General features: G+C 38.1%; 1 long non-coding RNA gene across 1 annotated transcript; it reads left to right on the top strand.

Moving 5' to 3' along the window:
- The first annotated feature begins 21,576 nt into the window (after nt 1-21,576).
- LOC122425853 lies at nt 21,577-40,977 on the top strand. The gene is made up of 3 exons (XR_006265029.1): nt 21,577-21,702; nt 35,233-35,236; nt 40,968-40,977. It is a non-coding gene; the product is annotated as an uncharacterized LOC122425853 (long non-coding RNA).
- The last annotated feature ends 31,112 nt before the right edge of the window (nt 40,978-72,089 follow it).

The following is a 72,089-nucleotide window of genomic DNA, read 5'->3' as shown; positions in this document are numbered from 1 at the left end:
TTTCCAAGTAAGCTTTTGGGTGGTGCTAAGCCAGGAGTGAAAGAACATGACATGCAGCTTATACATTCGAGTCCAGCTGATTCCTGCAGAGGGAGACAGGTAAGAATGTGGACGAACCCATAGATACTGCAATTAGTCCAGTTGGAAATGACGACACCTGGGGGTCAGCCACCGAGATTTACATGATTGTTTATTTAACACCAACCTATAGGATATGCACAGACAGTTGTGTGCTCCCACACCACTTGTGCTTGGAACACAATGGAGCGTGTCATTCATGTATTTGTGAAGTACTGATACATACGAGTGAACCTCAAAAACTACTCTGCTAACTGAAAGAATTTTGTCTCAAAAGGTTATATATTGTCTGATTCTGATAATGGGAATATTCACAGCATGCAGATCTATAGAAGAACCAAATATTAGTTGTTGTCTAGAGATGAAGGTGAAAATGGAGAATGACTGCAGAAGACACAGGGATAGTTTGAGGGTAGGGCAGAGCTGGTGATGGAAAGGCTGTAAAATTAGATTGTGGTGATGATTTCACAACTCTGTGTATTTACTAAAATTCACTGAACTGTACCTTTACATCAAGTGAATTTAATGACATATAAATTATACCATAGTAAAGCTGTGCAAAGAAAAGAAGTTAATTGCATGAGCTCGGGGCTGAATGTCTAAAGGCGGAGTTTTCAGCATGAAATGGTCTGTCAGACAGGATTCAGTCAGGAAAATGGGAACTCATTTGGAAAGTCAAACAGAGGGACTCTAGTAAGCTACGAAGGTGAGAGATCTTGGAGAAAAGGTCCCTACCACTGGTATGGGAGGGTGTCTAATGGGGTGGATTCTGAAGGACTAAAGTTATCTGAGGTTTAGATTTGGATTGAGCTGCTGGGGTGGTGTGTGGAACAGCCAAAGCCCTTTTTCTCATCTTCTAGTATTTTCTCTCTGGATGGCACCTAAGAGGCATCTAATAGAGGAGTCTGAGAACCCTACATTTTGTCAAGTTCTAGTCCCATCCTGCAATTTTGCAGCTGAGAGATAACAGGTAAGTATTCTTCAAATATGTTATTAAAGGGCAAGATACTCAAAAACTCAAAGTATCAACATCAGGTAGAAAGGCAGGCCTAGAAAATTATATTCTTAGGAGGACAAATAAGCCTCATGTACATAGTTTCATTCAACTCAAGAAGGGAGTGAATGAAAGTTGAGTCCAGTGGCACTGAGAACCAAGTTAGGTAAGAGGAACAGAAAAACAAGATTTGACCACCTGCAAAGTATCGGCAGTATTACTAAAGGCAATCTCAGTAGAATGTTAGGAAATCAATGAATACTGGAGTGGATTAAAGAACAATTGTAGTGAGAGATGTGAACTTTAGAATTAAGTTTGGATAGCAAGGGATAGCAAGTTTGGATAGAATTAAGTTTGGATAGCATCATTAGGCTTTGATGAGGAAAGAGCTTTTTGTATATTTAGAAGTATATATGGACTCATGCAATTTCTTGTTTGGTATTGACGTAATGTTGTTTGGTCACTCAGTCACATCTGACTCTGCAACGCCATGGACTGTAGCCCACCAGACTCTGTCCATTGGATTTTTTGGCAAGAGAACTGGAGTGGGAAGCCATTTCCTTCTCCAGGGAATCTTCCCAACCTGGGGATCAAACCCACATGTCCTGCATTGGCAGGCAGATTCTTTACTGCTGAGCCGCCCCGGGAAGCACTGACCTAAAAATAATGGCTGATGTTCGTTGAGGGCTTTCTCCGTGCCAGATATCATATGCCATTTTCCCTCGAATCCCACCAGGCCCCCGTGGGTGAGATACAGCCATCCCCGCTTCACAGATGAGATAACGAAGGCGCAGAGAGTGCCTCACTTGTCCACAGGCACAGAGAATGTGAGGGACGATTAGCCTTTGAGATTAAACATGTTGCTTCTCTGAAGAAACAGAATGGGAAACAAATTGGATCCAGGGAGGTGGGGGGGGGGGGGGGTGGTATGGAGCAAGAGGAAATTTAAATTTCCATTTGTGGAACTGCTATTTCTTTGAAAGAGTGTTTTAACCCTGGTTTCCTCACAGCACCCTCACATGAACCTTGAACATTCCAATTTTGGCCTCTGGCTGACAAAATTCCTGATCTCACCGGCATGAACTGGAGTTACTTTCTCAGACTGTCTCAATTCATTTCCCCCACAAAACCATGGACAGCCAGACTCACAGGGACCCCTGACCCATACCCACTACTGACTCTACTGTCTCCCTATTATCATCAGTATGCCATCCTGAATTCTTTTGTCCTCCTGAAGATACTAGATCATTATTCCTCCAAACAATAAGAACTTTTTGTTGGAATGAGTAGACATTAAAGGTAAACCTAATGTAAAAAATATCATATTTGTTTGCTAGAATGACCTGTATCTATCAACATTTATTTTATAGATACAATGACTATATTTTCAGGATAAAATTGGCATACGCCATTAACAAATAGCAGTATAAGTGAAGGGATAATGGGCATGGTTGAGATTGCGTGGTTTTCTTATATTTATAGCTGCATCTACAACTAAAGTGGGCTTCCCTGTTGGCTCAGCAGTAAAGAATCTGCTTGCAAGTTAGGAGGTGCAGGAGACGCGGGTCCGATCCCTGGGCTGGGAAGATCCCCTGGAGGAGTTCATGGTAACTCCTTCCAGTATGCTTGTCTGGAGAATCCCATGGACAGAGGAGCATGGTGGGCTACAGTCCATAGGGCCACATGGAGTCGGACATAACTTTAGTGACTTAGCAGGTGCAATTAAAGTAGAACAAAAGTTTTTCTTCTAGAATATGAATATAAATGTTGTATAATTATTTTGATCTTTGTATATACCAAAGTACAATTCTCATATCCAAAATGTACTGTACTAGTGAAATATTTTTCTGCCCACTGCCTTATTAATTCTAAATATTTTAATTTTATTTATTTATTCCTTGCCTCTTTTGAAAATACATTTGAACTCACTTTTTAACAAGAAGCTAAAAATAAAAAATCAGGAGAGAGAGAAACATGAAAAATGCAAATAAACCCTCTAAAAGTATTATTTACTTTCAGAGACTGAGTTTAACATTTGATTCTCAGCCTCTTTGGATTCTAGGCAGTAAGGAAAACATGATGTATATTAGAGACTGACTTTCCTTATATATTAAATTTGGAAAAGGAAGACAATCAAATGAACTTTTATTTTTTTTCTAAACATGGAAATCCATCTGTTTGGTAAGACACCATTTTCACTTAACCTAGACCAACATAATTTACTGTAAATATTTGCATGGGAACTGTTCATTGATTCTGTGAATGATCTTATTCTGTATTAAGGGGCCTGGCCACGATGATGATGCAGAGACAATACAATAAGTAGGTGTGTAATTTTCCCCCTAAAAAATTCATACCATATTGTGTATTGATTGATTTCAACTTCCTCCTTTAGAACGGAGATTTCCAGAATATTGTGGAAGATGCTGCAGAGTGTTTCGGGAGAGAAAAAAAAATAAGGCTCTGAATATTTCATTTGAAAAGTGTCTGCTGAAGTTCCTGCTCCAGTGGGATCGCTCCTCTCTTTCTCTGGGGAGAAGGGCAGATGGCAGCTGCTAAGTGAAAAAAAAAAAAAAATACACAAGCCAAGCGATCACCTGCAGCTATTCAGGACAGGAACTTTGAGGCACATTTAATAATCAGGCGATTAAAAAGCACGGCACCTTCATCAGCCAAGAGATCACGTGCTTTTGAAGAAGCTGGAAGAGAGAGAATGCCGTCGGATGAGAATCCCATCAGTGAGGCTGCAGAGCATTCAGAGCCCTGGGTCCAAGCCCCAGAACAGCCTGAGACTCCCGGTGTGCACGTCACAATATCCCGTTAGCAGAACTCTGTGATAGTAATTCTCTCCTCCACCGCCATGGCCAGAAAACTCGTCCTTTACGACACAGAACTCACTTGGAAATGATGTGAACAAAAGACCTGACTGATCAAGAATATGATCATTTGAAGACAATTTTTTCAAATGACAGCAAGGGCAGAGAAATCCATCCACAAAGTAGAGAGTCTCTGTTGCCCACAGAGCCTCCTGGGTTCAGTCCACCGTCAGTTCCTTCCTGAGACACCTAAGCTAGGTATTGTGTTTCTCAGTGAGTTTATTTCTCTACCTTTAAAACAGACCTCAGACTGGAAACTCGTCTCATAGGGCTTTTAAAATAATATTTCACTTTATTTTTTTTTTGTTGGAGTATAGTTGATTTATAATGTTGTGCTAGTTTCAGATGTACAACAAAGTGAACCAGTTATACATACATATATATATATATACACACATATATATATACACACATATATATATGTATATCCATTAAGTCATGTCCAATTCTTTGTGATCTGTAGCCCTGCCAGGCTCCTCTGTTCTCCACTAATTCCTGTAGTTTGCTCAGATTCATGTCCATTGAGTCAGCAATGCTATCTAATCATCTCATCCTCTGACACCCTTTTCTCCTTTTGCCTTCAATCTTTATATAGAGTAATATGTATAGGTTAGTCCCCTTAGGGCTTTCGGATGTTTAAATGGATGATGGATATGAATACTTAGAATGGCGTCTGGCAAAATAAGCTTTCAGTTAATGACAGTAACATCATACTACAGATAGGATTCATAAATGCAGAAAGCTGTCCCTAACTAGTGGAAATATGTACATATTCAAGGGGTAAGAATGTACATCTAATAGAATTTCTGCCATATCAAGTCCTAGGGGGACAGGAAAGCTCTAATTTTGCAAGGTTCTGTCTTGTTCAGGTTTGATTAATTAGTTGATGTCATAGCCTGGCCTTTTATCTCTTCTTATGAGAGAAAAGAGAACCTACTTTCTCTCTATCTTTTATGAGAGAAGAGACAACCTACTTTCCTGCTGCTTCTTAAAAATATCTAAGAATAATAGAACTTATTTGTAGTCTAAGATGTAGGTGGCATTTGTAGTGTGGGGGTAGGGAACTAAATAACCCAGACAGTTGTTAGAAAGATATATAGGGCTCAGCTTCATTTAATTTTCTAAATCATCAAGTGCCTTCCTGCTATAGATTAGTTTGTTTGCTCTTATAATTTCCACTTATTAGTGTGAAGAGGGTGTCATTAGTGGAAAGGATGATTTATGATGATAATAGGCAAAGTAATTAATATGCATACATAATATAAAGTAAGTATTTGAGGCATTCTGACTGTCTCAATCAACCTTAAGGAAAGAAAGCCTAATCAGCCTTGTCCGTGACTTTGATTATAACCAAATGATAAACCTAGACAAGCATATTAAAAAGCAGAGACATCACTTTGCCAACAACGGTCCATCTAGCTAAAGCTATGGTTTTTCCAGTAGTCATGTATGGATGTGAGAGTTGGACTATAAAGAAATCTGAGTGCCAAAAAATTGATGCTTTTGGACTCTGGTGTTGGAGAAGACTCTTGAGAGTCCCTTGGACTGCAAGGAGATCCAACCAGTCCTTCCTAAAGGAGATCAGTCCTGAATATTTATTGGAAGGACTGATGCTGAACCTGGAGCTCCAATACTTTGGCACCTGATGCGAAGAGTCAACTCATTGAAAAAGACCCTGATGCTGGGAAAGATTGAAGGCAGGAGGAGAAGGGGACCACAGAGGATAAGATGCTTGGATGTCATCACTGACTCAATGGCCATGAGTTTGAGCAAACTCCGGGAGATAGTGAAGGACAGAGAAGCCTGGTATGCTACCGTTCATGGGGGTCTCAAAGAGTCACACATGATAGTGACTGAACAACAACGAAAATTACACTGCAACAAAAATATCCAAGTATTCATTTTAAAATTTGGGCAAACAATCTAAACATTGGTAAATTAAGAGGACAATATTGCTAGTTTCTAATGTGTCATTTCTTATTCTAAGTATGACAAATGAAAGAAGGTTGCTACACCACTGAATTCTTTCAAAAGTTTTTATGAGAGAAAAGAGAATGCAAAAGCCTTTGTGAATGGAAATGTTTAGCTCATCATATAAAATATTCCGTGTTGGGTTGTTGATGACAGCAATAGCTTTGAAAGGGGAGAAGTAAAGTTTTCTTTTATTCAGCAGCTCTTCAACTTTTTGATGCCAGATTTAAACAGATTTCAAACTGCCTCATGAGAGATTAGGTGGCATTGTAGGGAAGAACTTTCCTGAGAATTCAGGATGGTTCTTATTTTAACACGGTTGAATGTGGCTCTTCCCTTTGTTGTTCCAGTTGATTTTCTTCAGGCACTCAGATGGGGTCTCTGTCTGCTGGGCGCTGTGATCTGCTTATGAAGACTTATAGCCCCATCTTCTGAGAGGGCTACTGGGAGCTGGGCGATCTTGCTGTCACTCACTTTGGGTCAGAGCAGTGACCTCACTCAGGCCAATTTTTCCTCCAGGGGCAGACCACATCCAGTGACTGGTCACTACTGGGGGGTGAAGATCAGAGCCCCTCAACACCAGCTGGGAGAAGTCTTAGCTGGCCAGTCTCAAAGCTCCCCACGGCGCAGCTGAGCCCTTCCTGTGACTGCATCTCAGCTGCCCTTCTCTGCCATCCGAGCCTGCTTCCGCCCTGTCCCTGGCACATAATGGTGAGGCCCCAATAGGTGGTCTTGGCCAACATCCTGACTACTGATCTCCACTCCGAGCCCGCTCTCAAGAAGCCCTGCCTGCAGTGTTTCAGTCCCCGTGGGGCAGCACACACAGAATCCTTTAGTGATAGCTGCTTTGTATTTTTTTCTTCATATAGCCTTTTTCTGAACAAAGAGAGAAAAGTGAGAAAATCATAATGGTGCAGAAGAGCGACTTTCCCCCAGGCTCACACTCCACTCCACCCAGGACCCAGAGGAGGAAACAGAATCCGCAGTTCTCGGCGTTGTCGTTATTCTGGCTTCTAACACCATTTTGCCCAGCTTTCCACTTGGTATAAATAGAATCATGCAGTTTGTGTACCATGTGGGTTTTGGCTTCTTTCACTCTACGTTGTTTGTGAGATCCATCCATGTTGTTGCATGGACTTTATTTCTTCATTGCAATATAGCGTTGACTGTACAAACATGCCACATTATTTGTGTATTTATAGACATTCATCTTTCCCCCCAATTTGGCTGCTCTGAATAGTACTGCTAAGAACGCAATGGTAAGTGTCTTTTGATGAACACACGTATGCACTTCTTAAGATATCCTGTGTCTTAAGAGAACTGTTAGTGCATAAAGAATCTAAATATTTTTCTGATTCAGAGATGCTGCCAGTCTTCCGACATGGTCAGGACAATTCTTATTTCCACTAGGGGTGTATGAGAGGACTACTTCCCTCTGGGGAAAAGTACTCCTTCCCAACTGGTACACTGTACATCCAGCCTTTCAGGGGGCTGTATGGTATTACTGCAGTATGATTTTAATATGTATTTCACTGAGAATCATGAAATTGGATATGTTTTACTATACTAAGTGGCTTTTAAGTATTTTCTTTGGTGAAATTCATATTCAAATGTTATTTTTAAACTATCTTGTCTCTCCTTTCTGGCTGATTTTTAGGAGCTATTATTTGACTTAATTCAAGTCATTGTTGAATATGTATTTCTCAAATATCTCCTGCTACTCTGTGGCTTATGTTTTTTCACTTGGTGGTAACTTTTGATAAATAGAGTTCTTAAGCTTAGTTCAACCAGATTTATATTTTTTCCATTACAGTTAATACTTTTCATATTATAATTAAGAAAACTTTGATGTCTGAAGGTCAAGAAGATTTTTTTCATGTTTGCCTCTAAAATCTTGATCATCATCATCATTATTTACCTTTCAACACTCAATACAGGTTTATCTATCTTTTGATGTGAAGTGTGGTCAGTGTTTATTTATAGCAATATAATCTGACCTCAAGAAACAAGAAAAACTTCAAATAAGCAATCTAAACTTCCTAGCAACTAGAGAAAGAAGAACAAAGAAACAAACAAAACCCAAAGTTAGAAGAAATCTTAAAAATCAGAGTAGAAATAAATGAAATAGAGTCTAAAATACAATAGAAAAGATCAATGAAATCAGAAACTAATTCTTTGAAAAGCTAAACAAAATTGATAAACCTTTAGCCAGACTCATCAAGATAAAAGGGAGAGTGGCAAAACTGCTGAACATTCTTACAGCACTGTTCAATCTTCATTATTTCTATTTCAGATAGCAACCCGTTCTGAATTATTTTTGTTAATTATTGCTTAATTGCTGACCCACATATGTATAAGGCCAAGTGTAATAATATTCAAAATGACATCTTCCTAATAATATACTATACTGTGCGCAAGAATATCCATGATGTCATTTATTACAAAAACAGGATTTTCAGATTTGCAATAATCATAAAAGTTATGTAGAAACCTATCTTTCAATAGGAGACATTTACTTAAATCATGTAATGGTTTTGAATCTCAATTAGTAAGCTAATGATATCTGGAGGACTTTATTGGTATAAAAGCTAGTCACTTAGATTTTGGTAGGTTAAAGCAGCCTTGCAAAGGACAGCAAGGCAAATCACTCACTCACACACACACACACCCCCCCACACACACACCCCCACACACATACCCACACACACCCGAATATAATGGAAAGGGTATATGCTTTGGATGTGTTAACTAGTTTAACCATTTCCCTCTTTTATAGACTCAACTATGACTGCTTTACTCTCCAATATTTATTATTATATTCTGCATGCTTGCATGCTCAGTCACTCAGTTGTGTCTGATTCTCCATGACCCATGAACTGTAGCCTGCCAGGTTCCTCTGTCCAAGGAATTTCCCAGGCAAGAATGCTGGAGAGGGTTGCCATTTCCTTCTGCAGGGGATCTTCCTGACCCAGGGATCCAACCGACAGGATTCTTTACCACTAGTGCCACCGGGGAAGTCCATTGTACTCTGAATTGTCACCAAGTTTTAGATAATTTAGTACTGCTGCTGCTACTGCTGCTAAGTCGCTTCCATCGTGTCCGACTCTGTGCAACCCCATAGACGGAAGCCCACCAGGCTCCCCTGTCCCTGGGATTCTCCAGGCAAGAACACTGGAGTGGGTTGCCATTTCCTTCTCCAATGCATGAAAGTGAAAAGTGAAAGGGAAGTTGCTCAGTCATGTCCGACTCTTAGCGACCCCATGGACTGCAGCCCACCAGGCTCCTCCGTCCATGGGATTTTCCAGGCAAGAGTACTGGAGTGGGGTGCTATTGCCTTCTCTGATTTTAGTATTAGTGCCACGTAAATATGAAGTAGCTATGTATTTTTGATAGACACCAAAGATATGAATAACCTCACCTGAAGTCTCACAACAGAGTATGTTGACACCAATATAAGCATAAAATTACCTATAAAACTGGTTTAATTGAATTAAGGACACAGTTAACATCTCTGAGTACCTACTTCTCATCAGAACTATCCTCTGTAATGTCATCTTACAGGATAGTTGTAGCGACCTTTTCAGGTAGGTGTTATTATTTCTATTTCGGATACAAAGATTGTGAGATTCAAGAGTGTTGAGAAATTGACCAAATTCACACTTACAGAAGTGGAAGTTACTAACGCCTGATTTATCTGAATTCAAAGTACATGTTCTTTCCATGACTATGCTAATCAATATTTGAACAGTGTGTTCCAGTGCCTCCATGAGATGATTCTAAGCTATAGCTTTTTATGTTCTTTAAACAGTTTTCAAGGGCTGTAGACACTCTTGCTCTCTAAGACACTCTTGCTCTCTAAGGAAAGGACTAATATTTACTGGGTACCTATATGTGGGTAATGGGTAAATACATACATCTACACTGACATACTCAAAAGTATATTTACCTAATATATTTTATACTAAAAGTAAATATAAAATGTATAGTTGTTGATGCTTCATATTTTGTCTTTAATGATTTTCTTTGCTTATTTCTACTTACTCAAGATTTATTTATTTGATTTCTGGCATTGACTTGGAAGAGAGTTTAATAAAAGTAGGAACATATGTTTGATCTGAAACAACTGCAGTTTAGTGGAGAAATATATTTATAAACAAGTAATTACTATAAAAAGTGGTCCCTCATGTTTCAAATGTAATCCTTCTTTTTCTCCCTAACATATGGTCCTAATCATTTAGGAAAGTTGATAGAATTTTAAGGAAATAAATGGTTTTCAACTCTCTCATACAATCTGAGCTGCCCATGTCTATAAAAATGGCATGAATGTACATTACTTTACAAATTATCATGTGCATTATTTGATATATTGCTTTTCTCAAATAATTCTGGTGTCAACTGATCCCTTCAAATTTATTTAGTGTCTTTTAATCTAGGAGATACACTGAGAAACCAATTCCAGCTTTTATTTTTATTTTTTTAATATAAGAAAAGTGTTTCAGTTTGGTTTGGTTCTTTTTTTGAGTGGCCGGAATTCAATTCTGAGATGTTTTGTACTTTGGCTTCTAAGGCTACATTTCTTGGACTTTTACTAAAACATTTGAAAGATCACATTCAAGAAAAACTATAAGCAACTGGTTTTGTCTCCCACTGCTTTTATATAAATTGGCTCTTTAAACCTCCTAAGACTATTACAGATAAAAAATACACTGAACCGTCAAACAGAAAGGCAGCATTGAATAATGTCACAGGGTGTTTTATTTCTATCACCCCCAGATGTCTCTAGAGTCCAAGACTCTAGGAGTTAATATTTGATTTTGAGCATGAGTTGGCCTCAACCAGAAAGCAGATGGTTGCAGAAGTTTATTCCAACAAGCGCCCAGGAATTGAAGTTGTACCACCAGGATGTCAGGGTGGTAAGTTTTATTCAGCAGAAAACGTAAAGGCTTTCCAACAAAGCATTATGAGGTTACCAAAACTCTATTGAGGTATTTTAAGTTGTCGACTTTCCAGAGAAAAACTAATTTAAGAACATTCCAGGAGGTAGGAAAACTAATGGAGCAAACACTAAAGACCACTTTTGTGGCTTCTTTTGAGAATAGTCTACATTTTCTAACAGTCCCAGCAAATGTAAGTTTTAAAGCTGTTCTTTTGACAATTCTCTTTAAACATATCTCTATCAGCCTTGATGATTTTTCATAGAAAATGAGAACCTAATATGAACAAGTATTAAATTTCATGTGAACTAAATTTTATTGGAAAGATAAGCAAAACACTAACTCGTTATGTGACTGCCTAATGTATTTCCCTTAATTTCTTTACAAGGCCTTAATTTGGAGTAAAAACATCCTAAAACTGAGAATGGAAAAAAATTTTTTTCTTTCTTTCTCTAGAATACTCTCTGCACTTTTCATTCAGTTTATTGGGTTATCTGACATTTCACATCATGGACTAGAGCTTAGATTATAAGGGGTAAATAATTACGGAGTTTAACTCAAATCAGCAAATATTTATCTAGTGTTGACTGTGGATGGAGAACTAGGTGGAGAGTCAATCTTTCAGTTCTCCAAGAATCTGAATAAACCTAAATTCTTAAATTCCTTTTCATTAGGCAAGATGAATGAGGATCAGGAGGCAGTTTGGGATTAGCCGAGTATATATAGAATGGGTAAACAACCAGGTCTTACTGTATCACACAGGGAACTATATTCAATATGCTGTAATAAAACATGATGAAAAAGAATACATATATATATGTATATGTATAACTGAATCATTTTACAGTGTAGCAGAAATTCACACAACATTAAAGTCAACTAATAGTCAAGGCTATGGTTTTTCCAGTGGTCATGTATGGATGTGAGAGTTGGAATATAAAGAAAGCTGAGCACCGACGAATTGATGCTTTTGAACTGTGGTGTTGGAGAAGACTCTCGAGAGTCCCTCAGACTGCGAAGAGATCCATCTAGTCCATCCTAAAGGAGATCAGTCCTGGGTGTTCATTGGAAGGACTGATGCTGAAGCTGAAACTCCAATACTTTGGCCACCTCATGTGAAGAACTGACTCATTGGAAAAGACCCTGATGCTGGGAGGGATTGGGGGCAGGAGGAGAAGGGGACGACAGAGGATGAGATGGTTGGATGGCATCACCGACTCGATGGACATGGGTTTGGGTGGACTCTGGGAGTTGGTGATGGACAGGGAGGCCTGGAGTGCTGCGGTTCATGGGGTCGCAAAGATCTGGACCCGACTGAGCAACTGAACTGAACTGATACTTCAATAACTTTTTTTTAAAAGGGAAAAAAGAAGAGTGGTTCTCAGTATGTGGGTTTAGTAAACCAGAAAAAAATTATGTTAACTAAATGGATTATACGGTACACTTTCCCAGCAGTAATGATTAAGGGGGTAGCTTTTCTAATATTTAACTATTACATGGTAATGGTGTAGTGTAAACCTGATGTAGTCCCCCATTTTAGCCAGGGTCCTAATACTTTCCTGGGAGAATCCTGCATGGTTATTACAAACAGATTTTTTTCCCTCGTAAAACAGAAAAACTTTCAGCACAAATCAACTTCCAGGGCAAATTACCTTCACGCTGAAAATAATCAGAATCTCAGAGTTAAATTACACATTTGAGTTTTAGGTAAATTTTAATTTCACCCTTTAAAGCTTTTGTTTCCACCAAAAATATCTTTGTACTCAATCAATCTATAGCTCAGGGAAGGAGGCTTATGAGAGTAGCATCAGAAATACTACACATTGAAGGGAAGTGATTTACCATAGCCATGAATGCATTTTCTAGCATGCTGTGTGCCAGTTGACTTTTATTGAGTAATTATGTTGAATCTTCTCCTAAACCTTTTGTTTCCAGGGCAGCTCCATCTTTTGCGTAAAACATCATCAGTATGCCTTTCTCATCCATCATCCACGTGACAGCTTCAATGGTGTGCTGAAGCAACAGCTCGTCAGGGCAGCGGTGCACTGTGATGATTTATCATAGAAATGTAGCATCAGAGGGAGGCAGCAGGATAATTTATGGCCAGAAGGCTTCAGGAGTGATATGCAGGAACATACTTAGTTACACAAGAAGGGGGCGGGAAACCTGGAAGTTTTGCTTTAGCAGATATGTGTCCTAAGCCATATCAGGTGACATTTGTAGGTGATAACTTTCATTCATTCAGTATGTAACTGGACATCTGCCTATAGTTGGTCTTCCAAATATATTCAGAAAGTATAAACCCTTTATAAACTCAATCCTGATTTTGCTTTTACAGGAAAACTTGTGGTTATGAAAAGTGACAGAAATTGCTCCATGTTAGGTACACTCTGGAGTTTGTCCCTACCACATTTTCTAGAAGGATGTGCAGCTTAAAAAAAAAAAATTACTCTAGAAAACCATTGTCTTATATGAAATAAGTTTGAAAGCCTAGTAAGTGGTGACTATTCCACCTTGAAAATTAACGTGAGGAAAAATAGCCTACAATTTTAAGACAGAACGTTTATAAAGTTCAAGCATTAAGCAGACATTTCACCATTTTAACATAGCTTGCGATAATGTTGTCATGTAATTTTCAGGGAAAACATTTAGTGAAGTTCTCAGGTTTTAAGATATCTCAGTAAACTGAGATACTAAGTCAACGTCCAAGCTTCCAGAATATCTAACCTTTTATTTTCATGGGTTTTTGAAATGATAAAACTAATTAAAAAGTGTCATTGGGGATGTTGATTTTATTCATTTTTTTGGTGGATATTTTGCCATGTTCCAAAGCCATAATTTTTTATGCCTGATGTTTGATTGCCTCAGTCACATCTGAGGTGAGGAGTGGAACATTAAAATAGGTCCATTTGGGGAAGCACCAGGCCATCTCCACTAATAAGCTCCACTTTTGGAAGGACAGTGTGTGTCCTGGGCCTGATTTAGATGTGGCCTACTTCTTGAAGGTGCTGTTCAGTTAGAAATATCTCCTGGCAAATCTCCCAACACAGCATTTGTCAAGGTCTTATCAATCCTCAGTCCCAATTGAATGAGAAATATTTCCTGGGTGAGTTGTTTCTTATCCAAGAGGCAGGAAGCTGTTGTCACCAACCTTACTGGGCCGTAAAAAGAAGCTTTCAAGGGGATGAAACTGTCTATTTTGCGGCCAGGTTGTAGTTTTGATAGCCTTAGAAGGCAGTACCTTATTTTAGAAATGTTGAGAAATTTAGGATATGATATTTCCCCAATTCCTTCCCATCCAGGCTGTGTTCCTATCAAACTTTTTTTGTGTAACTTTAGTAGCACTTACTCTTACACCATACATCACTGTAATTTATCTATTTACTTGGATGTCTTCTCCCAGAGGCCTTGAGCTTTTTGAGGACAAGAGTTACATTTTCTCCTTTTCTGTATTCTCCAGGGTAGCATATAACAAGTGCTCAATCAATACAAGCTGAAATTTTATTACCAACAGTGACTTAAAGTATGTAGATCTTGTAAGTATTTTGCTTATTTCCACCATAGTGTATTTTCTGGGTTTGGCTGATGACAACATTTACTGGATTTAGTTCACAATCATGCGCTGAAAATACCATTTTGTCAAGATTGCTGTTGTCATTCACTCAGACTAGAAGAGTAGAGTCAGGAGTGTGCATACTTGCAACAGAATATGTTAAATGTGGCCAGAATAGTAGCCATAATAATGATCTGTCCAGGTAATCAAAAAACTATTATAAATAGCAATGACTGAAATAATTCACAAGTAATGAAAACCACACGTGTGCTTCCTAAGTGGAATGCACTATGTTTAGTCATTCCTGCAGATCTTTGAAGTAAAGATACATCTTCACTCTGTGATTGCTAACCCAACTTCACAGAGATTGAAGATAGTTTAAAGAGGATGTCACTTCATCAAAGATATACAAATAGTACATGGTGTGGCAAAGATTCAATCCCAGGCCTGTCTAATTTGAGCCTAAACTCTTACCTACTTTTAAACATTTCATTGAAGATATGCCCAGGTGTTCTGAGGGTATGGAAAAGGAATTTCTGGACTTACTTAAACTGAGTCTTGGACTTTATCCTCCAGTTGTGAAGATGTTAAACAGCTTTAAAGGAGAATGATATTGTCAGATTTGTGTTTTTTGTTGGCTCACACTGGTGACAGGAGAATTCATTTAAGGGAAGTACGAGTAGAGATGTTCCAACAGAGTGGCTCCAGGACTTGGCCAAACCTCAGAATAACTGGAAGACCTACGACAGCAGAGTATTAATAACACCGGCCCCGCCCTCAGAGATGCTGTAGGACGAGTGAGGTCCTCTCTCCCAGCATTTGCATTCCTAGTTTTCTGGTGACATTGATACTGCTGGTCTAGAGACCACACTTTGAGAACCACCATTTCTGACTGCACCAGTTAAGAACTGCAATGATGAGGACTCACATTAAGGATATATAAGAAGGGTGCAAAGGCAGGATACCTGTGAAAAATATTTAGACATTGAGAGCTCAGGTTTCAGGAATGAGACAATAACTGCATATGAGTTTTGAAAAAAATTAAGTCTGGCAGCGTCCTCATGCTTTTAGGTTGGGGAGATGGTATTAATGCAGATAAGGAAATCAAAGGGGATTATTTTTGAAAGATCAAGGAAGAGGTGACATTTGGGATTTTGAGGTTTGACACTGTTGAGAGAGAATTCTCCATGAGTCACTTATGTTTGTGCTTTTCCTACAAGAACTTTTGTTCCAAGCTGTCTTTTCAAGCATACATGCACAAAAAAAATAGATACAGTTGGGCTTCCCTGGTGGCTTAGCTGGTAAAGAATCTGCCTGCAGTATGGGAGATCTGGGTTAGATCCCTGGGTTGGGAAGATTCCCTGCAGAAAGGAATGGCTACCCACTCCAGTATTCTGGCCTGGAGAATTCCATGGACTAGTCCATGGGGTTGCAAAGAGTCAGACACCACTGAGTGACTTTCACATTCACTTCACTCCCATCAAAAATGGATAGTGTCTCCCCCAAGGCAAGGATAGATTTGTGGAGAGGGTTGGCACAACCTGAAGTCCTGCTTCCTGATCTGCCATGAGTAATAAATTGTTTCTGGTCCAAGAATCTTGTGTCTCCTACCAAGATCCAGGAGCACGTGACAGGCTAACTTCTTGGCTTGCCAGTCAGATACAATTTTAGATACTTCCCAGTTCTCGGGCAGACTTGTCTGTGGGACATTCTAGTGGATATAACCAGGAGGAAGATAGATAAGAATCCGATGCTCAGGGAAACAGATTTGAAGATATAATTTTGCCAGTCTCTGGTACACAAGTGAATAGGATAATATGATTAAAGAAGATCAGCCAAGGAGAGCACATAGATTCAGGCAGACTGTTGGTTAACAACAGAGAAGAACTAAGGTTTTCTTTTAAGGTCCGATTGCAGTACTGGATTATGACAGTAAAAGTTCTATGGTCTTAGCTATGGGTGGGAAAGGGAGGTAGGGGCGGAATATTGGGAAATTGTTCTTTTGGAACTAAAATCAAAGCAGTTGATTTTCAATTATTTATACTATTTATTAAAAATATTTTTAATATAAAATATTTAAAATAGGACAAGGAAGTTGGTAGAAGACAGAAAATAGGAATGAACTATAAAGAAAGCAGTCACTGATCCATGCAATGGCGTAGATCTATCTCAAAGACATTAGGTCCAGTGAGAGAAGCCAGACACAGAAGTCTACTGACCGTACAGTTCCACATATAGAAAATCCTTAAAAAGGCAAAAGTATAGGGAAATAAAGTTGGTTGTAGTTACCCGGGGCCTGAGCAAAGAAGGCTATTGCCTGCAAGGGGGACACAATTAAACTCTATTGAGCCATGGGCATGTTTCGTATCTTGATTGTGGTAACTTTACTATTGTATATTGTTGTTACACAATTGTTATATTGTATATTGTTGTTTAGTCACTAAGTCACGTTCAACTCTTCGTGACCCCGTGGACTGTAGCCCTCCAGGTTCCTCTATCCATGGGATTCTCCAGGCAAGAATACTGGAGTGGCTTGCCATTTTCTTCTCCAGGGGATCTTCCTGGACCAGGAATAGAACCCACATCTCCTTTATGGGCTGATAGATTCTTTACTGCTAAACCACCAGGAAAGCCCACACTACTATATATATTTGTCTAAAGTATTCAAATTGTGCACCTAAAATTTGTGAAATTTCTTGTAAATTCTGCCTTAAAGCTGATTAAAAAGGAACTAAGTAAAAAGTTTCAAGGTTATTATGCATGTTAATGTCTTCTTTTTGTATTGTATTAAAATATCAAATCTTAAGATTCCAACATGAGTCTAACTTTTATGTCACTAGAAATTTCTTCCTTTTGATCTTCAATCACCTAATGTCAGCTCTCGTACAAATACTGAATTTATGATGTTGGCATCATTTAGATGAACTCATCACATTTCTTTAGTTTCTCTACCTTGAACTGACACCACGTTAGTTTTTGTATTGTTTCTTAATATGTCTTCTGAGTTATGAGTATTTTATGCCCTTGGAATATGTCACCTTAGCAAACTACTCAATTTTATATGCTCTTTCAGCTCTGAAATCTTAAGATGACAGGATATTGATTATGTCCCAAAAGAGAAAATTTTTAAATTAATTTTTTATTGGAGCATAGTCACTATAGAATGCTGTGTTTCTGCTGTGTGGCAAAGTGAATCAGCCATATGTATACATATATTCCTCCTTCTTGGATTTCCTTCGAGTTTAGATCACCACAGAGCATTCAGTGGTGCTAACCCCCTGCTATACAGTAGGTTTTCATTCAGTTCAGTTCAGTTCAGCTGCTCAGTCATGTCTGACTCTTCGTCACCCCATGGACTGCAGCATGCAAGGCTTCCCTGTCCATCACCAGCTCCCGGAGCTTGCTCAAACTCATGTCCATCGAGTCGGTGATGCCGAGTCAGGTCCTCATTAATAGTCTATTTTATAGTAGTAGTGTCTATACGTCAATCACAATCTCCCAGTTCATCTCACCCCATCTTCTCCCCTTGGTATCCAGATGTTAGTTCTCTACACCTGTGTCTCTATTTCTGCCTTGCAAATAAGTTTCTCTGTATAATTTTTCTAGATTCCACATACAAGTGATACTATACGATATTTGTTTTTCCCAAAAAAGAAATTATTAAAGAGTCCAGAATATCAAGACAATGTCTATGTGAATATTTGAGTCAGGCTGTTTTAGAAACACAAACCCTAGTTCAAAGAGAACTATGTATTTTTATTATTTAGAAAACCTGAACTCTAGTCCTCATTATGACATCAGAGTTTTCCTTGGCTGAATCATTTAACAAGTCTGCCTCAGTTCATCTTTAAATTGACTATAATCATATTTTCATACAAAATCGTGTACAAGAAGTAAGAAAAAAATATTTGGGAAGGCAATGATAATGAATAAGTTATTTTGATAAATGTCTGACAATTGCATGTAGTGAAGAGTCAGAATTCCAGGACAGTTTAATTGAATGGCTTCTCATTACTCAAAATTACTAAACTCTCAGTACCCTGCTTTACAGTGTATTGTTTATTTATTCATTAAAAATTATTATATAGTTTCTGTTAAGGTTGTATCAGTTACTGTGGGGTGAAGTGAAGAGGTGGAAAGTATTGATATATAATGTTGAGCAGAATGAATTCAATCCTGGTTCTCACATGGTTTAGAGTGCAGAGAGAAGTAGACATCAATCAAATCCGTATTCTGACAAATGAATTGAAAAAGAAGCTTTTTATAGATTCATGGTACCCAATACTATCTCTAAGGGTTTGAAAACAACAAGGCAAAATGCAAGAAATTAGATCTGCAATTCAGACAATATATAAACTTCTTAATCACGTTGTTCAGTTCAGTTGCACAGTCGTGTCTGACTCTTCCTGACCCCATGGACTGCAGCACGCCAGGCTTCCCTGTCCATCACCAACTCCTGGAGTTTACTCAAACTTTTGTCCATTGAGTCAATGATGCCATCCCACCATCTCCTCCTCTGTTGTCCCCTTCTCCCCTTGCCTTCAATGTTTCCCAGCATCAGGGTCTTGTCAAATGAGTCAGTTCTTCACATCAGGTGGCCAAAGTATTGGAGTTTTCTCTTCAGTCCTTCCAATGAATATTTAGGATTGATTTCCTTTAGGATGGACTGGTTTGCCTCCTTGAAGTCCAAGGGACTCTCAAGAGTTTTCTCCAACACCGCAGTTCAATAGCATCAATTCTTCACACAATTTTTCTTAGTCACATAGAGCCCGTTTCACATCTACAGATTTTTCCTTGATTCTCCTCAAAAAATGATCTTTGGAAGGAAATGCTATTAATTGAAAATTTTCTGAGTAGCATATTTTTACTTGATATAGATATCACGTGTTTTCAAGGATTTTAAAAAATAGACACTGTAGGAAATAAAAATAATCTCAACTATTCATTTTTTACTTCTCAGTCACTCAGTTGTGTCCAACTCTTTGTGACCCTGTGGACTGTAGCCTGCCAGGTTCCTCTGTCCATGACATTTCCAGGGAAGAATAGTGGAGTAAGTTGTCTTTACTTCTTCAGGGTATCTTCCCAACCCAGGAATCAAACCTGCATCTCCTGCATTGGCAGGCAGATTCTTTAGCACTGAGCCACATTCAGATAAAATGCACATGTATTTTGGTCCAACTATACTTATGTATAACACTTGGTGATTTAGGGCAATACTGTTTAGTGTTCTATTTCTGCAGTGTTTAATATGATTTTGATGTGTATTAATTTATAGAAACCATGTTGCATATGAGAAATAGATACATGTATACCTGAGAAATAGTAATTCAATCAATAAGCAATCATTGAGAATATATCTATGTGAACACATATGTATGTGCCACGTTATTATGCTATTAAATTTTATACTTATGTAATAATATCAGTAATATTTTATGAAATTGATTAGAATAAGAACTTAATTTTAAAATGTGTGCCTTATCTTCTGACTCATTTAATTATAATAATCTAGTTATTATAAGCAACCATATACCACTTAGATACAAAAACATTGGGTATATTTCAAGCCGTCTTACATCATAACTGAGTTAGCAATCGAATTTACTCTTTGTAATTCAGGATCTATGTCATTTTCTGAGAAAAGGAGGTCGAAATTTTACTTATTGATGAGTGTTCATTTTAAAAAAATATTTGAATTAAAAATTCCTTTATTTGACCAATGTAATATATTTAATTTTTAAAAGTTATAAAAAAAGATTTAAAAGTTATATTAAAGTTCATAACAATGCATGATATTTTTATGGATATAGATGATATGAGGTAATATTAGATGTTGCTGCTGCTGCTGCTAAGTCGCTTCAGTCACATCCGACTCTGTAAGACCCCACAGACAGCAGCCCACCAGGCTCCCCCGTCCCTGGGATTCTCTAGACAAGAACACTGGAGTGGGTTGCCATTTCCTTCTCCAATGCATGAAAGTGAAAAGTGAAAGTGAAGTCACTCAGTCATATCCGACTCTTAGCGACCCCATGGACTGCAGCCCACCAGGCTCCTCCATCTATGGGATTTGTCAGGCAAGAGTACTATACTGACTTAAAATCAACATACATATGGTACAGTAAGAGTAGCTGACTGTATCAGTTTCCTACTGGGGCTGTAACAAATCACCTGCAATTTATTGGCTTAAAGTAACACAAATTTATTTTCTTACATTTCTGCAGATTAGAAGTCTGACACTGGCGGCATTAGGGTAAAATTAAGTTTTCAGCAGGGTTGGGTATCATCCTGAAGACTCCAGGAGAGAATCCATTTCCTTTCCCAGTTTCTAGCCCTTTCCCTCCATCTTCAGAACCAGCCACGTTCTCTGATTATTCTTCTGTAGTTACAGTTCCCTCTGACTCTCCTCTTCTGCCATAGTCTATGTAACAGATTATAACTCTCTCTCATATCTGGGGTTATAACTCTCTCTCATATCTGGGGTTCACCAGGATAATCCAGAATAATTTCTCCCATATCATGCTCTTATATTCTTATACCTCTTAAGTCCCTTTGCATGTGATGTGCCATATTCACAGATTCAGAAGATTATGACATGGGCGTCTTTGGGAATGGGGGCATTATTCAATTCTCCAGGATTTGTATGGTACGCATGCTTTCCTGGTGGCTCGGACGGTAAAGCGTCTGCCTGCAATGCAGGAGACCCGTGTTCGATTCCTGGGTCGGGAAGATCCCCTGGAGAAGGAAATGGCAACCCACTCCAGTACTCTTGCCTGGAAAATTCCATGGATGGAGGAGCCTTGTAAGCTACAGTCCATGGGGTCACAGAGAGTCGGACATGACTGAGAGACTTCACTTCACTTCATGTCACTAAAGGTCTTCCCGACTGGCTCAGTGGTAAAGAATCCACCTGCCAATGCAAGAGACAAGGGTTCAATCCCTGGGTCAGGAAGATAACTCTGGAAAGAAGTGTCAACCCACTTCAGTATTCTTGCCTGGGAAATCCCATGGACAGAGGAGCCTGGTGGGCTATAGTCTATCAGGTCTCAGAAGAGTCAGACATGACTTAGAGACTAAATAGCAACAACATCACTAAAGTGTACCTTGATTAGTTTAATGCTTTCACTATGTAAATCAAGAAATATTTGTCAAGTACTATACATGTACTATACAAGATTGCATCCAAATAGGGCATTTCAGACTCTTTTGTTGACCATGAGGGCTAATCCATTTCTTCTAAGGGATTCCTGCCCACAGTAGTAGATATAATGGTCATCTGAGTTAAAACCACCCATTCCAGTCCATTTTAGTTTGCTGATTCCTAGAATGTCGAGGTTCACTCTTGCCATCTTCTGTTTGACCACTTCCAATTTGCCTTGATTCACGGACCTAACATTCCAGGGTCCTATGCAATATTGCTCTTTACAGCATCGGACCTTGCTTCTATCACCAGTCACATCCACAACTGGGTATTGTTTTTGCTTTGCTCCATCCCTTCCTTCTTTCTGGAGTTATTTCTCCACTGGTCTCCAGTAGCATATTGGGTACCTACTGACCTGGGGAGTTCCTCTTTCAGTATCCTATCATTTTGCCTTTTCATACTGTGCATGGGGTTCTCAATACAGTAGAAGTGAGAAATAGGTTTAAGGGACTAGATCTGATAGAGTGCCTGGTGAACTATGGATGGAGGTTCGTGACACTGTACAGGAAACAGTGATCAAGACCATCCCCATGGAAAAATGCAAAAAAGCAAAATGGCTGTCTGAGGAGGCCTTACAAATAGCTGTAAAAGAAGAGAAGTGAAAAGGAAAGGAGAAAAGGAAAGATATTCCCATTTGAATGCAGAGTTCCAAAGAACAGCAAGGAGAGATAAGAAAGCCTTCCTCAGGAATCAATGCAAAGAAATAGAGGAAAACAACAAAATGGGAAAGACTAGGGATCTCTTCAAGAAAATTAGAGATACCAAGGGAACATTTCATGCAAAGATGGGTTTGATAAAGGACAGAAATGGTATGGACCTAACAGAAGCAGAAGACATTAAGAAGAGGTGGCAAGAATACACAGAAGAACTGTACAAAAAAGATCTTCATGACCCAGATAATCATGATGGTGTGATCACTCACCTAGAGCCAGACATCCTGGAATGTGAAGTCAAGTGGGCCTTAAAAAACATCACTATGAACAAAGCTAGTGGATGTGATGGAATTCCAGTTGAGCTATTTCAAATCCTGAAAGATGATGCTGTGAAAGTGCTGCACTCAATATGCCAGCAAATTTGGAAAACTCAGCAGGGGCCACAGGACTGAAAAAGGTCTGTTTCCATTTCAGTCCCAAAGAAAGGGAATCTCAAAGAGTGCCGCAAACTACTGCACAATTGCACTCATCTCACACGCTAGTAAAGTAATGCTCAAAATTCTCCAAGCCAGGCTTCAGCAATACGTGAACCATGCACTTTCAGATGTACAAACTGATTTTAGAAAAGGCAGAGGAACCAGAGATCAAATTGCCAATATCTGCTGGATCACCAATAAAGCAAGAGAGTTCCAGGAAAACATCTATTTCTGCTTTATTGACTATGCCAAAGCCTTTGACTGTGTGGATCACAACAAACTGTGGAAAATTCTGAAAGAGATGGGAATACCAGACCACCTGACCTGCCTCTTGAGAAACCTGTATGCAGGTCAGGAAACAACAGTTAGAATTGGACATGGAACAACAAACTGGTTCCAAATAGGAAAAGGAGTATGTCAAGGTTGTATATTGTCACCCTGCTTATTTAACTTATATGCAGAGTACATCATGAGAAACGCTGGGCTGGAAGAAGCACAAGCTGGAATCAGATTGCCAGGAGAAAATCATAACCTCAGATATGCAGATAATACAACACTTATGGCAGAAAATGAAGAGGAATTAAAGAGCCTCTTGATGAAAATGAAAGAGGAGAGTGAAAAAGTTAGTTTAAAGCTCAACATTCAGAAAACTAAGGTCATGTCATCTGGTCCCATCACTTCATGGGAAATAGATGGGGAAACAGTGGAAACAGTGTCAGACTTTATTTTTTTGGGCTCCAAAATCACTGCAGATGGTGATTGCAGCCATGAAATTAAAAGACGCTTACTCCTTGGAAGGAAAGTTATGACCAACCTAGACAGCATATTAAAAAGCAGAGACATACTTTGCCAACAAAGATCCATCTGGTCAAGGCTATGGTTTTTCCAGTGGTCATGTATGGATGTGAGAGTTGGACTGTGAAGAAAGCTGATTGCCAAAGAATTGATGCTTTTGAACTGTGGTGTTGGAGAAGACTCTTGAGAGTCCCTTGGACTGCAAGGAGATCCAACCAGTTCATCCTAAAGGAGATCAGTCCTGGGTGTTCTTTGGAAGGACTGATGCTGAAGCTGAAACTCCAATACTTTGGCCACCTGATGTGAAGAGTTGACTCATTGGAAAAGACCCTGATGCTGGGAGGGATTGGGGGCAGGAGAAGGGGATGACAGAGGATGAGATGGTTGGATGGCATCACTGACTCAATGGACATGAGTTTGAGTAAACTCGGGGAGTTGATGATGGACAGGGAGGCCTGGCGTGCTGTGATTCATGGGGTTGCAAAGAGTCGGACATGACTGAGTGACTGAACTGAACTGACTATACAAGAAATGCAGATGCAGAGAAAGAATAGATTGTATTATTGCAATGGGTTAAAGTCTAGCAGGAAATATTAGTAAACTTACAGAGGACCTTTGCAAACAAATGTCCTTCAAGTCAAACCTATGATTTTTCCAGTAGTCATGTATGGATATGAGACTTGGACTATAAAGAAAGCTGAGCACCAAAGAATTGATGCTTTTGAACTGGTATTGGAGAAGACTCTTGAGAATTCCTTGGACTGCAAGGAGATCCAACCAGTCCATCCTAAAGGAAATCAGTACTGAATATTCATTGGAAGGGCTGAAGCTCAAACTCCAATATTTGGCCACCTGAAAACCCATTGGAAAAGACCGTGATACTGGGAAAGATTTAAGGCAGGAGAAGGGGATGACAGGATGAGATGGTTGGATGGCATCAGCGACACGATGGACATGAATTTGAGTTAACTCTGGGAGTTGGTGATGGACAGGGAGGCCTGGAGTGCTGTAGTCCATGGAGTCGTAAAGAGTCGGACACAGCTGAGTGATCTGAATAGAGAATTGCAATGTCTAGGTAAACATATAAATATATCAGGCTCAGCTGAGTGGATGTTAAGGGAGTTCAGGAGAGTCTTTCCCAAAGTAGTGATCCATGAACTCATTCTAAGAGCAAGTAAGAGTTAACTCAGTAAAGAAGGAAGAGAGCTCTTCAAGTATATTATATTCTTTAAACGGTCTAGTCCCCATAGGTTTAAAGTGAGCATTAGAGTTCTATCTTAATAAAACTCATCATTACATTCATGACAATTGTTTCTGTAAAGAAGATCACTTGGCACTTTTCAACTAAATATGAAATGTACTGTAATGTAAACTTAATTTTCTACTTTACATTTCACCCACCTGTTTAAGTCGCTTCTTGATAGAATGTTCATGGTTATTTTCCCTTTTAGGAAATTTGGTTCTATTTTAAGACAGATACTTCTGTGCTAAATGCAAACCATGATGGGAAATAATCACTTTCATAAGCAAAGATGAGATTCTCCAGAACCCTCTCAGAAGGCTCTGCTGCGCATCTCTCTTTTCCTCCTCATCTCCACCACTGCTCCCCAAAATACACAATTTTAGCTTGCAGACAGGCAGTGTGCCCAGTCCATAAGCTTTCAAAAGGTTCCGCACTTGACCTTTCTTTAACACTGAACTCTTCTGATGTGGTAGCATCTTACAGACCCATGTGAATCTCCAAGTCAGCAACAAACGTTTTGGGGAGAGGCATACTACTTGTTTTAAAATCCCATAAGCTATTAGACTGTAGAGCAAAATCTTACACCAGATTTTCAAACTAGCATTTTGCACGGTATGTATTTGTAATATGATGGTTAGCAACAAAATCCTCCGTAACTGGAGGATAATTGCTTTACAATGTTGTGTTGGTTTCTGCTGCATGGCAACATGAAATCAGCCATAAGCATATGTATGTCTTGCCCATCAGCTTGAGCCTCCCCCAATCCATCTGACCCCTCTAGGTGGTCACAGAGCAGCGAACTGAGCTAGGTGCTGCATTATTTGCTTTAGTAGATGGGGAAACTGAAGCTTACTGAGATCGATCAACTTGCTTGAATTCTCTTTATTAGTAATTGCTAAAACCTGGATTCCCACCTCTCCATGGCCTGTTCTCAGAGTCTTTCCTTTAACTCGGGTCCAATTCTGCCCTGCTTGGTTAGGTGGACCAAGGAGAGGGAACTGATCACTCTTTGCAAAACCTCAGAGCTTTCTGGAATGCCCAGCCTCCAAAAGGAAGAAAGAATTCTTCAATAAAGTACATGTGATGGAAGGCACTTAAGAGATAGACCAATTTTAGGTCAGAAATCAGTGGAGGGACAAAACCCAAAATATCCTTTCAACAGTTAACCTACTCTTGTCTCCTGTAACCACTTTATGGAAAATACCCCATGATTCCTCTCAGTGATTTTGCTTTTATTTTTCTTCTGCTCCCAAGTGACTTCGACAAATCCAACATTTACTATCCCCACAAATAAAAGTTTCATTTTGAATTTGTTTCATTGACAAAATACAACTCTTATATCCATCATCAACACTGAACAGAAAAGAAAATCAGTGTAGCAATTTAGAAGGAAGAAGAGAAAAAAATAATAAAGTGTTTTCAGAGTGTGGGAAAGAGTAAATGAACACACCCTCAGCTGAACACTGACGAATGAATTAGGACTCAGGACTTGGGTACCATCACGTTTTGCTGGGCTGTGCTGGGAAGTGTGGACTTTGCATCAAAACTGCCTTGATTTCTCTGGCCTTATTCTCTGACTGGTTCATGAATTCAGTTAATATTAGGTATCAGGCTTTAATATCCTGGGTGTCAGAAAAGAAGATCTGAGTGAAGTATTTTCTTCTTAATTAGTAGAGCTTGCTAGATTGCCCAGGGTGACTCAACATCATCAAAAACTTCCTACTTATTTCAAGGATTGAGACCCTAGGGAGGTCATGACTTCCTGCAAACTACAGAGAACCCTGTTACTAATATAAGAATATAATTGGCCTGAGGATTATACAGTTTGTTATTAAAAGCACAGAAGTTTTGTTACAGCCTTTAATTTGGTAATGGGATTGGAGCCAAAGTCAATCAGTAGAAGATGATAAAAGCTGAGTTAGGAGGTAAATGGCAGACCAGTAATACCATCTTTTTAAAAGTGAGAGTTACCTGGTTCTCAAAATCATTAAAACAGATTAATTGGTACAAAAGAGAAGCTAAGACATGGCATGTGTAACACTAGGTTAAACAGGTAATCTTATCCCAACTTTTGAATACCTCTGTCTTATGCATTTTAAAAACAAACTCATAACTGAGGGATGAATACTTTGATCTGTAAATTAACCACTGATGATTACACAGTTTCAGATTTATCTTATGCTTTTCCCCTCCTTTAAGTACAACACATGCATGCAGGGCCCTTATCATTCAATAGAATCTCAATTAGAAACACAACCATTACAAGTTATGACAAAAGTTATGGCAGATGGGGAGTGGGTAGTAAAATTCTGTTGCTTCTACTTTCCTAGTTCCCTTAGGCTTTTTTGAGTTTTCTTTTTTATTTGAGAGTTCCTTTAGAGATGCAACTTCAAAAAGCTGGGCTCTCCATTTCCCTCTAAAATCTTTTTCAGACAAATTTAAACAGTGTCTCTAGTTAAGAGGCAGAAGAACCACATTTACGTTCGGGAATGAATTTCTGAGTTGTCCCTTGTTCTCTCTGTGCCTTAGAAAGGTTTTCTTTCTTTTTTTTTTTCTTTTGTTAATTTCATGAATGACGACAGTTAAAAAGAAAACATTAAAATTCTCAAAAGGTGCCCAAGAATTATTAAAACATTTAAGATGCACTTTTAGTGCAGGTTGATGCTTTATGCCCATGGCAATCTTGGCTAATGAGGCCATTTACATTCATGAAATGAGAAGCAGGTTTGTAGGAAGCCATGAGATACATTTTTACACATTTAAATACATTAGTTGTATTACCTGGACACTATTGAACTGCAAGGCCAGGAGCCTCAATTACTTGAGAAGCAGATTTAAAATAGCCAAATTCTTGTTACAAAGAATTTAATTTTTTTTAAGTTTATATTGCCAGAATATCATTTATAGTGAGTGTTAATGATTATCCTTATTAAAAAATGGAGCTGTGATATTTCTCCTTGAGGTGGACCATTAAAACCTATTCTAATTTCCAGTTGCTGTAATGTTATACTAGAGGGTCCTAGTGTTCAAAACTATGCCAGTGAGTTTAGCAGGCTGGATCCGCTGTTACAGGAATGTTAAGAACCCATTTGATAATTAATTGTTAATTAATATGCTGTAATTAACTGAGCTACATGCTCAGTCGCTAAGTCATGTCTGACTTTTTGCAACCCCATGGACTGTAGCCTGCCAGGCTCCTCTCTCCTTGAAATTTTCCAGGCAAGAATACTGGAGTGGGTTGCCGATTCCTCCTTTAAGGGATCGTCCCAACTAAGGGATCGTACTTGCATCTCCTGTGTCTCTTGCATTGATAGGCAGATTCTTTATCATTTTTAATTTACTTTGACAATTAAAGGAGGAAGCTATTTAACAATATTTCCAGATTCTCTCCTCAACACCCAGTTGCAGCCTGAGCAAGAGGAAATGTTTTACATTTTCTTTGCATTTCAGGAACAGGAGTGAAAACATTACCAATCTAAGGCAAAATAAAGATGCACATAACTTGTTTTTCAGTTTATGTTCCTAACTCCTTCTGTACCCTGGTGACACTCTGGCCTCTGAATTCTCAGAAAATATATAGGTGTGCTGAAGTTAGCTCCTTTTCATTAAGAACTTTATAGGCACACACATATCAACACATGCATACACTTTTTAAATTGACCATAGAGTTTGCTTTTCTTTTACTTAATCTTTCAGTTCAGTTGAATCCCTCCATCATGTGTGACCCTTTGCGACCCCGTGGACTGCAGCACACCAAGCTTCCCTGTCCATCTCCAACTCCTGGAGCTTACTCAAACACATGTCCATCAAGTCAGTCATGCCATCTAACCAGCTCTTACTTTGTCATCCCCTTCTCCTCCCACCTTCAGTTTTTCCCAGCATTAGGGTCTTTTACAGTGAGTCAGTTCTTTGCACCAGGTGGCCAAAGTATTGGAGTTTCAGCTTCAGCACCAATCCTTCCAGTGAATATTCAGGACTGATTTCCTTTCAGATTGACTGGTTGGATCTCCTTGCAGTCCAAGGGACTCTCAAGGGTCTTCTCCAATACCACAGCTCAAAAGCATCCATTCTTTGGTGCTCAGCCTTCTTTATAGTCCAACTCTCACATCCATACATGACTACTGGAAAAACCATAGCTTTGACTAGACAGACCTTTGTTGGTGAAGTAATGTCTCTGCGTTTTACAATGCTGTCTAGGTTGGTCATAGCTTTTCTTCCAAGCAGTAAGCGTCTTTTCATTTCATGGCTACAATCACCATCTGCAGTGATTTTGGAGCCCCAAGAAAATAAAGTCTCACTGTTTCCATCGTTTCCCAATATATTTGCCATGAAGTGATGGGACCAGATGTCATGATCTTCATTTTCTGAATGTTAAGTTCTAAGCCAACTTTTTCACTCTCCTCTTTCACTTTCATCAAGAGGCTCTTTAATTCTTCTTTGCTTTCTGCCATAATGATGGTGTCATCTGCATATCTATGGTTACTGATATTTCTCCTGGCAATCTTGATTCCAGCTTGTGCTTCTTCCAGCCCAGTGTTTCTCATGATGTACTCTGCATATAAGTTAAATAAGCAGGGTGACAATATACAGCTTTAACGTACTCCTTTTCCTATTTGGAACCAGTCTGTTGTTCCATGTCCAGTTCTAACTGTTGCTTCCTGACCTGCACACAGATTTCTCAAGAAGCAGGTCAGGTGGTCTGGTGTTCCCATCTCTTTCAGAATTTTCCACAGTTTGTTGTGATCCACACAGTCAAAGGCTTTGGCATAGTCAATAAAGCAGAAGTAGATATTTTTCTACTACTCTTGTTTTTTCGATGATCCAACGGATGATCCAACGGATGTTGGTAATTTGGTCTCTGGTTCTTCTGCCTTTTCTAAATCCAGTTTGAATAGCTGGAAATTCACGGTTCACGTACTGTTGAAGCCTGTCTTGGAGAATTCTGAGCATTACTTTGCTAGCATGTGAGATGAGTGCAATTGTGTGGTAGTTTTAGCATTCTTTGGCCTTGCCTTTCTTTGGGATTGGAATGAAAACTGACCTTTTTCAGTCCTGTGGCCACTGCTGAGTTTTCCAGATTTGATGTCATATTGAGTGCAGCACTTTCACAGAATCATCGTTAGGATCTGAAATAGCTCATTGGGAATTCCATCAGCTCCACTGACTTTGTTCGTAGCAATGCTTCCTAAGGTCCACTTGACTTCACATTCCAGGATGTCTGGCTCTAGGTGAGTGATCACACCATCGTGATTATCTGTGTCATGAAGATCTTTTTTTATAGTTGTTCTGTGTATTCTTGCCATCCCTTCTTAATATCTTCTGCTTCTGTTAGGTCCATACCATTTCTGTCCTTTATTATGCCCATGTTTGCATGAAATATTCCCTTGGTATCTCTAATTATCTTGAAGAGATCTCTAGCCTTTCCCATTCTATTGTTTTCCTCTATTTCTTTGATCACTGAGGAAGGCTTTCTTATCTCTCCTTGCATAAATGCAGAATAGTTATCTGAGGAGACCTTACAAGTAGCTGTGAAAAGAAGAGAAGTGAAAGGGAAAGGAGAAAAATAAAGATATACCCATTTGAGTGAAGAATTCTAAAGAATAGCAAGGAGAGAATGAACAATGTATACCCTATTTCCAAATGGTTATGTAAAAACATACAATGGTTTATTTATAACAGTTAATAAACTAAATATTTTTTTAGTTCTCCAATCTTATATTTATTGATAAGGTACTCTTATCAATTTTTTTCCAAAATACATTTATTTTGAACTGCTTGTTTGCCAGACACTTAGCTATATGCTGAAGTCACTTATTATATATTTTAAATATTTTCTAGTGTTAATCATATGACCTTCCAACACAACAGTGAAGTATTCAAGCCTCAATGAACACTATTTTATCTAGAAATGAAGCATACTCTTATTGAAGCATACAACTTATTGAAATAATGTTGGCTTAGGCTATAGAGTTATATTTTATACGTATTTTCTCACTGGTATTTTCCCATTGTCCATGTGGATAACTCTGGGTAGTGCTCTAATTTTAAAATTTTTAAGTAGAATGATAAAATCGTTCATTGTCATTGATCAGGTTATGAGAATTACAATGAGCCTTCTTACTACAGAGGTCACTTTTCACTTGTGCAATGTGGAAGCAGTAAAAAATATTTGGACTAACTGTAATATCTTGCATTATGGTCTGTCTTACTGTTCTGTTTTCTGTGTCTGTTATATGCCTATGTGTTTCAGGTACATTTTCTTTTAGTTATATGTAGTTAATTCCCTTCTGGCAGAGAAAAAAGTGACTGTTTATATGTAGTGCCTTGTTCTAAATCCTCATATATTGAATTTTGTTGGGAGTCAGTCTCGTTGCTAAAATTAAGTACTACAGTGGAACTCAGAACAAGACGGCAGCTGGTGGGGGCCGGGGGACACCCTCCGCAAGGCAAAAACTCAAGTCTAACTCTACAGCTGGCCCTCACTATTCATGGTTCTGCATCCATGGATTCAGTCACAAGAGGGATTGTGTGGCCCTGTGGTAAATATTTACTGGAAAGAAAAATCTGCATGTAAGTGGATTTGTGCAGTTCATACCTGTGTTGTTCAAGGGTCAACTATACTATATTCTCTTGAAGTTGGTAAAAAAAAAAAAGTATATTATTCCATTTTCAGTTTCACTAAAATAATTATTTAGCCAAAGAAACATGCTTTAAAACAACAAATCATAAATCTGTGCTTATAGAGCTGATGTCCAATACAATGCCCATTCTTAGATTTTATGTTAAGAACTGTGCCAATTTCATCTGGTTTTAAGTTTAATGGGCTAAGTCTCAAGCAAAATAAGAGGCCTAACTCAGTCACTGAGATATGGTGTGCTTCCTACCACAACTCTTTAGCTGACCAAGGTTTCATTTACTGAATTGTTTAATGAATTTTCTATTTACTCATTGAATATCTCTGAAAATTGGCACTTCAAAACTCAATAATATCAAGATTGAAATTTTTGAATAGAAATTATGGGCAACTAAGTCATGCTTTTAGGAATTCAATACCTCTTACATTCGTATTTCTTGGTTTTATTGATCAACTAATGGTAAGAACGATGAGCTTAGATTTTTCCATAATTATTATTACATATTCCAATAACATCTATTTCTGTTTCGAAACCACGTAGTTTTGGCAGGAGATTCAGGAAAGAAGTTCCCCTATAGTTATCTGATATATATACAAATCCCCAACTATATATATTGATATTGCAGGGCTGTTATCAGACTTGACTCAGTTCTGTCACGAAATTATGAGATTTAGTGAATTTATCTAACTGAGCCCCACTTTTCTCTTTGAAAAGAAAGGATTTGGGCTCAATAGTTTCTAACATGTTTCTGCTTTTAATGTCTTCTCCTTTAGTACGGGAAAAGCCTCTGGTATGGTGATAGGCTAATCCAACGGTGGACTACTGATGTGCTCTGTTGCTAAGTCATGTCCAACTCTTTGCAATCCCAAGGACTGTAGCCCACCAGGCTCCTTTGTCCATGGGATTTTCCAGGCAAGAGTACTGGAGTGGGTTGCCATTTCCTCCTCCAGGGGATCTTCCCAATCCAAGGATCAAATCCCCATCTCCAGCATTGGTAGGTGGATTCTTTACCACTGAGCCACCTGGGAAGACCTGAAGTATCAACACAAGCAAGTAAATGCTGGCGTTTCTTCATGCATTAAAGTTGTAAGAGGAAAAACTTGTACCATAATATATTGAAGTTCATCATTAAGACTGTTCTTATTACACAAAGCCTAGGAGAACCTCCACATTTGTCTCAGTAGGTGTAAGGGTTACCACCTGCTTCAAGTTCAACTACCAATTTGTACCAAGAATGATTTTATTCATTCTTCTTTCATAAATGCCAGAAATTATTTTTGATAACCAGTATTGCTTTTCTCAGATATATGTCCAGTTATATTAAGGATGTAAATATAATATTTAAAGCTTTCAGAGATGATTTTTGAAGGTAAATTTTATCCTATTTCTCATTTTAGAGGATTCATAAATAAATATGAAATGCTTTAAATACAAGAAGGCATCTACTTTTCTGAGTTAAATGATGATATATTTACTAATACTTATTGATAACCTTATTATTTTGGGTGCTAACATATCAGAGATGTTTAAAAAAATGTACCAGTAACTTGAACCTATTTCCACATAAGTGTTTAAGTGGGTCTTTGCAATTTATTTTGTTTCTCTGACATGAAGAGTCCACATTTTAATGCATAACTATCCATCTAGACACATTCAAGATAGAATGTGGCCCCTGAAATGTATGTTACAGCTTTACTCTTGATTTTCAGTTCAGTGAATTCTGTCCTGATGGTCATTTTACTTTACTATTGAGCATAAATTAAATATGTATTAATCAGTTTACATGCAAACACACTCATATATTAATATTTAGATGCTGTGGCCTTCAATATTTATATTTAAACAACCATCTCTTTAGCGATCCTTGATGGTTTTCTCACTGCAGGGAACAATAAAACTGTACAGATGGCTTAGTTTTATACATGGGCTTTAAATAAGCAATGTGTCTTTCTTCTCTTTAAAGAATTCAGCTAGAATTTATCGATTGTTCACTGCATGCCTAGGGGTGAGACTCAGTTTTTACATTGAGAACTTGGAAATAGTCTTTCTGCTTGTGGGAAAAGAGGGATAGTTTCTGCTTACAGTCTATAACCTAATAATCCTCCCTCCTGATCAGCTGAATTTTCGTAAAGTGTAAAGTGTAAAGTTTCGTAAAGTGTAAAGTGACTTAAGAGACATTCATTTTTCTTGGTGAAGAAATTAAAATATGTAACCAATCTGAAAAATGAAGATGTGGAATTGGTAATCTAACCACTGGATTTTGAATGTTCCTAATACAAAGGTGTTGATGCTTCTTCATTTTGAGTGTTTTAATATGGAGATTTCACGTGCATAAAGCATTTCACTGGAAAACAATTTTCCATGCAAACTTGGATGTAGTTTGTCCTCTCCAGACGGTTACTGAATTGTGGAAAGTAAGCCCAAGCTAGAGATATTGGTTTACTCTGTGATCTTGGGTAAAGAAGGAAAGAGAAGCTAATTAAAGGCAATTGCTGGAGACGCACTGCATATTCTCTATCCAGGCAGGAGACTAGACCACCTGGTAGTCATTGGTTGACTTTCTAAAGATCCATGTTATGCTGTAGCAGAAAGTTCAATTAAAATACCACTGTCAGGGGTGCGGGATGAATTGGGAGAATGGGTTTGACACATATATATTGATATTGGTAGTGTGTATAAAATAGATAACTAATGATAACCTACTGTATAGCATGTTGAACTCTAAATGCACTGTGGGGACCTGAGTGGGAAGGAAATCCGTAAGGATAGAGTTGGACATGAATGAGCGACTGGACTGAACTGGACTGATGGCTGATTTATATTGCTCTACAGTAGAAATTAACACAGCAGTGTGAAGCAACTCTAGTCCAATAAAAATTTTTAGGAAAAAAAGGTAAACCTGGGAAATAAAATGAAAAAAAAAAAAGAAAAAGAAAACTAACCCTTGCTGAAACTTTGACAGTATGACTAAGCAGAAATTCCAGGAGACAATATTATAAAACCAGATGTTAGCACAGCCTTTCTGATGGTACTGAAAGATGGAATAGAGTTTAGGAAATTTTTGACCAGATTACAAGCCAAAACCTGGATGGGAATAGAAAGAACTTTAGTAATAGAGGCCTTAAAATATTAGGAAACCCACAACAAAATAGGTAATATTGAAAAGGATGACAAAGTCTGAGCAAAATTACTCAGTTGAATAAAGTGACTCGGGGAAAATGTTAGAACATAATTAGGATGTTGTAACCAATAAAATTACCCAGTTGAATAAAATAACAGGGAAAAGATCAGAATAAAAGTTTGAAGATAGCCTGCATTGAAAAGAGAGAGAAGGAGCAGGTAGGGAGAGACCAGGAGAAAGGCAAGAAGAAAAGGCATATGAACCAAATATGATCAGGAACACTTTGGATATTGTTACTAGCACATGGAACCGCATATACAAATCAAAGTCGATTTATATTTTGAGAGAATTGCCAAAGAAACAGCAAGCATACATTTCTAAAAAGGCTCTGAAGTTTTCATCTTACGTAACTTTTTTATTTTTTTTTCAGATGTACAGAACAGACTCTTACGTAACTTTGATGAACTCATCTTTCTGCCTGGCAGGAGATGGCTAATATGTGCAGCTTCCTCAAAAGGGCCTAATTGCAAATGTCCTCAAATGTTGTATAAAATTATGAACAATGGGTATTAACTGACACAGGCGGAAGAAACTATACAAAGTAAAAAATGGTCAGGAATAAGGCAATGATATTAGCAGTTCCCCTAACCCTCCATTGCAGGAAAAGGTCCATGTACTAGCTGCAGGATTCCAACAATGCTACAGACAAGTAACTGCTATTTTATTCAATCTTTCACTTTCTGAAGACAGGACTTCACATTGTTTTTAGATCCTGGACTCTGAGCAGAACTCAGTGACTGCAAGTGACTCTGTAGTATCTCTTTTCAAGAAGAAGTTAATTGCATTCTCTTTGTGGGACATGAATAAAAATGTATTTTGTGTCCAGAGATAGAGCTAGGGATCACCAAACAATGTCTTTTTCCCATTTTCAGACTCCTTCTTAATTAGGTTATGGACAAAGTTCCTGGGTTCTGGCCAATGTGATACAACTATTAATAGAAATGAAGAAAGACACTTTATGACACAGTTCTTAAAACCATCTTTCTGAACCCTTCTGCTCCTCCTCCGCTGGCTCCACATTCCAGGTGGTATGCATACAATACGGAGAAATCCCATCCAGTCCTAACTTAAGGAAATGTGAGCAAAAAATATAATGTTCTTGGTTTACTCTATGAATTGGGATAAATTTGTCATCAAGTATAGGCTAAACTTTTGATTTTCATTATTGCCCTTGATACAACTTTCTATTCTCATTCTCTAAAAATAATCTGGGTTTTGAGGGCTCATTTTAAAGATTTTTTTTTGTATTAGAATTTCTGAAATTTCATAAGTTATGAATTTATTTACAGTATCCTTCATTGAATATATTCAAATTCTTGTATCTGAGAACTAACAGTTTTAATCTATAAATTTTAAGACTTCTATATTGCTTCCACCTCATTTTTGTTACCCTTTTCCTGGAAATCCATTTAAATACGTGCTAGTAATTCCAAATGATCTCTGTTCTCCCCATCTCTTCCTTCTCTGTTGGAAAGCTTGCATAATTTCTTCTGGCTTGTCTTCAAATGTATTACCTCTTTTCAGCTGTTTTTAATCTGTTAAACTCATCCATTTATTTATTAAACTTATTACTGTGTTTTTCTCTTCTTGAATTTCTAATTTATTTTTCCTCCAAATCTGCCACACTCCTTTAGAATTTCTTATAAGCTGATGAATTTTTCAAGTTTGGTTTTAGTTTTTCTTGTTGTTGTAGCTGGCAGGGGGAGCTGGTGTTCGTGTTCATTTTTTTCATGGGTCTACCTGTTCCTGATCATCTTTACTTATAAACCAGACACTGTTTTTAAGAAAAAAATAGACGTGAATAACATCAGTCTTAGGATACTATTCTGTTCTAGATAGTGCTTTGGTTTACTTTTTCCACATGCTTGTGTGCCGACAGTATTCGACCCTTGTACTTCAAGATCAGAGGCTGCCTGGGTCGCTGATATTTCATAAAGGCAAACTACAACTCCTGAAGTTGCAATTTTTCTTTCAGCCCCTCTTTACTGCTAGGATGAAGTCTTTTAGGAATTCAGCTCCAAGTGTGGGCTAGATTACCTTGTTTCCTACTCTGCAGGGTTAGTTCATGTTTACTTGGTTTTTATGCTCTGATGCAAGAAATTCACTGAGGCCTGACCTTTTGGAGAATTTATTTATTGATGTCACAAAATCATACAGAGGACATGACCAATTGTAGGGAAGATAAACACAGTTTAGCCCTATGATTTCCCACAGTGATTTAGTGATGATAAATTGAATCCAACATTTCCAGATCACAATTGAATCTGTATCTTACATAATTGTATATGTTTATAAGTAACTATTGTTACTGAGGTAAATTTGTGATTTTAAATTATGTCTATTACATTTTAAATAACACATTATGTCCATATGCATTTTATTTTATTGAAGTGTAGTTGATTCACAATATTGTGTTAATTTCTGCTGTACAGGAAAAGTGCTTCTGTGATGCATATATAAACACTTTTAGTATTCTTTTCCATTATTGTTTGGGCTTCCCTGGTGCCTCGGCAGTAGAGTCCACCTGCAATGCAGAAGACCACCTGTAATGCAGGAGACACGGGTTCAATCCCTGGGTTGGGAAGATTCCCTGGAGAAGGAAATGGCAACCCACTCCAGTATTCTTGCCTGGAAAATCCTGTGGACAGAGGAGCCTGGTGGGCTACAGTCCATGGGGTCACAACAGTCGGACATGACTTAGTGACTAAACCACATTATGGTTTCCCACAGGATATTAAATGTAGTTCCCCGTGCTCTGCAGGGGACCTTGTTGTTTATCCAGGCTATATGCATACATTTTTATACATACAACTGTCTTTGTTCCACATTAATTGAAGCTGGTATGTGCAATGAAATATGGTGCCTGTCGAGGGCAGATGAGGTAAGAAGCCTGTCTCACAACATGAGAAAATATGGCTAACTCTCCTCTGATGCTCTGTATCATATCACTTATTTCAACTCTTATTTCCTTTGCTTCATTTCTAATTCAATGCCTCTGCAGTGCTCTATCCTCTTAGGTTCTTAGGATCCTTTCTTCATTGCTTTTGAGTTTCTTGCTGCAAGGAAGCAATCAGACTTGCTTCTATGTAAAACCTGGCCAATGAATACTTTTATCTCTAATTATGAGAAATAATGATTTGCCATTCTTAAGTCCTTTTAAGTTTTAAACACCATGTGGGTAAGGTGTTGTTTTCATGGGAGGAGGGGAGGCAGAAGCATTGGGCACTGTTTTCTAACATCTAAAATATTTCAGTGAAGCACAGTTCCAGCTGCTTTTCAACCTAAAAATCAGAATTCAGTTACAAAAATATTATTATCAGAAAAGATTTCTATCACCCAGCAGAGGAACTGCTGACATTATATTAAAATGTGTGATGCTTGGAAAAGGGAGAGACTCTATTCTGTAACAAGAAACACAACCTTCATTTATAGTGCTTACTGCCAAGTGCCTAAGCTTTCCTCCTCTCCCAGAATTTATTAAAGATAGATTTTTAACTCTACTCTGGGATCTTCCTTCTAACCAAAGAGAAATTTGAAATATTGAAAATAATTGTCATTTTGAAAGGTTGAAATTTTAAATTTGTATCTAGAGGACACCGCAGCTGTTAAAAATGTTGATATAGCATCTGGCAGAGACAGCAAGTGGTGGTTTGTGACTTCAATTCAAATGCATGGAAAGGAAAAAAAAGAAAAAAGAAATGTCTGTTCATAAGTCTTGTGAAAGCAGAGAACCTGTGTCCTGACTGGGATGGAGAAGGATTTTAAAAGTCTCTAGAAGTGTTAACTGAATGTAATGTCAAACTGTCAACAACTGCTTTCAAAAAATAAATTACCTCTAATACCTTGTGTGTTTTTTCACACTGTCTATTCCCCTGTTACCGATTAGTTAACACTCGCTTTGACAGAGAGATGATGATTCTCCATAATCTAAGACTTCAGATGTAGTGTGAATAACTTTAATGATGCTCTTACAGGAGAAAATATCTCATAAAGCCTCACTATATCAAATCCTAATTTAGAAAAATGCGGCAACAAGCTGCAAAGTGCTCTCCAGTCAATGTGCAAATGTTTATTGGATTCTCATTTCTCGTCAATTTCATGTTTCACTTATGTTTCTATCCTCTCCCAGGGACACATTTCCTAGAGGAATTTATATTGTTTTTATTGATCACCATAGAAAATTAAAGTTATATTCAGTTGGAATAAAATACATCATTCTGGAATTCCTAAACAGTTCGGGCTACGATACACATGAGAAACATAGTTATCCAAAAATGAGGTCACATTTTAATGTGTCTGAAAGAAGTATTTATACGAAAAGGCTGGGGAAGTGGGCCAGGGAATAATAAAAACTATATATTAGTCAAGCAAACAAGTTAAAGAACTTTCCACTAAATAGTGAGGCAACTCTGTCTTAAGTAGCAGGTAAGAGAAAAAAAAAAAAAGTTGTATAAAAGCACCCAGGTGATTCTAAGCTATTGCACTAGAATCAAAATAAGATAGCTGTTGTCAGTCCTGCATCTTAGCAAACCTCCAAGTTTATTATTTTTTCCTTTAGGGATGCTGGCCATCTCCTTCCACTGCCCCCTCTTCTTTGCTGACCTTTAACCCCAGCCCTAGGCATCACGCAGCTCCTGGGACTCTGGGCACGACTACAGGAGGCTAGCATCTGCGTCTTGTCTGCACTTCTTCCTTTTTCCTGCATCTTCGATTTACCATCAACTGCTATCAGTTCAAGTGTTTACTCCTTTCACCATTTGTCATGGCCATGAAGGCCTTTGAAAGGATATGAAGGCCTGCTTGTTGCTGTTCAGTTGCCCAGTTGTGTCTGACTCTGCCATCCCATGGACTGAAGCATGCCAGGCCTCCCTGTTCCTCACCGTCTCCCCAAATTTACCCAAGTTCATGTCCATTGCATCAGTGATGTCATCCAGTCTTCTCATCTTCTGACCCCTCCTTCTCCTTCTGCCCTCAATCTTTCCCAGCATCAGGGACTTTCCCAATGAGTCAGCTGTTCACTTCAGATGACCAAGCTACTGGAGCTTCAGCTTCAGCATCAGTCCTTCCAGTGAGTATTCAGGGTTGATTTCCCTTAAGATTGACTGGCTTGATCTCCTTGCTGTCCTGGCAAAGAATTGAGAGAATGTTAAAGAAAGGGCTTGAACATCTCTTCAAGACTTGGTGCTAGGTATTTATCAGAAAATAAGAGCAGGTTCTTTTTTTTACTTTTTTATGTTCTCTCAATTCTTTGCTTGCTATCAGGCTGTTAGATGAATGGTTTGATAGAAAAAGAAGCTATTTTGTGTCAGTTCTTTGATCAAAACCCTCCAGTGGATTTCAGTCTTACTCAGATTCACAACTGCAGTCCTCACAATATTAAAACGGTCTGTGAGACCCAAGGGAATCTGCAGAGACGAGACAACTGGTTTCCTGTCTTCCCCCACCCAGCCTGTGCGCTCAGCTATCCTCCTTCTGCACTTAGCTCCAGCAGTACTGCTTTCCTAGCTTCTCTAACATTCTGGGACATTCCTGCCTTGGAGTTCCTGAATTCACTCTTGCTTTTGCTCAGAATCCTTTCCCCAGGGATATGCATGGTTGAACCCCTCACCTTCTCTAGGCTTTAACTCCACTGTCATCTCTTTAAGAAGCCCTTTCTTGTGAACACAGGGCTGCATGTACCTTTCTGAATTCTAGTTTTGTCCAGATAACGTGCCCAGGAGTGGGACTGCTGGATCATTTGGTAATCCTATTTTTAGTTTTCTGAGGAACTTCCAATTTGTTTTCCATAGTGACCGTGCCAACTTACACTCCCTTCAACAGTGTAGGAGGGTTCCCTTGCCTCCCTACCCTCTCCAGCAGTTGTTATTTGTAGAATTTTTAAGGATGGCCATTCTGACTGGTGTGAGGTGGGGTACCTTGTTGTAGTTTTCATCTGCATTTCTCTAATAATTAGTGATGTTGAGAGATGGGAACAACCTAAATGTCCATTGAAAGATGAATGGCTAAAGAAGATGTAGTACATTTATACAATGGGATACTACTCAGCCAGAAAAATGAACAAAATAATGCTGTTTGCAGCAACATGGATGCAACTAGAAATTATCATACTAAGTGAAGTAAAAAAGATGAAGCTAAATGTCATATGGTATCACTTATATGTGGAATCTAAAATATAGCACAAGTGAGCCTATCTATGAAACAGAAATAAAATCAGGGACTTAGAGAATAGATTTGTGGTTGCCAAGGGGAAGAGTGTGGGAGAGGGTAGGGGTGGGAGACTAGGATTAGCAGATGAAGACTATTACACGTAGAATGGAATAACAACAAGGTCCTACTGTATAGCACCTACTGCTTATCCTGTGATAAACCATAGTGGAAAGAATATGAAAAAGAATGTGTATATATGTGTAACTGGGTCACTTTGGTATACAGCAGTAATTAGTACAATATTATAATTCAATTTATATGTCACTAAAATTTTTTCTTAAAAGCACTGTCTTGCTCATGTTACGTAAAATCCTGTTCCCAAATTTCCACTCCCTACATTTTCCCCTCCTTGGATCTTCCCCGCTCCTGGCATATCATATACTTATTTTGTTTGGTTTTGTTTTATTTTCCTCTATCTTCTCATGAGAATGCAACTCCATGATGGCAGGGACTTCTGCCTGTTTTAAATATTCTAAGTGCCTAAATAGCACTTGAAACATAATGTACAACCAAAGGAGAAAAGAAAAAGCCCAAGCCAAAGTAAGTGAACATATTCTATCAAATAAACATTAAAGGCTGACCCTTTAGAAACGTTTACAAACTAAGGTACAGAGAAATTGCTCAGATCCAGGCACTGAACCTATGTTTCCCTGGCTTTTATAACAAACCGATTGGACATGGACTTTCTTGAAACAATTTTTCATTAAAAGCATCGTGTGTAGCGTTAAAATTTCGGTCACCATGCCAAGTTGTAACAAATCATTCAGATCCTCTTTCCCAAGTCTCACAAATTAAATATACTATTCATTTCTAAGAAAACCAGGAGACAGATTTGTTTGTATTATCAAGATGTTAAGAATTCATCCAAATGCCCAACAAAGAATGGTCTTTTCTCCTGTCCTTATAACAAGAAAAAGCCAAGCCAGGTATTATGTGAGTGACAAGTTTACATTAGAGCAAAAAGGAAGAGTTCTTGTGATGATTTCTGGTTCCAATTTAATTGATCTTTCTTGTGATCAGGGTACGTTGTTGTTCTTCAGTTGCTAAGTCCTGTCCAACTCTTTGTGACCCCAAGGACTGCAGCATGCCAGGCATACCTGTCCTTCCTTATTTCCCAGAGTTTGCTCAAGTTCAGGCCTACTGAATCAGTGATACTATTCAGACTGATTTATCTGTGTACCTCCCCAAATGTGTATATTGAAACCCTGAGCCCTGACATGACTCTATTCAGACCTAGGGCCTTTGAGGAGGTGAGGAAGGTTAAATGAGGCCATCATGATGTGACCCTGATCTGATAGGGCTGGTTCCCTTAGAAGGAGAAGAAAAGAGGCCAGAGTCCTCTCTCCATTATGGGAGGACAGCAAGAAAGCAGCCTGTCTGCGAGCCAGGAAGGGAGATCTCAGCTGGAACCAAAAGTTCTGGGGCCTTGATCGTGGACTTCCCAGCCTCTAGAACTGTAAGAAATTAAGTCTCTGTTGTGTAAGCCACCCAGTCTCGGATATCTTGTCATGGCAGCCGGATCAGACTCGGAGAAGGCAAGAGCATATTAAAAATCACCAGCTGGTTCTAACAGGTAGTCAAAAGTGAGAAATACCGCTCTGTTATTTCCTATCATGAAAATAAGACAAAAGGCAAAATAAGAAACTGTTCCTTGAGTCCACATATTTTTTAGAAACCTGCCTTTCTCTTTGTTCTTTTTTTTTTTTTTTCTTAGATCCTCCCTGCTGTGTCTCCTCCATTTCCTCACATTCTCCTCTTTTCCCTGATGCAGTTCAGTCTGACTCCCATCACCTTTACTTTCACAAAAGATCTCAATGTTCTCTGTGACACCAAAGCAGAGAGTCCAGGCCTCTTTTATGTAACACTTCAGCAACTTTGACATTCTCCAGCTCATCTTTTTCTCATCTCTCTTGTCTTAACTTTCATATCTCTTTCATTTCCACTTATTTTATTTTCCTTCATCTCTTGAAAATAGTAGCATAGTGACATTCATAGTTATTTTCAGTGGTCAGAAAAAAAGGTAAGCTCTTGCCATGAATATTTTGTTAATTCTTAAAAAAATAAATATGAAAGCTGAAGTCTCCTGTGATATCTAATACAAGAAATATTCCCTTCCTCTTGCCCCAGAGTTATCCCTTGTTATTAATTTTGTGTAAACTCATCAGCTTTTCCTTTCCAGTTTCACATGTCAATATAAGTGGTGTGTGTGTGTGTGTGTGTGTGTGTGTACACACTTTATGGTATGATCTGACTCCTTAAAAAAATATTTAAATGTTATTGACAAGGGCAGACACAGACCTCCCTCTTTTCCTGCACCTGCTTTGCACCAGCCAATTTCTCATTCTTTGCCTAATGATTATTGATGGTGGTTTAGTTCCTAAGTCGTGTCCGACTCTTGCGACCCCATGAACTACAGCCTGCCAGGTGGCTCTGTCCATGGGATTCTCCAGTCAAGTATACTGGAGTGGGTTGCCATTTCCTTCTCTAGGGGATCTTCCCAACCCAGGGATCGAACCCAGGTCTCCTGCACTGAAGGCAGATTCTTTACCAACTGAGTAATGAGGGAAGTCTGCCTAATGGCTATTAGACAAATTCAAAATTGTCTGTCCCCTGAAACTAGCTAAACGTAGGGTAAATGTTTCCTATTCAGTTGACTGAGATGTCTCCTACTTGCAAGAAAAACCTAGTGGTAAAGCATTCCCTGGTGGCTCAGATGGTAAAGAGTCTGCCTGCAGTGTGGGAGACCTGGGTTCGATCCCTGGGTCGGGAAGATCCCCTGGAGAAGGCAATGGCAACCCACTCCAGTGTTCTTGCCTGGAAAATCCCATGGACAGAGGAGCCTGGCAGGCTACAGTCCATGGGGTCTCAAAGAGTTGGACATGACTGAGCGACTTCACTTTCATCACTTTCAAAGCATTCCATCGGAAAGGTGTTCGCTCCTCAGAATCACCCTGCCAGACATTCTAACCTTAGCATCTGAGGTGTTCTACCCACTGCAACAACCTGAATAAAGTCTATTTCCTTGCTCTTCTGGTTTTTGTCATTATGCCATACTAAACATGGGCTTCCCTGCCATTTGACCAATGAAAACAAGTTATTCCACTTAAGCCTCAAAGTACTATTTGTGTTAATAGTGTTTAGATATGTATTAATTTTTTACTTTTTGTTGAATTAATCTAGGAATTTTAAATAGACTATAGCTCATTTGTACTGCTATCCTAATGATGGGTAATTAGGTTATACTCAATTGTTTGTGGACAACACCTGCACTGTTTACTTGAAAATGTCTTCATGTGCATATGTATTAGTCTCCCCAGTTCATAATAATGATAATCATGTAGTAATAACATCATATTTCAAGTTCTTTGCAAGTGATTACTCATTTTATTGTAATAACTTTATAATAGGTGCCAGTATTATTCCTGTTTTACAAATAAAAAACAAAGAGAAAGCCTGTGAAATTTGTACGAGGAGTAGGACTATGCATTTTTTATTGTTATGTAAGATCAAAATTTTTTCCAAGGTGGCTGACCCATTTTATTGTTTTACTACCTGTGTGAAGAGTATCCAGTCCTCCACATCCTCATTAATAACTGATATTGTCAGACTTGTTGGTTTTCACAAGAATGATGAGTGAGGAATATTTCATTGTTTCTATGTGACTTATCTTAATTAATATGTATTTATTTTCCCTTCATATTTTATTTTTTCATCTTTGAGATATTTATTACTGTTCTCAGCCAATTTTTTCATTTAATTGTTTGAGTTTTCCTCATTTATTTGAAGGTATTCTTTGAAAATACCTAGATATCAAAACTCCAACAAATTTTGCTCTTAATTCCTTTGTTTACACAGAAAGTTTTAAAATTGAGTGTAGTCAAACCAAGCACTAATTTACTTAAAACTTTTGATATTTACATATACTTTAAGAATAATATCTTTCCCAAGTTCATAAGTACATCTTTTGTTTGGATTTAGATATGACAGAAAGTTTTCTTTTCTCCCTAGCTTCTATCTTCAGGTAGCCACCAGATGGAGTATTTGGGATTAAGCAGAAACAACTCAGGAGAATTAAGCTTTGATGATAGGCACAGAGGGCTTGGGTACCAGCCCAAGAGTACGATTTCTGCCAAATGATAGCCCAGTGCAATTGAATTATCCTGTTGTAATTTTATTTCCCAAGTATGTCTTTTCTTTAAATTATGTTGAACACATTGCCTTCTATTTTTAATTTACTAAGGTTTTTTAATCCAAAATTGGATATCTAGACACATTTTTTGATGTATTGAAGTGTAAAAATTTTCCCCCTTATCCTACCAATGTGGCAACTTGTAGTGTTCACTTTTTAAATGGTAAACCAAATTTGTATTATTGGAATAATACCAACTTGGCACTGATCTTCCAGTGCATGAATTTGTCTTCCTATTTTAAAATGCTGTTAGATCCATCTATTCATCTCCAAGTTTTATTTATTGCATTATTCAAATTTAAAATTTCCATTTGATATTTTTTATACTATATAGTTCTCTGATGTAGTTCCTTATTATGTCATCTAATTTCTGGCATACATAAACCATACACATTTCAAGAACTTTGCCTGAATATTCTGACATCTAAACCTTTTGCAGGTTATGTCAAATGGTCTGTTTTTCTCCTTTTTTTCAGCCATGTGACCTTATTTCCCGATAAGCTTGGTACTGCTCCATTGAATACTAGCCTATATATATATATAATTGTGAGACTTTTCTTTTTACTTCTGAGGTGATTAATGAAGTTAAAATGTTCTGAAACCATTGCATTTATCTGGAAAATCATAAGAGAAATAAATTTTATTAGACTGTAATAAGTCAAAGATGCATATTTTAATCTGTGGGGCCATCACTAAAAGAATAGTAAAAGATATAAAGTGAACAAGCCAGAATAAAGTCATAAAGTAGAATATTTAAAATACTTAAATGATCCTAAGAAAACTCTCTTCAAATATAAATTGTATCATGAGAAGGAAGCAAGAGTATTCACCTAATCTTTATAAGATTTTGCTAAGAATAAAATAGATCATCAACAAGGATCTACTTTAGAGCACAGGAAACTCTACTCAGCATTCTATAATAATCTACACGGGAAAAGAAGCTGAAAAAGAATAAATATGTGTATACGTATAATTGAATCACTGCCGTAAACTGTAAACTCACATAACATTGTAAATCAACTATACTCCAATCAAGTTAAAATTAAAAATTTTTTTTTTACTAAGAATAAAGTACTTTAGCTCTCAGTATTCTACTATTTTAAATGTAAGGGACTAAGTAAATGTTATTATTATTATTTATTTTTTTTTTTTTACTATTTTTTCACTTCCCTATGCATTTATAACCAGCAACAAAAGAATATTTAACACGATGACAAAACGTCTGAGGTCAATGAATGACCTTATCTTTCTCATTGACTAAGATGGCTTTGCACAGTTTCATCCATCTTTATAAGCATAACCTTTTGCCACACCTGCCACTGTGATTGGAAATGATTCTGCAGGGGCAGGCAAGGTCTGAGAACATCTGTTTTAACTGCTTATGTTTCACGAAAGATGAAGAGTGTCAGTTAAGCAAGACCACTGTGTGGATTTGATTCAACAAGAAAGCATATATACATATCTTCCATCATATTAAATTTTTTTCATTGTGACTTGATCAGTATTTTTTCTTATTTCTATCAAATTTAAGAAGTTTTGCATTAGAATATAGTTGATTTACAATGTTACATTAGTTTCAGGCGTACAGCAAAGTGATTCAGTTATACATATATATATTTGTTCTTTATCAGATTCTGCTCCCATATATGTTATAATATTGAGTAGAGGTCTCTGTGCAATACAGTAGGTCCTTGTTGATTACCTATTTTTTATATAGTAGTGTGTATATGTTAAATATTAGTATTATTAACTGTTTTCAAATGTATGGATGACAAGGTGATAATTTAGAAAAATTCTCTGCTAGTCAACAAATTCCTATAGCACTTTTCAATTCTAAACTGTATTTTGATGCTATGGTGGTAATTCAAGCATGTAATAGTAAAAAAGCTAACAAACATTAGTTAAGGCCTATTTATAATGAAGATGGGTAAAAGATTAGACTGGATTAACCTCATGGAAGGACTTCAGGGCTAGTCTGGGAAATATGTACTTACTTTGGAAAAAAGTAACAGAACTACTAGCAGTGCTAATTTTTAGAATATTAACAGTTGACACTTTAAAGGATCTGTTTTGCACTATTTTAAGGACTCTGTGCATATTACTTTTATTCTCATCTGTACCAGGTATTACTGTTGTTATTCCTATTTTATAGAGGGGGAGACTGAGGTGTATAGAGACTAAAGTGATGAAATACAGAAGGAGGTGGCCTTGCTGGAATATAATGCTGGTCATTGGTGTAGAATATGTCCTGTCTCTACCACATCACACAATTACACAGCTTCAACTACACCTGACATACTCCATACCTTCTCGAGTAACTCTCTACCAGATTATCTTCAGAAGCTGTCCCATGACTCAAGATGATGAGTAAAAGTAGGAATGATCATTGAAAAATATTTAGATTTTATGTGAGTTTGGAGAACATATCAAAATTTCACACTAAAAAACTGATAAGATAGGTTTATTGTAATAACACAATGAAAAGGAAGAAAACTTTTTATTTCTGTCTTCATTAATTAATGGGCTTCCCTGGTGGCTCAGAGAGTAAAGAATCGGCCCATACTGTGGGAGACCCCTGTTCAATCCCTGGGTTGGGAAGATGCCCTGGAGAAGGGAATGGCTACCCACTTGAGTATTCTTGTCTGGAGAATCCCACGGACAGAGGAGCCTGGTGGGCTACAGTCCACGTGATCGCAAAGAGACAGACATGACTGACTTTCACTTTTAATGATTATACTCAAATATTAGTGCTGAGAGCCGAAAAATTGATGCTTTTGAACTATGGTGTTGGAGAAGACTCTTGAGAGTCCCTTGGACTGTAAGGAGATCCAACCTGTTCATCCTAAAGGAGATCAGTCTTGGGTGTTCATTGGAAGGACTGAAGCTGAAACTCCAATACTTCGGCCACCTGAGGTGGAGAGTTGGCTCATTGGAAAAGACCCTGATGCTGGGAGGGATTGGGGGCAGGAGGAGAAGGGGACGACAGAGGATGAGATGGCTGGATGGCATCACCGACTCGATGGGCATGAGTTTGAGTAAACTCCGGGAGTTGGTGATGGACAGGGAGGCCTGGCGTGCTGCAATTCATGGGGTCGCAAAGAGTCGGATACGACTGAGCGACTGAACTGAACTGAGTAGTGCTTTAAATATTTTTAACATAGGAATAAAGAGCATTATGATTTTATTACATTTTTGTCCTATTTTCACTTACATATTTTCTCCACTTTTCTATTAGTCATTTTTTTTTCTTATTTTCTTCCAGTCTCTAGGTTGCTTATTATTGAAAATAGAATTAAAAAATAATTATAAGGATAATTACATTACCTTTTTGTTGGTCTACTTCATCTCCATAATTTACTTTAAAGTCTCACCATAAAGATCAATGTATATATACATTTCTACTCTAAAATAATGAAACATTCATTTTTTTCCCCTTTTTTGGGTTATCATACTAATTAATGGCTTGTTGTATTATTTCTTCATGGATTGGCAATATAATCTGTGAACTCGACAAATAAGAGAACTTAAGAGTAATTGTGAAAACTAGCCTATTTTTGTTTTAACTGTGAGCCCAATAGATATCTCTTTTATATATCTTTTAACATACTTCCAAGTCTCCTCAGTTATTATGCAACTATGTGTACAGTTTGTAATGAAAGATTATAGTTTCCATAAATCAAAACAAGGTATTATTTAAGAATAAATATGTATGAATATAAAATACAGGAAACAGACTGAAGGAATCCAACCAAACATGATTGTGACTCAAACTGGCATGAGAATTCTGGAAAGGATTGAGTTTGAAAGGGGACTTCAGCTATTCCTATAGATACTTTGAATTTTAAAGCATAAAGCTTGTGTAACAGCTGCTAAGTCTGGCTGTCATGAGTATGTGTGTTCAGTAATCGCTTTAATTTTTAAATCATTTCCCTTACCCTTTTACAGCTTACTTGCTCCCCAATCTCATGCAATCTTACTGCCTCAGTCATGTCCGACTCTTTGCAATCCCATGAACTGCAGCTCGCCAGGATCCTCTGTGCATGGGTTCCAGGTAAGAATATTGGAGTGGTTTGCCATTTCCTCCTCCATAGTATCTTCCTGACCCAAGGATTGAACCTACATCTCCTATAGTCTTCTGCATTGCAGGCAGATTCTTTACCTGCTGAGTCACTGGGGACTGCTTCCCCAGGACTCAATTAAAAAAAATTATATATATATATATATATAGTCAATGATGGACATTCATAACAGTTATTTGATAAGCAGTTTTCTGACTTTATTTCCCATTCTGGACATATAGCTATCAAGAATCTCTAATACAAACAGTAAACATTGAAGGATTTATTTTAAATGATAACCTGATCATTGCTGTAAGTGCCACAATTCTCTCCCTAGGCTGTGATTGAAATATATATAACTTAGTGCATTGTTTTTCATTTCCTGAAAATTCAGGGAATATACTTTGTGATGGTTAATTTGATGTGTCAACTTGGTTGGGCCATGGTACCCAGATATTAGGTCAAACACCAGCCTGTATATTGCTGTGGAGGTTTTTTTTTTTTTAATTAACATATAAAGTTGGAATCAAGACTGCTGGGAGAAATATCAATAACCTCAGATATGCAGATAACATCACCCTTACAGCAGAAAGCAAAGAGGAACTCAACAGTCTCTTGATGAGGGTGAAAGAGGAGAGTATAAAAGCTGGCTTAAAACTCAACATTCAAAAAACTAAGACCATGACATCTGGTCCCATCACTTCATGGCAAATAGATGGGGAAACAGGAAACAGTGACAGACTTTATTTTCTTGGGTTCCAAAATCATGGTGACTGCAGCCATGAGATTAAAAGACCCTTGCTCCTTAGAAGAAAAGCCATGACAAACCTAGACAGTGTATTAAAAAGCAGAGACACGCCACTTTGCCAGAAAATGTCCATCTAGTCAAAGCTATGGTTTTTCCAGTAGTCATGGATGGATATGAGAGTTGGACCACAAGGCTGAACACCAAAGAATTGATGCTTTCAAACTGGACAAGACTCTTGAGAGTCCCTTGGACAGCAAGATCAAACCACTCAATCCTAAGGAAAATCAACCCTGAATAGTCATTGGAAGGGCTGATGCTGAAGCTGAAGCTCCAATACTTTGGCCACCTGATGCAAAGAGCCAGCTCAATGGAAAAGACCCTGATGCTGGGAAAGATTGAGGGCAGGAAGAGAAGGGAGTGACAGATGAGATGGTTGGATGGCATCATCGACTCAAGGGGCATGAGTTTGAGCAAATTTCAGGAGATAGTGAAGGACAAGGAAGCCTGGTGTTCTGCAATCCATGGTGTTGCAGAGTTGGAGGTGACTGAGCAACTGAACATCATCATCTAAAGTAAACATCTGAGTCAAAGAGATTACCCTTCCTAGTATGGGTAGGATTCAGCCGGTCAACTGAAAACCTTAAGTGAAAACTGAAAGAGGTATGAGAAAGAGAAGATGAAGTCTCCAGATTGTATCTGGTCCTGGGCTGCAATGTCAGTCCCTTCCTGGGTCTCTTGCCTGCCGTGCAGAATTTGGATTTGCAATCTTCCATGTTCACATGAACCAATTCTTTACAATGAACCTCTATATAATATAGATAATCCCCTCTCTCTCCATGTACATGTGTGTGATGTATATCTGTCTCTCTGTGGGTGTGTGTGTGTATGTATGTGTGTGTATATATATGTATATATATTTTTTCTTCCCCTACCCCTACCATCCTGCTTATGTTGACTCTGCCTCTCTGACGAACCCTGAGTAATACACAGTTTCATTTAAATTTTGACTTTTCCATTTTGAAACATTCAAAGCCTGCTGTCAGATTCATCCTACCACATTTTGAAAGCTGCTCCACAGCCAGGATTGAGCCTCCAAAACATGTTCTTTCCTAAGCTGCAAAGTCCCAGTTTACTCAAAGTGAGTAACATAGGAAAAACGTGAAACCACTACTAAAACCCAGCCTAACAGCAAGCAGAGATTCCTTGGTTCTGTAATATCTCCGCTTTTTTTTCTGTCAACCAGAATGAAACTCAGTTGTGCCTACTACAGTTAGAAAAAATCACAGTGTACTCATTGCTGATTTGGGATTCAAACAATGACCCAAACTAGAGAGACACGGGAATGTGTTTAAGCAAAGAGAGCAGAGTTCTCCCTTAATTTTCAAAGATTGTTCAAGAGATGCTGACTTGTCACCTGTTTTCATTTGTTGAGTGGACATCACATTTCCTAGTCTAAACAAGCATCATAGACATTCAATACAGAGAAATGAGGTAGCCCCACTGCCTTCCAAAATTAGAAAACGTGAGGCCCTTGAGAAAGGCCGCCCTGCGGCCCAATCACACACTGTCTGAGGGGTGTCCGGTGTCACTCCTGGATTTCTGATGTTAATGAGCCGTTTAGAACAGCTCACCTGAACAAGAATCACAGCAGGCCAACTTCTTCTAGCCTGTTTGGAAGGGCAGCAGACTGCGCAGTAATCTGCTTGCTCTTTCCCCCCACCACATACCACTTTGGTTTTCCAAAATATGTGAAACTAATATTGTATGTTATTTACACCTATGTGTGATTAGTTACTCAGCCATGTCCTTCTCTTTGTGATCCCATGAACTTCAGCCTGCCAGGCCTCTCCTCTGTCCATGGAATTCTTCCCTAGACATATTTGAAAAAGACAGGAAGAACATGCTTCTATTTGCATCATCAATACCCTCTGTTCCTGGAAAAACAAAAACACTGAGATGAAACTAATCTCATATAGAAATGTGAACATGTACAGATTCTGAGATCTTAATTTTTTTTTTTTCTTTTGGGAGGAGGTGTGCTGTTGCTTTCCCAGTCTCCTCTTCCTACTCTTCCTTTCACTGTTACCTTGTCTATCTCACTCTTTTTCCTCTTCTTATGATGTTATTTTTTTTTAGCATAAAACAAATGGCCTTTGTGTCTTTTTTTTTCATCCCAGGGTTCTGTGATTTCACTTTTTATGTGTGCTCAAGTATTTATCCCCCACAAGCAATTACATTACAAGTGCCATGTCAGCACAAAGTAATTACACGCTTTCACAAATTACTTGATAATTATTCCTGACATTACTCAGTACTTTCAAATATTAATGTATAATGCTTTTAGAATTTATGATATTAAAGCACTTGAAGATGTTTTTGAAAAAGAAAGAAACCTGTATGGCAAAGCATCTGTACTCTATTTTCACCATTTGCACATAAAAAGCATTAAGTGCATGTGTAACTAATAAGATTTTTTGAACATAAAATGACTGTGCAGCCAAACTAAGTGCCATGATTTTCTCAAAGAAGAGTAGAATTAGCCACGGATACACTGAAGTCAGAAGTCAGAAAATGTCATCTCATTTTCATTGAGTGACTCATTGACAAATACTTATTGGATGTTTACCATTTGCCAGGAATTGTATTAAATGCTGGGCATACATCAGGAAACAAAATTGAATTTGGTTCCTGCTGTCACTGCTTTTTCAACCCAGCAGCGTAAATGAATATTGATCACATAATCACACAATTAGATTATTAAAGTCACAATTTTGAAAAATACTATGAAATGGTGGTACAGAGTGCCAGATACAATATGGAGGTTTGGCCTAGTCCAAGTTGAGGGGAAAGAGAGAAAATTGACCACTGATTCAATATCTGAAAGATAAATAGAAAACTCAATAGGCATGAGTCTGAACAAACTCTGGGAGATAGTAAAGGACAGGAAAGCCTGGTGTGTGCTCTTCACGGGGTTGCAAAGAATGGGACATGACTTAGTGGCTGCACAACAAAGTTTGCTAGGAGAATTCTAGGTTAAAAAAATTGGTTTGGGAAAAAATTGCAAGAAAAAAAATTTTGCAAAAAATTGCAAAATATTAAAAGCTCACAGAAAAAGAGGCTGAATCTGACAGAATTTATAAGAGAAAGTACCTGTTGCAAGGCATGACAATGATTATAGTTATTCAAAAAAGATTAAGTCATCTTCTCAAGGCTTTAAGCTTGTTGGAAATACGATCAACTTTGAAATTACCAACTTGGAGATCTAGGAAGCCACTTAAAAAACTAAGATGAGAGATCATAAATTGGGATTATCACTGTGGTAGAGCAGGAAAGATGAGAATTATCTTGGTGAAATGAGATGGATGCTAAGTGTCAAGAATCTCTTATGCTTCTGACTTAAATACAGAAAAGTGAGAGAGGACTGTTTCCATCAAGAATCCTGACTGCCATAGCTGATTCGCAGCATGTTGGATTTGAAAGATTTAAGTCTTCTCAAACAGTTTTGTCAAATCAGTGTCTGAATATATAAGCGCAATCACAGATGGAAATTCTCAGCCAGACTTTATGCTTAATAGATGTTTAATGAAAAAAGAAAGAAGAGTTTGTTTGAATTACTTAAGCTTCATATTAAGCCAAGTCTCTGGGGCTTCCCAGGTGGTGCTAGTGGTAAAGAACCAGCCTGCCAATGCAGAAGACATAAGAGATACGGATTTGATCCCTGGATCAGGAAGATCCCCTGGAGGAGGGCATGGCTACCCACTCCAGTACACTGGTCTGGAGAACCCCATGGACAGAGGAGCCTGGCAGGCTACCATAGGGTTGCAAAGAGTTGATCATGACTTGGCACATAAGCCAAGCCTCTCATCTTCCTCTTGTGACCCTATGCTCTTTTTGCTCTGCCATGCTACTGGATTTGATATCTTATTTCTATGAGATAGCTCTCACACTGCCATTACTCAGATTCACTGATAGTTGTTTCAAGTTTGTGGTCTCCTGGGAAAACAGACACTTTTGATGATTGACCCAGGCCCCCTTAGTTTCTGTGAACATTAGCTGCTAATAGCTCATACAACCTCTTTCAGCAACATATTTCCCTTAACCAATGAACGCCACCTCATCTGAGAGGTCTCCTACACTTGGTAACCTGCAGCCAATGACTCACACTCATGGGAGCAAAACAGGGTGAGCTACTTCACCTTAAGGTGAACTCCTATGCAGTATAATTTGGAGTCCAGTCATCATCCTTCTTGGCTCAACCTAAGGACAGACAAAGCTGAGACCTCATTCTTGCTCAGTCATCTCTGGTTCTCTCACTCCTTTTCATCTTCTTTGCTGGAAGAGCAGTCTTCATGGTATAATGCTGTGCTGCAAGCACCCTCAAACTCAGTTGCTTTAAAACAACAACATTTTGCTCATTAATTGAAATTTGGGTAGAGCTTGGGGACTGCTTTTATCTGGTTCTATTTTCCTGTAACTGGAGTAGCTAACATCACCTCAAGTCTGGTTACTGCTGATGCTGGTTAATCTCAAGTAAATGTGAGCTGGAATAGACATGCTCATTAGACATCTCTTACTATCTCTACTTAAAAAGTGAAGTAGCTCAGTCGTGTCCAACTCTTTGCGACCCCATGGACTGTAGCCTACCAGGCTCCTCCCTCCATGTGATTCTCCAGTCAAGAATACTGGAGTGGGTTGCCATTTCCTTCTCCAGGGGATCTTCCCGACCCAGGGATCGAACCCGGGTCTCCCGCATTGCATGCAGACGCTTTGACCTCTGAGCCACCAGGGAAGCCCCTTTATCTCTACTTAATGGTTTTGCATAATCCCTCCAGCATGCTGGCCTCTTACCTGTTAACTCAACTCCCTGAAAGTATGAGTCACTGGAGAGAGAGCTAGACATAAGCTCTAGCTTTTCATAGTTTAGCCTCAGAAGCCACAAAGCATCGTCTTTAACAAACTCTCCTGGTTTGAGCTATGCCAAGTCTACCACCATGATTTTTCCAGTAGTCATGTACAGATGTGAGAGTTGGATTCTAAAGAAAGCTGAGCACTAAAGAACTGATGCTTTTGAACTGTGATGTTGGAGAAGACTCTTGAGAGTCCCTTGGACAGCAAGGAGATCCAACCAGTCCATCCTAAACAAAATCAGTCTTGAATTGGAAGGACTGATGCTGAAGCTGAAACTCCAATACTTTGGCCATCTGATGTGAAGAACTGACTCATTGGAAAAGACCCTTATGCTGGGAAAAGATTGAAGGAGGAGAAGGGGACAACAGAGGATGAGACAGTTGGATGGCATCACCGACTTGATGGACATGAGTGTGAGCAAGCTCCGGGAGTTGGTGGTGGACAGGGAGGCCTGGCGTGCTGCAATCCATGGGGCTGTAAAGAGTCGGACACAGCTGAGTGACTGAACTGAAGTCTACCCAGGTTTGGGGAAAGGGAAATTGATTTAATTAATTTTGACTCTTGAAATAAGATACATACAAGGTTCTGAAAATATGTATGTGATCTGGACAACTTACCACATTTCAATAAATCACATTTATTAGAATACTTATTTCAAGCTTTCCTCTATGAAGCCTAATAAAAACTATTGGGAAAAGTTAATCAGTCTCTCATGTTTCTTTTACTAGAGCTTTCGGTTATTTAAAAATATTTTTAGTAATGCTATTTCATTTATGATAAACACTCAAATTCTGTCAACATAAGCTTAGTAATTTTATTATGCCTGTTGACTTTATAGACAGTACCAGTGGAAATGAATCAAGCAATAATTTATCCTCCTATATTATTATGTATTTTATTGAGAATTTTTAAAAAAATATCCCAATCATTACACATTTGTGGTTTTTATAGCATTTATCACAGCTATAATCAAAAGTTTGTCTTGTTATAGGATTTTATCTATTCCCTATGACTTGGAAAGTGAAATTTGATTACATAATACTGAAGGAATAAAACAAAATTTATTTTTATCTCAAATGGATGCAATATATTATTTAGAAAAAAAAAACAGTGAAGTAAAGGGCTTTTATTCTATAAGCATTAAATTGAAGATAATAGATGGAATCAAATTGTCTACTGGGGAACCATTTTATTCCAATGCAGAGTAAGAGGAAATGGAAAATAAGAGTTTCTTAAAAGCCCTGGAGAGACCCTAATTTTTGATCGAAGCATGTGAGTTTGAGTAGTAGAAGAATATTAAGGATGAAGGATAAATGGTTGTGTTGGATGAATCACAAGAGAAGCTGAGTAACAGAAAGAAAAAAGTCTGTGTATTGCAGACTGGCCTGCCATGGAATTTATAGAGAATAAGACTGAGCCAAAACTGGCCTAGGTTACCAAATTTATTTATGGAAGTCCCCCACACTGCTTTGGTTAGGATGTTTCATCACTTGGATGTATAAATAGGTCATTTTCAATGATCATCTGAGCTATATTTTGCCTTCCTATATTTCATGGTTGTACCAAGTTATTTTCATACCAATGTACATGTAAGTAATCTTTCAGCTTCACAATCTGGAGCAACACAAGTTGTTGATGTTAATTACTCCTCGGCCACCTGTGTTTTTAGTGAAATGCTTTGCCAGCTGACTTAGGTTTAACTCTTGTTAGGTTTAGAACTTCCAAGATTTTTTTCTTTTTATATGTGAATAACTTAGTGAACCATGATAAAATATTTACTGATTCAAATGAAAATATTTCTCAGTGCTCACTAAGGGTTATACCCACTATTTGGTGTTTTATAAAAGTAAATGTAACTGATTCTCAGAATTGCCCAGGGAGAGTGATATTTGTTCCTGTTAATAAATGAGAATGTGAGATTCAGAAAAACTTCATTTATTTTAATGGGTCAAAGACATGGTGAAATTTAAAAGCTGAGGTTTTAACCCAATGCTTACTATGCTGTTATTGTCATTTGAATTGAATGAAATAAGAAACTACTAGACAAATGACTTTGGAATTCTAAACAATATGACTTAGGAAAATTGATTTTATCTAGAGTCTCAGTATTTTAAGTAGTTCTATTATCTCTGCTTCTCAATGAAAAAATATTTATATATGCAGTTAATACATATAATAAACATATGTATAAATAAGTGAAATTATATATAAATTTATATATATACACATATATTTTTTCTTAGTCTTTTTTGTTCCTAAGAGCTTAGTATTTTTAAGCAAAATTAAAACTTCAGATTAATTTCCAAGGAATTTAAGTTGTTTCACCATCACTTGGACTGAAAAATAATAGTGACTCTTTATATTTTGATTCTAATTTGTTTTGCCTTTTCATAAATTGTGAATCAATCATAATGCTATACCAGGCATTTACATAAAGCATTAGAAGAGCATGAAATTAACCCTTGTAAATTTGATAAAGTCTGTGACTAGGAAGTAATTATTCTCCCAAATGAAAAGACAACAAACAGGATGGGAGATATATTTGCAAATGACGTGACTTGACAAGGGCTTAACTTCCAAAATATACAAACAACAATTACACCGCAACAACAACAAAAAACCCAATCCAAAAAAATGGGCAGAAGACCTAAATAGATATTTCTTCAAAGAAGAAATATAGCTGGTCGATAGGCACACACAAAAAAATGTTAAACATTGCTAATTATTAGAGAAATGCAAATCAAAACTACAACGAGGTACCACCTCACATCAGCCAGAATGCCTATCATTAAAAAGTCTGCAAATAACAAATGCTGGAAAGGATGTGGGGAAAAGGGAACCTTCCTACACTGTTGCTGGTAATGTAAAGTGGTGCAGCCCCTGTGGAAAACAGTATGGAGCTTCCTCACAAAACTAAAAACTAAAGCTACCATGTGATTTAACAATCCTACTCCTGGGCACATATCTGGACAAAACTACAATTCAAAAAGATACACACACCCTTACATTCATAATGGCACTATTCACAATAGCCAAGACATGAAATTAACCTGAATACATGTCCATAAACGAATGAATAAAGAAGATATGATACCTATGTAATGGAATATTCAGTTCAGTTCAGTTCACTCAGTCATGTCTGACTCTTTGTGACCCATGGACTGCAGCATGCTAGGCTTCCCTGTCCATCCACGGAGTTCCCGGAGCTTATTCAAACTCATGTCCATAAAGTCAGTGATGCCATTCAACCATCTCATCCTCTGTCATCCCCTTCTCCTCCTGACTTCAGTCTTTCCCAGCATCAGGGTCTTTTCCAAGGAGTCATTTGTTGCATCAGGTGGCAAAGTATTGAGTTTTAGCTTCAGCAGAAGTCCTTCCAATGAATATTCAGGACTGATTTCCTTAGGATTGACAGTTGGATTTCCTTGCAGTCCAAGGGACTCTCAAGAGTCTTCTCCAACACCACAGTTCAAAAGCATCAGTTCTTTGGTGCTCAGCTCTCTTTATAGTCCAACTCTAAAAATCCATACATGACCACTGGAAAAACTATAACTTTGACTAGATGGGCCTGTGTCAGCAAAGTAATGTTTCTGCTTTTTAATATGCTGTCTAGGTTGGTCATAGCTTTTCTCCCAAGGAGCAAGCGTTTTTTCATTTCATGGCTGCAGTCATCATCTGTGATGATTTTGGAGCCCAAGAAAATAGTCTCTCACTGTTTCCATTGTTTCCCCATCTATTTGCCATGAAGTTATGGGACCAGATGCCATGATCTTAGTTTTCTGAATGTTGAGTTTTAAGCCAACTTTTTCACTCTCCTCTTTCACTTTCATCAAGAGGCTCTTTAGTTCTTCTTCACTTTCTGCCATAAGGGTAGTGTCACTCTGCGTATCTGAGGTTATTGATATTTCTCCTGGCAATCTTGATTCCAGCTTGTGCTTCATCCAGCCTGGCATTTCACATGATGTGCTCTGCATATAAGTTAAATAAGCAAGGTGACAATATGCAGCCTTGACGTACTCCTTTCCTGATTTGGAACCAGTCTGTTGTTCCACGTCCACTTCTAACTGTTGACTGGCATACAGATTTCTCAGGAGGCAGGTCAGGTGGTCTAGTATTCCCATCTCTTGTGGAATTTTCCACAGTTTGTTGTGATCTACACAGTCAAAGTATTTGGCATAGTCAATAAATCAGAAGTAGATGTTTTTCTGGAACTCTCTGGATTTTTTGATAATTCAATGGATATTAGCAATTTGATCTCTGTTTCCTCTGCCTTTTCTAAATCCAGCTTGAACTTGTTCATGGTTCATGTACTGTTGAAGCCTGGCTTGGAAAATTTTAAGCATTACTTTGCTAGTGTGTGAAATGAGTTAATTGTGTGGTAGTTTGAATATTCTTTGGCATTGCCTTTCTATGTGACTGGCGTGCAAACTGACCTTTTCCAGTCCTGTGGCCACTGCTGAGTTTTCCAAATTTGCTGGCATATTGAGTGTAGCACTTTCACAGCATCATCTTTTAGGATTTGAAATAGGTCAACTGGACTTCCGTCACCTCCACTAGCTTTGCTCTTAGTGATGCTTCCTAAGGCACACTTGACTTCACATTCCAGGATGTCTGGCTCTAGGTGAGTGATCATACCATCATGGTTATCTCAATCATTAAGATCTTTTTAATATAGTTCTTCTGTGTATTGTTGCCACCTCTTGTTAATATCTTCTGCTTCTGTTAAGTCTATACCATTTCTGTCCTTTATTGTGCCCATCTTTGCATGAAATAGTCTCTTGGTATCTCTAATTTTCTTGATGAGATCTTTAGTCTTTCCCATTCTACTGTTTTCCTCTATTTCTTTACATTGATCTCTGAGGACAGCTTTCTTATCTCACCTTGCTATTCTTAGGAACTCTGCATTCAAATGGGTATATCTTTGCTTTTCTCCTTTTCCTTTTGCTTCTCTTCTTTTCTCAGCTATTTGTAAGGCCTTCTCAGACAACCATTTTGCCTTTTTTCATTTATTTTTCTTTGGGATGGTCTTCATCCCTGCCTCCTGTACAATGTCAAGAACCTCTGTCCATAGTTCTTCAGGCACTCTGTCTATCAGATCTAATCCCTTGAATCTATTTGTTACTTCCACTGTATAATCCTAAAGGATTTTATTTAGGTCATACCTGAATTGATTAGTGGTTTTCTCTACTTTCTTCAACTCCAGTCTGAATTTGGCAATAAGGAGTTCATGATCTGAGCCATAGTCAGCTCCCGGTCTTGTTTTTGCAGACTGTATAGAGCTTTTCCACCTGTGGTTGCAAAGAGTATAATCAATCTGATTTCATTATTGACCATCTGGTGATGTCCATGTATACAGTCTTATCTTGTGTTGTTGGAAGAGGGTGTTTGCTATGACCAGTGCATCCTCTTGGCAAAACTGTTAGCCTTTGCCCTAATTCATTCTGTACTCCAAGGCCAAATTTGCCTGTTACTCCAGGTGTTTCTTGACTTCCTACTTCTGCATTCAAGTCCCCTATAATGAAAAGGACATCTTTTTTGTATGTTAGTTCTAGGAGGTCTTGTAGGTCTTTACGGACCCATTCAATTTCAGCTTCTTCAGCATTACTGGTTGGGGCAGAGGTTTGGATTACTGTAATGTTGAATGGTTTGCCTTGGAAACAAACAGAGATCATTTTGTCGTTTTTGAGATTGCATCCAAGTACTGCATTTTGGACTCCTTTGTTGAGTATGAGGGCTACTCCATTTCTTCTAAGGCGTTCTTGCCCACAATAGTAGATATAATGGTCGTCTGAGTTAAATTCACCCATTCCAGTCCATTTTCATTTGCTGACTCCTAAAATGTTGATACTCACTCTTGCCATCTCCTGTTTGACCACTTCCAATTTGCCTTGATTCATGGGCCTAAAATTCCAGGTTCCTTCGCAATAATGTTCTTTATAGCATCAAACTTTACTTCCATCATGTCACATCCACAACTGGGTGTTGTTTTTGCTTTGGCTCCATCTCTTCATTCTTCCTGGAATTATTTCCCCACTGTTCTCCAGTAGCATATTGGGTACCTACTGAACTGGGGAGTTCATCTTTCAGTGTCCTATCTTTTTGCCTTTTCATACTGTTCATAAGGTTCTCAAGACAAGGATACTGAATTGGTTTGCCATCCTTTTCTCCAGTGGACCATGTTTTGTTAGAGCTCTCCACCATGACCCGTCCATCTTGCGTGGCCCATACAGGGCATGGCTCATAGTTTCATTGAGTTAGACAAGGCTGTAGTCCATGTGATCAGCTTGATTAGTTTCCTGTGATTGTGGTTTTCATTCTGTCTGCCCTCTGAGGGATAAGGATGAGGGGCTTATGGAAGCTTCCTGATGGGATAGAGTGACTGAGGAGGAAGGTGGGTCTTGTTCTGATGGGTGGGGCTATGCTCTGTAAATCTTTAATCCAATTTTCTGTTGATGGGTGGGGCTGTATACCCTCCCTGATGTTTGACCTGAGGCCAAACTATGATGGAGGTAATGAGGATAATGGCTGCCACCTCAGTGCCCCCAGCCCTGCAGCAGGCCACCTCCGACCCACACCTCCACCGGAGACTCCTGGACACTCACAGGCAAGTCTGGGTCAGTCTCTTGTGGGGTCACTGCTCCTTTCCCCTGGGTCCTGGTGCACAAGGTTTTGTTTGTGCCCTCCAAGAGTCTGTTTCCCCAGTCCTGTGTAAGTTCTGGCGGCTCTGTTGTGGGCTTAACGGCGACCACCTCCAAGGGGTGTATGCCTTACCCAGGTCTGCTGCACCCGGAGCCCCTGCCCCTGCGGCAGGCCACTGCTGATCCGTCCCTCCACAGGAGACACTCACAGACTCAAAGGCAGGTCTGGTGCAGGCTCTGTGGGGTCTCCTGGTATGCAAAAGCTTTTGTTTGAACCCTCTGAGCATCTCTGGCAGGTATGGGGTTCGATTCTAAACATGATTTTGCCCCTCCTACTGTCTTCCTGGGGCCACTCCTTTGCCTTTGGATATGGGGTGTATATATATATATATATATATATATATATATTTTGTGTGTGTGGGATCAAATATTCTCCTGTCAATGGTTGTTCAGCAGCAAGTTGTAATTTTGGAGTTCTCACAGGAGAAGAAGAACACAAGTCCTTTTACTCTGCCATCTTGCAAGCATCTGTTCTTGATCCAAAAAGAACTTCAAAACATGTATACATATTCCTTCTTTGAAGTCACTATTTCTATATGAGCTCTCAACCACCAATGGAATATTACTCAGCTGTTAAAAATGAAATAATGTCATTTGCAGCCATATGGATGCAACTAGAGCTCATTACACTAAATGAAGTAAATCAGGGAGAAAAAGACAAATACCATATGATAGCCCTTTTATGTGGAATCTAAAATATGACACAAATGAATCTCTCATTGAAACAGAAACAGAACCATGGACATAGAGTCATGGTTGCCAAGGGGTGGGTGTTGGATGAGGGATGGAGTGGGAGGTTGGAGCTGGCAGATGTAAGTTTTTATATATAGAATGGTTAAATAATAAGGCCCTACTGTATAATACAAAGAACTATATTCAATATCTTATGATAAACCATGATGAAAAAGAAATTTTAAAAAAGAATGTATATATATATATGTGCATGACTGAAATACTTTGCTGTACAACAGTAATTAACACATTGTAAATCAACTATAATTCAATAAAATTAAAAGTATAAAAATGAAATAATCACTCTGTTGTTTTGTAAGCGAATACTAAGTGTACAACATTTTTTTGCTTTGCTGCCTTATTGACTTAAGTTTATTCAAGTATCTAATCCAATATTTTATGTAATTTAGTTGTAAGGAAAGTTGCCAAACACTGATATCTACTGAGATATTAACAAAAAAACTCATACAATAACAAATGCTAATAATTATCACATATAATTCTTAAATAACTAGAGTTGGGTATAGTACAACAGATTAAAAGTTGGCATTGACTACGTGTCTGAATTGCAAACCTACCCATTTCTTAGTGTTTGAAGACTGTTGTTTGAAAGGAGATCATATTCTTTAGCTCACCTATGGTGGCATTTATGAAAGGTAACTTTTTTTATTATTTATTTATTTATTTTACTTTACAATATTGTGTTGGTTTTGCCATACATTGACTTGAATCCGCCATGGGTGTCCATGTGCTCCCCATCCTGAAACCCCCTCCCACCTCCCTCCCTATTCCATCACTCTGGGTCATTCCAGTGCACCAGCCCCGAACACCCTGTCTCAGGCATCTAACCTGGACTAGCGATTCATTTCACATATGATCATTTACATGTTTCAATGCCATTCTCCCATATTATCCCACTCTCGCCCTCTCCCACAGAGTCCAAAAGACTGTTCTATACATCTGTGTCTCTTGCCATCTTGCATACAGGGTTATCGTTACCATCTTTCTAAATTCCATATATATGTGTTAGTATACTGTATTGGTGTTTTTCTCTCTGGCTTACTTCACTCTGTATAATGGGCTCCAGTTTCATCCACCTCATTAGAACTGATTCAAATGTATTCTTTTTAATGGCTGAGTAATATTCCATGGTGTATATGTACCACAGCTTCCTTATCCATTCGTCTGCTGATGGGCATCTTGGTTGCTTCCATGTCCTGGCTATTATAAACAGTGCTGCAATGAACATTGGGGTGCATGTGTCTCTTTCAGATCTAGTTTCCTTGGTGTGTATGCCCAGGAGTGGGATTGCTGGGTCATATGGCAGTTCTATTTCCAGTTTTTTAAGAAATCTCCACACTGTTCTCCATAGTGGCTGTACTAGTTTGCATTCCCACCAACAGTGTAAGAGGGTTCCCTTTTCTCCACACCCTTTCCAGCATTTATTGCTTGTAGACTTTTGGATAGCAGCCATCCTGACTGGCGTGTAATGGTACCTCATACTGTAATTTGCCGGACAATATTCTAAAGCCAGGAACTGTAAAACAGGTTAGTTGCTCTGGTGTGTTAAAAATATCTTCTTTGTCTAACATTCCAATAGAATCGTCTTTAAATTCCATAAAATATTGCTAAATGTCTCCCAAATGAGAACACGAGTTGTGGACACACTTTTGCATTGTGTTGGCAGCGACCAACCAGTCAGTCGATAAATATTTATTGTGGTCCTAGTATAGTTTACTAGGTATCTGTTCTAGGGGATGGAGTTGTGAACTTGAATACGTTTGCTGAAGAGACAAGACCTCAATCTGAATATAAAGCCCCCCAAAACACTGCCTGATAGCTAAACTACATATTAATAGGGAACACTCCTGGGATACAGAGAAAAGCAGGTCAAAACACAAGAAGATTCTATTCTCGAAGGACAGAATTTAACCAAGATTTTCTTGTTCCTTTCTGAACACATTCATCAACCCATATGCAGCTTAAGCAGCAAAAAATGGAAGAATTAGCAGCTTGAAATATCAGAATACAAACACTGAGGCTGGCAAAATGGCTAGAAACTTGGCTGGGAGAATCCCAGAGGAGCTGCTGTGAGCACACAATTCTGAGCATAAAAGATGCCAAACCCTTCAGCACTCAACTGTGCAGGCCAGGGGAGGCCACCAGGGGCCACAGCAATAAAGCAGCAGCTCTAAGCTTTAAAGCCAAGAAGAGAGAACAGCTGTTCACATCACCAGGGGGACAGTTTGGAGGCTGAGTTTGCTCAAGAAAACTATCCTCCAGAATGAAAACCGGTCCTCACTCGTTGGTCCCTGCCCTTCAGTGAGTGATTAATGTATGGCAGAAAGTGAGAAAAAATACAAAAGAATTTTAGTGAGAGATGGGATAAGGGGAGAATTATCTAACCCATCAACTGGAGATTCAAAAGAGAACACAGAAGTTAGGAAAAGTCAATATGGGAACAGCTATGAGTTGAGATTTCCACCCGGATAAGGACAGGGAAGCCTGGCGTGCTGCAGTCCCTGGGGGTGGCGAAGAGTCGGACATGATTGAGCCACTGAACAACAACAGAACAACAAAGAAAGACCCACGTTATTCAAGCTCTGCTTCTCTGCTTATAAGCTCTCCTTCTCTCTGCTTATCTCCTATAAATGGAGGGTTGGGTTATGAGCCTGCGGGTCTCTTCTGTGTCAACTGTCTCAGATCCTGAGCACAAGTTCCTAAGAATAGAGTTTTAAAAAAAAGTCCAAAAGCCTCAGATTTGGGGAGCAGAGTAAACAGGAGGAAAAATGATGTATCTTCTGCATGTGTTCTGTATCCTCTGGTTCTCTTTTCCATTTAGAGTCCCTCTGACTATGACAGGTTTCTCAGTGCTAGACCTGCTCAGGTTCCCGTTTTCCCAGGCAGGAAAGCAGCCTCCCAGCTCCACCCATCTAGAGTCCTGTGCCTTTTTAGACTTCTGTTCCATAAGATCCTTTGCAACCACAGCTCTCTGACATCCTCTAAGAAAATAAGTTTTAAATGTGTCTTATTACGTTAATTACAGTGTTTTGTCACCAACTTCTGCAACTGGAGACAGAAATCCTATTTGTTATATATTTTTTTTACACATGATATGTCGCAATAAATTAAATTTTAAATAGAATGAAGATGATACAACCTATTTAAGATTTAACTTTTGGTGGTTAATATTTAGTATTTACAATTTCAGTTAATAATTAGGGTTTTCATAATAACATAAGAAATGAGTATCTGCGTCTCTTTTGCTGTCTCGCATATAGGGTCATCATTACCATCTTTCTAAATTCCATATATGTGCATTAATATACTGTATTGGTTCTTTTCTTTCTGAGTTACTTCACTTTGTATAATAGGCTTCAGTTTCATCCACCTCATTAGAGCTGATTCAAATGCATGAAGTAATTAGCCTCCAATTAAAATAAATAAATTGAAAAAATAACACTTCAAAATAAGGCCCAGAAACAGGAAAAAAAAAAAATGAAATGAGCAGTTTCACTGAGACAAAACTTAATTACAAAGAATTGTGACCAAATATTGATTATCAGTGTCTGCATCTCCAGGACACTTTGCCTTCTTCTATCCATCTTCTTATACACAGTATTTCTATTAAGATGATACAAAGATTACTTGGAGGAATTAATATACCATAGTTACTTAAGTAAAGCCTAAGATACTTTAGAAATTGATATTGAGTAATCAGAATTGTTTACATGTGGGAAATACAATATCAACTCTCACAGCAGCTTAGATCAACCTGTTAAATGGATAAACCTGTTTATTCACATCCTTCTGAATTTCATGCAGAAAGTTATGTTATTATGTTATTATGTTCCCTGCAATATGGAGACTAAGGTTTTCAAATCAAAGTCTTTCTATTGACCAAAGTTCTATTTTAGAATGATTATATATATATATTTATATATATATATAGTATATATTTAACACAGACTTAGACTTTGAAGAGATATTCTTTATAGTCTGCAGCCTTTCTATGGAATTTAAATCAGGTTCTTTAATGTTTTTTAATTTTTTCTGAGAATTTTTGTGAATGGACATTCCTTTCTTTTTAAGATAGGCTTCCTCAGTTCAGTTCAGTCACTCAGTTGTGTCCAAATTTTTGTGACCTCATGGACTGCAGCACACCAGGCTTCCCTACCCATCAACAACTCCCAAAGCTTGCTCAAACTCATGTCCATCGAGTCTGTGATACCATCCAACCATCTCATCCTCTGTCGTCCCCTTCTCCTCCCACCTTCAATCTTTCCCAGCATCAGGGTCTTTTCAAATGAGTCAGTTCTTTGCATCAGGTGGCAAGGTATTGGGGTTTCAACTTGAGCATCAGTCCTTCTAATGAATATTTGGGACTGATTTCCTTAGGATTGTCTGGTTGGATTTCCTTGCAGTCCAAGGGACTCTCAAGAGTCTTCTCCAACACCACAGTTCAAAAGCATCCATTCTTCGGCGCTCATCTTTCTTTATATATTATAGTCCAACTCTCACATGCATACATGACTACTGGAAAAATCATAGCTTTGACTAGACAGACCTTTGTTGGCAAAGTAATGTCTCTGCTTTTTAATATGCTGTCTAGGTTGGTCATAGCTTTTCTTCCAAGGAGCAAGTGTCTTTTAATTTCATGGCTGCAGTCACCATCTGCAGTGATTTTGGAGCCCCCCAAAATAAAGTCTGTCACTGTTTCCATTGTTTCCCCATTTATTTGCCATAAAGTGATGGGACCGGATGCCATGATCATAGTTTTCTGAATGTTGAGTTTTAAGCCAACATTTTCACTCTCCTCTTTCACTTTCAAGAGGCTCTTTAGTTCTTCTTTGCTTTCTGCCATAAGAGTGGTGTCGTCTGTGTATGTGAGGTTATTCATATTTCTCCCAGCAATCTGGATTCCAGATTGTGCTTCATCCAGCCCACCTTTTCACATGATATACTCAGCATATAGACTTCCTCAGCATGGTCTTTATGACCGTCCATTATTGGATGACTAGCTCTTGAACCACAATCTTAACTCCTATACTCTCACAACTTCCTGTTTACAATGATGCTATTTGAGCTTTTCAAATACATGGCGCTCCTTTCTGCCTCAAATCCTCACACAGGTTCTTTTCAGTTTGAGAGGTTCTTGCCCTCCTCTGTGCCTACTCTTATGTATCTTGCAGTACTCAAGGCAAATTTCACTGTCCTAACATGTCAAGATCAGAATTTTCTATTGCATGTTCATATAACACATTGTATCGGTTTGACTAGTTCTTGAAAATATTTGTTGCTGTTCAGTTGCTAAGTCATGTCTTTCTCTTTGCAACCCCATGGATAGCAGCAGGTCAGGCTTCACTGTCCTTTACTATCTCCTGGAGTTTGCTCAAACTCATGTCCATTGAGTTGGTGATGCCATCCAACCATCTCATCCTCTGTTGCCCTCTTGTCCTTCTGCCTTTAGTCTTTCCCAGCCTCAGGGTCTTTTCCAGTGAGTTGGCTCCTCTCATCAGTATTGGAGCTACGGCTTCAGCACTGGTTCTTCCAATGAGCATCCAAGGTTGATGTCCTTTAGGACTGACTGGTTTGATCTCCTTGCTGGCTGAGGGACTCTCAATAGTCGTCTCCAGAATCACAATTCAAAAGCATCAAGTCTTTGGTGCTCAGCCTTCTTTATGGTCCAAGTCTCACGTAAGTACATGACTACTGGCAATACCATAGCTTTGCCTGTATGGACCTTTGCTGGCAAAGTGATGTCTTTGCCAGGATGTGCTAAGCAAATTGGGACTTAAAGAATGCCTGAATGCAAACTAATTTTTGTCTTGCATTTGAGCAGCTAAAATTATCTGTGGGTATCATTATAGATTTTCAATTTCCACTTTTCCTTTGACTGCTTAGGTATTATATTTCAAGAGATTATGAGTTACTGTTTTTAACCAATTCAAAATAGAGGATATCACCATATCACCAAGGATTCACTACATATGTCCACTAGAGTCTCTTGTCATATTTTTGTTTTTCTATAATTAACACATATAAAGTAAATGCACATGAAAAATAAGTGCATTAACAATGTTGATCTACATCTTCAATGTAAGACTTGGGTTGTACTGCTTAGTCTGCATTAATGTCTGTGTCAGTATCATTTAAAATTATCTTTTTGCCACTTATCTGCATGATCTTTGTTATCACTAAAGTTGGAGATAGATAACTTGGATGATGTCATTAAAATACATATGTATACCATTATTCTTCCTGGGGTTTAATCTGATTTTTCAAGTAAACTGATAAATCTTCACTAAATTGAAGTACATATGGTCGCTTTTATATGCTTTAAGTGAGACTATTTCACTATTATGTTTCTGGAAAGGATGTTTGTAATATGGATAAAGAGCCTTGCACATATTCATTATATTATATGGTAACTCAGTTTCTAATAATTCATCCTATGAACATAAGTAGATAAATCCACAGAGAAATAAATATAAAATTTTTGTATAATATTTAAGTTGTTACAGCCACTTAGAAAAAGTCAATGTTCATCAGTATGAAAATGATTATATAAAATTAGTATATCCACACAGTATAATACAATGTAAAGGTAAGCATACATTCAAAAAATTACATTTTTGATCCTATGATAATTTGGAAAATGATGGTGTAAGGGTAAGGGAAAGCTGATGCAAATGATAGATGCAATAAAATTTCAATTAAATATGAATGCTTATTTTATACACCTATATGATACAATATTAAATGAAAAATGATTTAAAATAGTACATGTGAAGGTACAGTTGCTAAAAGTATGTTTTGTATACTCTATACCTACATACACTCACACTTGAAAAGAAGACAAAATATCAAAAAGAAATATATCAGATATTAATTATGTTTTCCTCTGCATAGAAATTATGTATAATTTTTCTTACCTCCACTTCTCTGTTCTGTGTTTTCTAAAAATAATGAATTGAAGACTGCATATGTTTTTTGCTAACATAATATGATGGCATATTATTTTAAAATTTATCTTACTTCTATATTGTAAATTCAGCAATGGCAGTGTGATTATTACTTGAAGATATTTCTAATCTACTCCTTGCGTAGCACTTGTGAGGCATAGCACTCATGTACTTTTTACTGCACAAATCCATAGCACAGCATAAGTTTGAAATAACTTCCTTTTTTGAGATTTCCATCTTATTTTTCTTTCTTTTACAATGTATTCAGGAATAGATTTTTAAAAGAATAACACTATCCATATTGTATTTCTCATGTAGTAGGAAATGATGTGCAATCTATACATTGATTTTTATATGTGAGGTCTTCAAAGACTGCTGTGCCTGACTCTCCTGTGAGTTACCTTTTTCCTTTGAGTTCTTATCCTGACTGAAAGATACATGAAGATGGAATTTTTATGTTAATGTTGCATTTCTGAAATGTAAATATCTTGATCTGCAGAGATTTTATAGGCTCAAATACCATTTTTTAAAAATCTCCTTTAGTTAAAAAACTTTGTGAATGAAAAGAAGTATGTTGATTAGCAAATAAAGATAATTAGCACATAGAAATCACTGAGTATCATTTTATCTGGCTATTAAAATAATCATCTGTTGTCAATATTCTGCATTTCACATCAGAAAATAGCTTTCTCTGGAAAACTACAGAATGATCCATATAGATTCTGACTTCACAGAAGTGTGGAAAGCAGGGTAAGCTTTGTACTTTTCACCTGTAAGTCATCAGAATATGGCTACAGTGAGAAATGTGTTCTAGAACCAAATAACTGTAACACCAGACTCATTTTTCCTCAAGACGCTGTCCTTGCTTTTTTTCTATGGTACCATTTTCTCTCTGTTTTTCCTCTCTCTGACAGTTCCTTTGTGAACGCCTGTTAGGAAGGGGACTTATGATGAAGTAGTACAAAGAGGGGCTTCCCTGGTGGTCCAGTGGCTGAGGAGACCTCACGATCCCAATGCCAGGGGCCTGGGTTCAATCCATGGTCAGGGAACTATATCCCATATGCCATCTTGGGCTTCCCTGGTAGCTCAGTCAGTAAAGAATCTGCCTGTAATGCAGGAGACCAGGGTTCGATCCCTGGGTCAGAATGATTCCCTGCAGAAGGAAATGGCAACCCACTCCAGTATTCTTGACTGGAGAATCCCATGGATAGAGGAGTCTGGCAGGCTACAGTCCATGGACTGTAAGACTTGGACATGACTTATTGACTAAATCACCACCACAGCACAAAGAGGGGTGGAACTATCAAATACTGAATTATTCGCCATTAAACAGGCAAACTTTCATTAGATTAAACTAATCCTCACCTAAATAATTTAATAACTTTAGCATTTTGTCAATTTACTCATTTTAGAAGGTAGCACTGGAACTATCCCTGGCTATGTCAGGATAAAATGAAATTCTTTTTTCTCTAATCTTTCCTAGGCTAAGTCTTATCATAGTTTAAACTGTACAGCTGATATTAGACTAGATTCTAATATTAGACAAAGTTCTGACAGGCAATGAAATTAAATCTCTAATACTGGGGTAGTTCCGCTTGTTTACATTTCCCTGGACAGCTTTATATGTGTGGGGTGCCAGCTATAAATTGACACACACATATAAAAATCTATTAAGACTTTTCCAAATTAACAGCAGATACCAAATCACACATCTCCTAAACTTACAGGAAAGGAAGAGGATGAAAAAAATAATTAAATAAGGAAAACATTTCTCTGATCCTACTCTCTGTACACTTAAGCAGAACATATTCAAACTGCTAAGAAAATCAAAGAGAAAAACTTGAAGGCGCAGAGAAAAGACATACAGAGGAAGAAATATAAGAATTTTACCTGCTATCCACCACAAACTATGCCAACAAATAGAATCTAGATCCCCTTTACAGTGATAAAAATGTTAACACTGAGTTTTATTCAAAGCATCAATGTAGCTCACAAAGTGTAAAGAAATAAATACCAAAAGGTATGAGTAAGAATCCAAGATCTCTTCCATCCCCCTGTCCAAGAAAGAAAGGTTTCTATGACCCCTTTTAGGAAGGAAAGAGAGCAACTCTCTTGTATCTGTTAGATTTAAAAAATTGACACATAATTTACATATTACATTGTGAATGTTTAAGGCATACACTGTATTGGTTTGACACTTATATGTTACAATATAATTAGCACTGGAGTGTAGGCTATCTCCTCTCTCACATCACATAATCATTTCATTTTTGTGGTGGGAACAATTAAGTTCTAGTTTCTTAGCTTTGATGTTTATAACAGAATACTATGTCCATAATCATTATGCTGTGCATTGGATCTCTAGGACTGATTTATCTCCTGACTGCATGCATGAGAGATTCACACTCACTTTTCTCCCGTTATCCCAAGGGCAGCAGTCAGAGAGTGCGAGGAACTATACGGCTGTTACTTGCTTTCTAAGTGAATAATGACAACCTATCTGATCCAGAGCACCTGTGTTTTCATTCAAAATAAAATCACTGAAGATAAATATTAAAACCACAACCATACCTCATCATACTTGGGCTACCCCTCTCTGGGTCCTCAGTAACTGGCTCACTTTAAAAAGAAAAGAGCTTTAAAGCATGATCGACAGCAGAGCAGCTGAAAGCTCCCAAGACCAAGGGTTGGGTAGAAGTGAAATGGGAAGGTTACTATAGGAGCTGATGAAACAATGAGTGATGCAGTAGCCACTCCCAAAATTGAAGTGTTCACTGCTTCCCCATGGGGGGGTCTCCAATCAGTGTATAAGATAAGTACATACACACACATAATATTTACAACAGATTGGATGACGGATCATTTTTAGTGGAAAACATATGTTTTCTCCCTCTCAGCATGATATAAAATTGGAGCTTAAAATGGTAACTGTATGCATTTATTATGTCCCTCTCTTTCCCCTTTTCAGGTTTAATCTGGACAGAATTTAATTAGCTG

Source organism: Cervus canadensis, chromosome 23 (genome assembly GCF_019320065.1).
Source record: "Cervus canadensis isolate Bull #8, Minnesota chromosome 23, ASM1932006v1, whole genome shotgun sequence".
NCBI classification, from domain to species: Eukaryota; Metazoa; Chordata; class Mammalia; order Artiodactyla; family Cervidae; genus Cervus; species Cervus canadensis.
This window is presented reverse-complemented; position numbering and strand designations above follow the sequence as displayed.